Below are 72,089 nucleotides of genomic sequence, written 5' to 3'. Positions count from 1 at the left end.
TTGATTAACTCAAACTAGTGCACTGACGGGGACAGGAAATCAGCCACAGAGGTTACTGGGAGCTAACAGGAGTTAGCATTTGGAAAAGTGATCATTTGCAGGCTCTAGCAGGCACATTGCCGTCATATATAACATGTATCCACTGGACAGATAAATCGTCTGAGGCTGGAAGTTTGTGTAGAACTCTGTGCTGCACCGTGGAGCCAAGAATAGAACTTTTCGCGGACTTTGTGGACTTCCGGTTTTTGGACTGATAGTGCTGGTGTGTTCTGACGGCGCCCCTGCCTGGTGTGGCATGATCAATAAGTGAAATTAAAATTACTTAAAAAAATGTGAAAATCTATGACGCACACAATCGGTGTGCTGCTCTTCGTATTATTATTATTATTCCCTCTGGGCTCCGGCCGTAGTGTTAAACTTAGTTTATAGTGTTTTGACTTCGATTCCATAGGGAAGTGGCTTTGTGTTAACGTTGGTCTCATTTATGTATAAATAAATTAATTGTACAAATCTTTTCCGTTTCCTTTCTTCCTTGAAACAACCGGTTTATTGTTAAATAGTTGCACACCTTTTCCCCTGGATGCCACAAATGGGGACGTAACAGACACGCAGGAGCCATAGTTAGCATAACTCCTATAAAAAGTGCATTTTATCAACCGTTTACTTATTCTCTCATGAGTAAGAGACGTCTCAAAGAGGAAATCTTTGCAGGATTATTTAATATTCCTAAAGATGAGGAAATGAAGTATCGCTGTACACGGCCTTTAAGCTAACAAGCACTTCACTGTTTCAGGATCATGAAGAGGAGGAAGGTCATGTTTGTTTGATGCCACGTTGTCAGCAAACCACAGACAAGCGTACCCATTAGAAGCAAAATGTTACACGGATGTACTGGTGAGAAAAACTATTGACGTGCCAATCCGTCACACAAAAAATGCATGCATTGTGCAAAGGCTTTCAGTCTCACTAAAACAATGACACAGGAACGCCCAGATCAATTATTATTGCAATAGTGATAGTCCTATCATGGCGATAAAAACCCCAGTGGTCTGAGAGGAAGAGTGACCACAGTATATTTAAATTGTCTACATTACTGTGCACTTGAAGGGGAATCACAAATCCAAACCCTACAGAACTGCATCAACATATTATACCCTATCTCTAAAAGTTAACGGAGTTCCCTGGTGTCCTAATGAACATGTCTGTTGGTCAAAATACCATAGCAGTTCTCTCACCCTGCCAAAACAGGCCTGTTCAGAACGCTTGCTTTTGAGTGCCTGTCTCTTTAAATGCAAATGAGCGCGGAAGTCAACATCGCGTGTTTTATCTCCTGTACTTAAGACTGAGGCGGACCACAAAAACACGAGTGAGTCATCTTTTTTTCACACTTTGCCTACTCATGGGGCCTCCAGAGTCCCAAATATAAGTATTAAAATGATTAAAAAGTTGCATAATATTTTGCATAATATGTCCCCCTTTAATACAGGCTTCTGAAATGAATTCTAGCCTACACAACCCGGGCCGTGCAAAATAATCCCCAATGACATCAAACGGGTTTGTTTTCACACATGATATATACAAAATGCATGACTTCACTGTTTTCAGAAGTAAAGGAAACGCTGTGGTTGATAACCTGACCTTTATGTATAAGCTGCTGGAGTTCCCCTTTGACAAAAGCGATGTTTATATAATGCCATTAAAATATTTTGTTTCTCGTCAAGTTTGAGACACTTAGCTCCATCTAGTGTTATTAGCCTAACTAGCATAACGAGCGGAGAGTAATGAATTTTAAATCTGCTCTGTCATCTCTTCCTTGGCAAACAGGTGTCTTTTAAAAGTGCACAGTGCCCCACCCTCGACAAACAGGTTTGGGCAGGGCATATTCTCATATGTTGTGCATTGGCAAATAAGCCCAGTGAATGCGATGAAGAAGGGTGTGAAGAGAGGAGTCAAAGCAAAGGAAATCCATTCATACAACTAGAATTAAAGGTTTTTTTTACTGTATGTAGCTTAAAATCCTCTTCACACCCTGACTGTAAGCAATTCATTAATGCATCGTCACAAAAATGTCAACATAAAAACACCATCCAGTCTTATTGAACAGCACAAACAAATGTATTGAATCGTGATGCATCAATCAAACTGCCATCTGCCCCTCACTCCTCCTCCACGCACCTACCCCCTCTTCAAATTCAATGTGACCGATGCGGCAAGAAAAGCAGAAACGATGCCAACGACAGGTGTTGGTCCCAAATGAAAGACGGCTTTTGGGAACGCTACTGCCAAGAAAAAGGCTGATGCAGAGCGATCCAAGACCAGAGTGGACATCGGTGCTGCGTTTGAACGGTAGCGACAATTGGAAGCCCAGGAAAGCGCTGCAAAAAGTGATGCCATGTGAAAGTTATCGATGCTGCGCAGTGCTCGTAAATCTGTGTCGGTAAGTCTGAAGAATTACAAATAAGGCCTGTTTGAAACTTATTTCCAGGAACTCCGACCCTACTTTTTACTAGAATTCACCAAGTGGTTGCATGCCTCTACTGACCAGTTCAGTTTTAGTCCAGTTTTTTGTAAAAATTACAAATAACATGCACTTCATAGTGAAAGAATTTCATGTTCAAGAGGCCACAGTGACCCCTATATCTGTCAGTCTAATGCTATTAAGATAAGAGACGGAGGAAAAAGGTTTCGAGAGATCCAACGACCTTCACTTTCGACAACCAAATTTTAAATCGGGTCTTTCCCAAGTGCATGTTTGTGCCATTTGTCATGCAATGAACAAGAATGAAATGCAAGTCTTGTATAAACGCAGATGGTGCCGTTTTTCTACCATTTCATCGTTAAACCGTTGGGTTTTATCAACATAATAACGAGTTTTCTTTTCCGCTTTAATATATTATGTTCATTGAAATGCGAGTTCACCGTGACCATGAGTTACTGGACAACAAAAATCTATTCAGTTCATGTTTGAGTTTAAGGGCTAAAATGTTGTACCTTATCCACGCTGGAGCACTGTGTTTCTTTATGGTATTTTCTTGTTTTTTTCCTCGAGCAGGGTGTGGTGTCTGACAATACACTCAATACAGTAGACCGCAGTATGGCTTATTGAATAAAATCTGCCTCGTCGTTAATTATGTATGCCGCCCTATATTCGCCATATAACCACTTCAAAAACAGATTTTCCTTGTTGAGCTAAGCAGCAAAGTAACGTCATTATTGAATGCATGCATGCATGTACATACACTACATTTGTGCTTTCTTCTTGTTCGCAATCATATTGACAAAAGTGAAACCCTTGTGCACCAGAGCAACCGATGAAACAACTCAGTTTGGAGCCCTTTTTGCGCAGTTTCCCCTGAGGGTGTTTGCATGATTGCTGTGTTAAGAATGCAAACATTAGTAGTCAATTAATTTAATTGACTACTAAATTAATCATCAACCACTTTCGATAACCTGTTTGAGGGAGATGTTTTTGTTTGATTTCTCTGCTCCTCTGTGTATTTTAGTATCCTAGTAACCATGTCCTAGTTTCAATTAAGATTACGGCCCCAAACGATTAGAAAAACAAAGTAATCGAAAACAAAAGGATTATTACATCTCGTCTAAAACCTGATGGTGTAAACAGGCTGGTCTTTAAGGGAATATTTGAGCAGCCCTACGAGCAACTTGTTTTTCCTTTATCGGTAACAAGAACAGAACATTCAGAAAACATGACCCATCAGGTATGAAGGCATAAAAACACCACAGTCAAAAAAACAACATGAGAGAGTGGAGAAAGAGAGGTCGGTCAGGTGCTCACCCTGCATGAGGAAGGTGCTCAGTAGCTGCTCTGTGGCCACAGGTTTAATCTCTGTACGCAGGTTGACGTATCGTCCCACCACCAGAGGCGCTCTCCTGAAGCCCAGGATCCTGCAGAGGAGGAGAGGAGATGATGCCAGGAGATCCAACACATCAATTGAAAACAAAAAACCTTCAGACATTCAAAAGACGACGTCTACGCACCTATCCAAGTGAAAAGCTGCCACCTCTGCATTGTGTCTGTCATAACCCGCGTATGGCTCCCCTTCAACGACATAGTCTCTGTTATATCTGTGGAAGAGAAGAAGGGACAAACATAAGAATGCTGAATCACACATAAAAAATAATACGAGGTAATAATACACACTCCTGACCTTTTGGGTTTAAAGACCACTTTCTGTCCACCGTCCAGTACAAGTAGGGCTTTGAGCTGAGTGCCCTTATAGCCCACATCTGCCCGCTCAATCCTGGCCGTGCTGAGGGCAGTGAGCACAGCAGCCAGCTCTGGGGTCTCCTCGGGATACACCTCTCGCGGACCCACCCATTGGCTCGCTATCTCCCACGGAGACTGGAGGGTGTGTATGAGGCGAGCTCCACGGGACAGAGAGAGGCCAGCTTCCATCTGTTAGCAACATAGTGATAACAAAAACAGTGAGAGTGACCGATTATATTAAACATCTGCAAATGCTCTCTAGTAGGGTGTGACTTCTCATACTGCCTACAAGAGAACTGCTTCTTTAGTTACCTTTATTATTAGAATATTTAAAATGTATATCAAGACTGAATCATTTGAGTAAAATATCTAATTGATTAGAATTGATTGCAATAAAAGCCAAGCTTCAAAAACAGTTTGAAAAGAGTTTGTTTAGCTCGACTATAATAACACACAGTTTCTTCACCTTTTTTTAAAATAACTAGGTGATAAATGTATGAGCCCAACTCTGTAGTTATTAACAGCAACTGATTAAAACTGTGGTATCACTATAAAAAAGTAGGTGTGCAGAAAATAAACATTAGACGCATCATGATTAGGAATGAGCTAATAAATGCAATATCCTACGAAATCACAGAAAAATCAGTCATTGGAAAAAATTTACATTTCACAAAGATGCTTCACTAAACACAGTCGGTAAAAATGCGGGCTATTTATTTATTTATTTTTATCAGGGCAGAATATTTGTTATACAGTTGGAAGATTCTGTTTCGTGTGTTACGTGTCGTTATGAGTATTTGCCAGACGAACCGTAAACCATTAGCTTTGTTATAGGGGATGAACATTTCAAAAAGTGTGTGCATTAACATCTAAAATTGAGGATATTATGGATCCTCAATTGGGGATCTGCCAGTGACTTGTACCGAACCACCCTTACAGCAGATCGATTGCACTCTGACCTTGCGAAATGCTCTGAGGTCCTGTCGGCTGGCTGCAGACCCTTCACCTCCATCCAACAGGAAGATTTTGGCCAGGCCCAGCAGGAGAAGCACGGCACACAGCACCACCATGCGCTGTTTGAGCTTCATCTCCACACCCACCGGCCCTCGGAGCTCTCCTCACCTGACGTTGCGTTTCCCCCCCCCTCTGCAAATCCCCCTCACCCCTGATGCATGGCCCCTGCAGCTCCAAGTCGCCTGACCCACCCACTCGGCACTGACGGGACAAAAAGTGCGAGAGCTGTGATGGAGATACAAACTTAGCGGCGAGTCAGCCACCTGGAGACACAGAGGAGGGAAAAAGAGACGGGAGAGTTATTTGCTGCCTCGCTTGCTCGTTTTCCCCTCAGGGGAGATGGTGACCCAGTACTGCAGCACAGCTGAAGCCTATCCAGCATGTGTAAATACATCAGAACGTCAGTGTGGCTGCTGTGTAAACGTTTGCGTTCTTTCAAACAGTCCGCCACACCCTGAGACCTGTACTGTTTGCTAAATGGGTGGCAAGGACATGGCTGTTCTGTACAGGCAGCTACAGTTTAATGTGAGCTGTACTATAGTAGGTCTTTAGGGAATGCTGTTGTACAAAGTAGTGACACATATTATAGTCACAGTGTCATTGTGCATTACCTCTGTGCAGAGAACTTGCCTCAGACACAGAAGCTCAATGAAAACACGGTTTTATCTACTTGACAAAGGGCTTTTTCGTGAAACAATCGACACATGCAAACAAACAATACATATTTGCTTAAATCAGAAACTGAAATGTGTAAACTCCCCCCAAACCAATGTCAATAAAGAACATCCAATCCAAACATCCTACAAATCACATGCTTCACTATGCACGGACTACAAAAATGTAACTAAACATAAGCAAAAGCGTTTTAGCCGAGTCACGTTTGGGCTGTTTATTTCGTCTGTTTGAATGATTAAAAATTCTTTGAAATTAATTAACAGATTCATGGTACATAAATGACGATATCTGACTAATATCGGTATCAGTAGATATTTGAGTTTGTGATATTGGCAGCAGCAGACACAAAAAAGTGGTATAGGGGCTGTAACAGTAACAAACCCTTTTCACACCAAACCTAGCACAGCTTCTAGCAATCACTTTGCGAGCCAGGGATACATGATCAGTGAATATTTTCTAGCATATATCTATCTATCAACAATAGCTATGATAAAGGATTAAAGATATAATTCATTTTCCCTTTAAGAACAACTGCTCAAGCCAAGGTCGATTTAACTCATTAATTCATAAATTACACTGTAACTTAAATTAATCATCTAAACCACACGTGTCAAACTCAAGGCCCGGGGGCCAGATGTGGCCCGCCATGTCATTTTATGTGGCCCGCGAGTGATTAATTGCTCTTAAAAATCTGTGTTAAAACAGATCTATGCTGCTTTAAGGTGTGTGTTGACCATAAACTACATTTCCCACAATGCATGGCGATTGCGTGACCCACAGCGTATCATTGTATATGCATCATGCGACGAGTGAAATTGAATAAGTAATAAATACAGAAAGTTATTTAGCAATATGTTACAGAGTAGTTACCTTTATTTAACATTATATTTGGTCACATGTATACTGTATGACAGTTACATCTGGCCCTTTTGCGGGTGAACATTATGCTGATGTGGCCCTCAGTGAAAATGAGTTTGACACCCCTGGTCTAAACTAAATTAACTCACTATTGACTCCTACACTGATTAATGTACAAAAAATACATTGTTAGCAAATGTTTCTGCCCTACCTCATCAAACATCATCAAATTATCATCCTAAATCTCGCTCCGTTGACTCGTTATCGCGCTATGAGCGTATCGTAAAAAAAAAAGGTTGATATCGTTATGTAATCACGTAATGTCCGGCAGACTTCTTCTTCCGCCTACTCGGCGTGAACATGTTTGCACAGCATTCACACTTTTAATGAGCTGCCACGTTTCACTGGCAGAGGTTTTTGAATAAGACCGTAACAGGGCATCGGTATTTGAACACGTTATGGACCCGGGGCTCTGTGTCCACGCAGGCAGTAGTTCACTTCATCCACACAATCAGCCTTTCATCATGTTACTGCCTGTTTTTTAACACCAACCAGGAAGCTGCTAGTTAGCACTGAGAGAGAAAAACACACCCCGAGGGTCTCGTTTGTGTTTATATCGTCTTGCGTCTCAACGTTAGCCAGGTCACATCCACTCACACACACAGTGACAGGCTAACTGCTGCTCATACGCAAAACCGCTGTACACCTTGCTCTGTGGGTTAGCTTAAAGCTAGCGGCTAGCTTCATCAAGAACAGCGCGTCGTACGTTTGTCCTCGGTGGCTCTCGTTACTTACCGTGTGCTCATATGTCGTTCACTGCAGACAGAGAAGCTTCAGCTGGGTTGGGAAAAACCCTGCGAGGTTGATTTATCGCGCTGCTACAAGTCACGGTAGTCGGAAGCTTCCTTTCCTCCGCCCTTTTCCTTCGATTCCCCCCCTCTCCCCTCTCCGGCCTGCCGTGTCCACTTCCTCCCCTGTAGGTGCACCATATAGCCACTAGGTGGCAGTGTTGCATCAAAAAATACCATGCACACTAAGACAAACGGTGTACTAGTTGTGATTAAAGGTCATTAACGTGTATTTAGAAGAGAGATGTAATACCAGTCTTGTACATGTGTATACTCGCTTTAGAATAGCCTCATAGCCTTAGAATTAGTATTTTATTGGTGCTTTTAACAAAACTCATGTTTTATGGAGGTGGTCATCATGTCTCTACAGTAGCCTAAAACCAGTTACTAATGCTGCCTTCATGTGCTATTGTACTTATGATACATAGGAGTTCTAGACGTGCAAAACGCTGCCTCATGTTGTGATTTCCAGTGGGAAATTGAGAGATCGTATTGACACACGAGATCCCAAGTGGAGATAGCCATCTTAATCTTTCATTTCGCTCGCACAACAAAAGCACTTGAATGCAACGCACTCGTAGTTCCTATTTTACAAATCGGGAAGTATCATCTTTCCGATTGCACGTGAAGTCAGCATAATTCTTACACTGGGCCCTGGAATGGGGTTTTTCTTATGTCTCACCCCAAAAACCTTTGTCCAGAAGTAAAAGCTTAACGTTAATGTCTTTTTCTTTTCCCCTGAATGTTTTCATCTAATATATATATACATATACATATATAAATATACACATATATATACATATATATACAAGGGCCTTTCTCTATGGAAACCCCTATATATTAGCACTGAACGATTTGCGTAAAATATCAAATTGAGATTTTACTCACGGTTCATATCCCATTTCGACCGAGGGTTGTCTTTCTCCGGTGTACATCCAGGATATTTCCTCCCACAGTTTGATGGCTCTTTTACCAACTTGCTGATGTCTTTCCTTCCCACAGCTGCATGCACAGAAACATCAGCAGCTCCACAAAAAAAAAAAACGGTAAAAAAAAACATAAATTACATCACAAAGAAAGAACAGCTGCCGAACCCCCGTCCCTTTCTGTAAGTGTATGTTTTGCTGTCCGTTGCTTACCCACTGTTGTTTTCCCTCTTCCCTATATTTTAATTACTGTACAGCACCTTGTGAAATGTATGGAGGATGGAAAGTGCCTAAATGAAATTACACCATTAAATAATTATTTAAATGTGTCATTAATTAATTAAATGTGTCATTAATTAATTAAAATACCAATTCATTTTATGTAAAAAAAACATGATTATTTCACTATTAATTGTGGTACTTTCTGTCCTCCATAGAAATGTATATAATCTTTATAATAATTCTATTCCATACGTTTACACAGCAACATTTCACTGTCTAGGAAATAAATCTCCATTGCAAACCAGAGTTGTAGTTGTAGTCTCTTCCTTACATCCCTATATACAATTAATCCAATAATATTACTGTTTTATTGCACACATATTAAAAATGTAACAGTATACTTTCTCTCCCTCTATCCTTTGAAGAACAAACACGGAATTTAAAAGAGAAGTCACTCAGCACTTTGATCACATCTTCAGATAGTACTAGATCACGACCAACAACCGCACACCCCGCACCCAGATAAACGGTGGCGATCGTCCCCCAGGACAATGAGCAGGAGACGTATGTGTGTGGAGTAAAAAAAAAGGGCAGAGTGTTTATTGGTTCTCAGTCTTCACACCAGGCAGCACATCACTCAGCAGTGAGGTCACAGCGCTCGCCACAGTCATGACACGGGCAGACGGAGACAGACACACTGGGGGTAAAGGGTGATGGGCAAAGATCTCACACACACACACACACACACACACACATCGTCCTCGACACCTTTGACAGGCTGAAGGTTTGCTGTTAATGTCCTCGGTAAACAGTGAATTGATGCCTGGCCTGTGCACAGGAGGCACAGGTTCACATTAGTTCCATTTTTTTTCTTCCATCCACCAAAAATATTTATAAACACATCATATAACCACACTCAGAAACTTCCTCCAGGTTTTAACCTTTCATCTCAGCTTTTACACATTTTTCACAACGGGTTAAAAAAAAAAGGATCCTTTCAGAAAGTGAGATCCACTGCAAACGGTGACCACAGGACAAATTGTGCATTTGAAGACGGTGTGGTCAATGTAAAAAGGAAACGACATCAACAACAAAAAGAAAAAAATTATCTTACATGAGCGACATTTGAATTTTCTAATCTCATCCAAAAACAGATGATTGTTATGTTATGTTAACAGGGATTGGCCTTGGGAGAACTAAATCACCTTAAATCACAAAGAAAAAAAGGAAGGAAGGTTTCACCCAGCACACTGAACATGCATTGTACAGAAATGATTATATAAAGAAATCCATGTAAACTCAGGTTACAGTGAGGAGGGGGGGAACTCAGATTGCTGCAACTCGAGTAGCATCTCCTCTGATTTCTCCCACTGTGGCTTTGTTTATATCTAAGCTACTTCTATCCTCTTTTTTGGGGGGGTTTTCAGCATCAATTCTGGCTCAACCGATTTGTTAATTGTTCCCAAATCACAGCAGGTTAACTTAGAAAAGATCAAACTGAACCCACGCCTTAAAACTCTGGATTCATTCACAGCCGTCTTGTCCTTTGGACCATCAGTGGTATAAAAACACCAGTAACATTCAGCTCAGGGAGTTTGTCCGCTCTAACACTCTCACAGATTTCCACTTTCCATCAGCTCAATTTTTTTTTTTTAACGTCACGCGTCCCCCGTGCAACACAAGCCGGCGTGGACTCGTAATAAGCGTGAGCTGGCAGCTTCATCGCTCATGCAGATGATTAGGTAGCAGGTTAACTCCACTGCTCAGCAGTGACAGCAGCCTGAAGGGATTTTTGCCTTTTGGGCTTGAATTACAAAAAAAAGTACAGACACACACACACACACATATTTTGAATAACTGCCGCATCACAACAGCCATGTCTTTGGCTTCCTCAGTCATTCTTCCACAGGTTCCTCCACTGCCAAGTTCACACACAAAGGACCGAGTGTATTCACAGTCACCGTCTCACTTTGTGATATACGTCTCACCTGAAAGAAACTGAATAGGACGTCTTGCAACAAATTAGACGAGGGCTGGGAAATATCACTATAAATATGATTTTCTTCAATACTAACGCAACTCAGTGTTTAGGCATTATGAAAACACGTCATTGCAATTAAAGCTCCAGTGTGGAACTTCCGGCGCCCACCTGTAGGAGACATTTTAAAGATTACACACTGCTGCTTTAAAGGTTTTGCTTGATTAACTGGGTCTTTTTTCCCTTCAACTTTCGCAGAGGAGCAACATTTTTAATTAACTGATATTTCCTTATAATTTTTTGGCACCCAGCCCTAAATTAGCTGCAATAAAGACGTTATTGATTTGTTCTACGTAATTCCCAAATGCAGACACAACAGTATGTGTGGAGCAGTGTGGAGACTGGGATGTCGGGTGAAAGATTGTGTAAACAATGTAAACAGGCGGGGTTTTTTTTGTTAAACTATGGGGAGCCATAAGCACCTCATTACTGTCATCGCCACCATCCTGGAGCACTAACCCCCACTGACAGCACCTACACCTGCAGCTCTACACCTTCCTAAAGTTGTCACTGTCCTGAAATAAACACACACACAAACAAATACAACAGTGGTCATCGCTTGGCACTACTTATAACCAAGGTGCTTATGCCGTCTCCAAATCAGATATCAATACAGTTTGGATCCTGGTTAATAGAGAAAAAAAGGGGGGGAGGGGGGAGGGGGGGCGAAAAAAAACAACGTAGAAAATAAAATTCACATGTACATAAAATATTCAAAAATAACTGCTCCAAAAAAGGGGAGAAAAACACACAGAAAAAGTAACATTTAAATGTAACCGACAAAAAAAATCCTCTACTACATGGTAATACTGTGACTGCACCAATGCTCCCCGTTAAGAAAAAGAAAAGAAAAACTAACAACACAAAAACAACATGAACACAAGTGATTTAAAATGGACTTGTGTGGCTCCAGGTAGCTTTGAATGTCTGCTCCAGATCAGAGGATGGATCTCTATGAAGCAAGAAGAAGAAGACGAAAGAGGAAGAAGAAGAAGAAGAAGGGGATAAAATCGTGCTCTTGCTGCTTTCTCCTGGATTCTTTCACAGTTTCAAGTCTTTAGTGTTTTTAGTTTGCGTGAGTCTGGTGAACAGAGCGCCACCTTTCTGACGGCTGAGAGTGGGGAGATGACGAGGAGCAAAGATGGGTTTGAAGGTTTGTATAATAATAAAAAAAAAAAAACTTGTCTACCCGACCGCTAACACCACTTAGCTTAGCTTCTGAGATTATCGTACCCATTCGGAAATCACGATGAGACTCCTGTTAATTTAAACAAACATTTTCGCCCTCACCATCCAATGCAGTCTCACACACACACACAACAAAAGTGGGAGGAGCTACTGTACATACGGTGTTAAAAAAACAATGTGAGAATGATAATATCTGGAACTGATTGTAAACCAGAGCCCTTGCTTTACAACCATGCAATCAAATATGCCAATGTGTGTGTGTGTGAGAGAAGTAAAAAAAAATCATACAACCGAAGCGAACGTAGAGACACGAACGATTAAAAGTGTCGACCGAATCATTAAAATGGTGTTTTTTTCCCCAAAAAAACCCTCTCAAAAGTCACATGAGTTCGTCCAATGTGAGTGTGCGCTGTGTGAGTCTCGCTCGCAGCTCTGCATATAAAACAGAAGAAGAAAGAATCGAGCTTCGGAGCGCGGCGAGGACGTGATTAAAATAGAATGATGAAGCCTGAATGAAAGAAAGCAAATTATTATCTGTCCGTCTGCGAGAGAAGAAGAAGAAGAAGAGAGGAGGAGGAGGAGGAGGAGGAGGAGGAGTTTGATTGTGGCTCCACTGAAGTGCTGAACACTCGCAGTTAAAACATAAAAAGACAGAGAGCGGACGGGAGACGAGAGCAGTGGTCCGGGTCCTTGTTCAGTAGTTAGTACGTCCAAAACATTCCCATCCATACACGCGCACACACACACACACACAGGGTTATTCTAGTTAAGGCAGTGGTGGCAGGTGAAGCTGCAGTGAGGCCGGGACTAGAATAGGAGAATCGGCGGGCAGGGCTTCATGGCAGTGAAATCTCCCACTCCACTACTGAGTCAATACTCGTTTTCTCGTCCGTCTCCTCATCCCTCTCTCCTTCACACTTTCCAGCAACGGTCACTCAAATGACATCAGATTGGCTGGCACCTGAGGAGGAAGAGAGGGACATTTGTGTTAACAGCTAAAACCCGACACTGTGTGAGAGTGTGTGTGTGGTTTGTTCGTCTCCATACCTGTTGCCTATTGCTCTGACAGGCAGCGCTCAGATGTTTGAACCAGAGCAACGCATTCATTCTGTTCCCCGCTTGGTACTTGTAGGTGTTACCTAGGCAGCAGCAGCAGCAGCAAGCAGAGACAAACAGTGTTAGTTTTCCAAGTCTCTCTCTCTCTCTTTTCCACCCCGCTTTTTCCTCAAATACTCCGGAGAGGAAAGGACGGCTCGGACTCGACTTTGGCTCGAGCCGGTGAAAAGGAAAACAAAGTCATGGTGGAAAAGTTCAGGACAGAGTCAGACATGCTTGTGTTTGTGCGCTCATAAACAGCTGGAACGCGACAACAAGTGTGATTTTCAAACTGCGGCGCAGGGAAATCAAGCGTTAGAACTACTGGGATTAAGCTAAAACTATGTGAGTGTATGAGAGAGAGACAGAGAGGCATGATTTCTTGAATTAGTCATTTCCTTTTCATCTCTTCCTTCTGTGTGTGTGTGTTATTCTCACCGTGTTCCGAGTCCGTCAGCAAGAAGACATCCGGATGCTCAGGATCATCGGCCATCATGGCCATCAGACCCACCACACACACGCACTTACTGGACGTCGACTTGAACTGAGTGGGGAAACAATAAACAGAATTAATGTGTATTACACAGTCCTGTTTGTGTGGGAGTGTGTGTGTGTGTGTGTGTGTGTGTGTGTGTGTTTGTGCGTTTGGCCTGTGGGCCTGCGTGTGCACTACACAAGGTTCTAATTAGCCAATGAGTGACACACAGGACTGCGGTGATGTCATTGGTCTCATTATTCAATGAGTGCTAGCATCTGTCTATCCCCCTGCAGCTCAAATCCACCCCCCCCCCCACAAACACACACACACACTGCATCTCACATTTCCTCACTCTCCTCCGAGAGCCTGTACACTCTCAATGAATGTTCCCATCAAGTCGAGGCAGACAACGCATGTGTAGCCTGACTCGCATTCATCGACCACGTATTAAAGGTATTATGTGTTCCTAATAAAATGTTTAGTGTGGTTCTTCTGCTGCTTTGAGGTTTGACAACGTGTTGCGGGTTCATGGATGATCTTCTACATTCCTCGGATGTAACGTGGACTTTATTTGAATTCTTTCTATTTCTATCAATTTGAATTAGTATCAACCAGGCGTGATGTTTGGATGTTTTCTCTTTTTCAGGCCCCTTCTCTGTAAACTCTAGAAATGGTCAACTATTTTCATAATCGATTAATCCGTTTGAAGCTTTTCATGATTAAAACAAGATTTCTGATTGTATTTAGCTTCTTAAATGTGAATATTTTCCTTGTTTCTTTGCTCCACATAACAAAGAAATCATTAAAACAAGACATTAGAGAAAATCATCATTACCAGGTTTGACAAACACTGATCAACATTTTTTAAAATTTTATGGACCAAACGATTAATCTAGAAAATAATGGACACATTAATCGATTACGAAATTAATCGTTAGTTGCAGCTCTAGTTGTGTGTAAAAATCCTTGTAGATCAGTAGTTTCTGAAATACCCAGACCAGCCCCATGTTCAAAATCACTTGAACCACCTTCCTAATTTGTGAGATATTATTATAATAATTAGATATTTGTGTTAACATAAAGAAGTTGCAGACGAGTGCATATTTATACAGTGAATAAATAATTTCTAGACTTAAATCTGCAGGGGGGCTAAATTTTGTTAGGGCTTCATGAACAAATATGATAAAAATTATGTGTATGTTGCGCCCATCGTCTGGAAACGGGCTCCGTCAAACAATACTACAGCTGAACGATTGTGGTTTTTGAGCAGCAGAATTCACTTCTGAGGCTTCTTTGCATTTTCATTCGTCCTCCAACCTGTTTGCAGCAGTCTCACCAACACAGACGAAAACACTGCTATACATATATATATAACGATTTGAATATAACAAACATCTGGTTATATTGTTTACATTTAGAAAATACACTTTACAGTTTTAGTTCTAGACTTTCAGAATCTAGAACCAAATGAAAGCAAGATCATTCAGTCAGTAAACTTCACAAGAACAAGTAAGTAATGTCCTTCAGGTGGTGTTTACTTATAAAAGCCGAATGTGTTTTTTGGGTGATTTGGTACATTTACTCTCACGTCTATCAACAGCTGCACTTCAAATGGAAGATGTGTAAGGGTTTTATTATGGTTTGCACCACTATCTCTGCTCAAAGGCCAAAGTAAACCAATGCAGTAAACCCCGCAGAATTTCTCCCATCTGCTGCAAAAATGTTGGGCATGAACGCAGCCTTAAGATTCTTAATCTGACCGTGGATCGATGGAAAAGTGTATCAGACTTACATGTTTTCTCTCAGTGGCCTTCAGGGACTTGGCAGGGTAATAGTAGAGCTGGGTCCCACAGAGGGCGACCCAGTATTTGGTCCAAGATGCCACCTGGAGGAGCAAAGTTGAAATTACTATCACTCGTGGATATGTAAATGAACCTGGCAATTATTAGTCCTGAGTTTTCCTGACAACAGATCCAGACTGGGGTTTTGTTTTTTGTTTTCTTTAGCCCTTGTTACATCATCAAAGATGCTCGTAAATCACCCACACCGCTTATGACAGTTTAAAGTTATTTTAGCTGCATAAGGGGCTCCAGGTTTGTTTCCAGCCATAACAGGGCAGAGTAATCTCAGTGCAAATACATATATATATATAAAAAAATGACTTCAGCAGGAAAAGGGAAACAAAAGCAGTGGAAATAAATGGAAGCACAGCCAGAGAGGAAGACACTGACAATGAATATCAGGAATAAAGACAGAAAGTAAGATGTTCAGCAGCTTTAACTGTCTCTGGGGTGCGATTTGTGCTCCCCAGACAGCGTGTATAGCCCATCTGTTCCAGGTGTTGGTGTATGAACAGCATACAGGCACCTGCATGTGTACAGCCATATGCCTTTGTTATTTGGTGTGGGTGTGTGTGTGCTCACTGTTGGTTTCTTGCCCTCCTTGAGCACGGTCTTCCGTCTCAGCACCCCCTGCACTGTGACTGCTCCGGGATACAAGTGAACGGCCAGCTCCTCGGATTCCGCAGAGCTGCAAAAAAAAACAAAAAAAAAACATGTTACACACTATTTAGACAAACACACATGCGAGAAAACATGCATGAGAGCATGCATGTATGCTTATTAGACCATTTTAAGAGATGGGCTAGTGGAAAAAGGTGGACGCAATCTGCAAAGACACCTCTCACCCTCTGCTTGACTGGATTTTACTCATATTTAACGTTAGCATTGCTATTGCAGGAGACAACAAAAAGAGCAGAGATGGGCAAGGTGGTGTGCAGATTGTGTCTGTCTGGAGCATCAGAGCAGGAAGCCCATTGCAGGAGCCCAGTGAAGCCTGGTGGAAACGGAGAGAGAGAGAGAGAGACAGAGAGAGACCATCTCTAACCGCAAAGGGAAGCCAAATATGCAGCAGTGTCCATGAGAACTGGCGCTAAAAAAACCTGAAGAGTCTGTTCTCTACTTTAGGAATGAGGATGTAACAGTTTGTTTCCAGTAACACATGGACGAGCTCAGTGTGTCCACTGTGGAAACTCATTTTTAGCTCCAGGTTTGGAAACCGATCAAGTTTCGGAGCACTCTGAGCTCAGATGTGTGTGCAAAGAGTGTGTTATTGTGTGTGTGCACGAGGCAGACATGCAAGAAATATAGGAAAGGTAATAAAAAGTAGATTGATGATACGAGGCAAAAAAAAAAAAAAGAAGAATCATGAGGTCAACCAGATTTCCTTGCCCTTCACCAAATATGTGATTTCACCAACACGCGCACACACACACCAGCACCATATGCTAAACCCAGCACCACACACACACACGCTAAGCACCAGCACGTAGCGGCCCCTTGTCAGGACTGAAGGGCATGAGGTTTAGAGAGGGTTTGATTCAGGTCAGGTTGGTTCCGGTCGGGATGTGTGTACCTGCTGGGCCTCAGGACTCCTCTGTAGGGGATGCGGGCCACTCGGGTCACTGGGCCCAGAGAGTGATAGAACCGAGTCCTGTTCAGAATAGGATGAAATAGGATAGAATAGGGGGGCACGGAACACTGTTAAGGCTGTTCGGGGTGTCGTGTTATTTGTTTTTTTGCCTTTTCTAAATTGCATGAGTTAGGGCTGGATGAGAAGTGGTTATTTTGGTTAGAAGAGTTTATTGGATGTGTGTTTGGATGTTATTCAAGAGGTTAAAGGTCCAGTGTGTGCATGTGTGCATTTTTTAAGTATGTTTGTATAAGTGTATAATGATTTTTTTTTTTTTTTAATAATTAATTGCTTGGTTGTCGTAGGATTAGATAATGACCCAAATGGACTTGTTCCGATGTACACTGCCGGTCAAAAGTTTGGGGTCACCAATTTGTTTGCATTTTCCATTAAACGTCACACTTTTAATCATCAAGAGTTTATTCAGCAAAATACTAATAACTTTGCTTTGGTCGAAGATCCAGAAAAACTGTTTTCAGCTGTGCTAACATCATTGCACAAAGGTTTTCAAGGGTTTTCTAATCATTCAATAGCCTTTTAACACGAATAGCAAACACAATGTACAATGAGAACACTGGAGAGATGGTTGCTGGACCATGTGTATGTGCAGCTAGAATAGTCGTTGACCACATTAACAATGTATGGAGTGTATTTCTGATTCATTTAATGTTATACATTGAAAAAAAGTGCTTTTCCTTCAAAAATAAGGACAAGTGACCCCAAACTTTTGAACGGTAGTGTAGAAGTTTACGACATAAATTTAGAAGAATGACTCTGCACACAAATGTGATGCATAAACCATCAAAGATAGAGGAGAACATGGCAGAGTGAGTCCTTTCTGGTATGTGGGGGCCACCCTAGTTCCCTAATGCACTCGCAAAACACACTGGACCTTTAAAAGTATGATGTTTTGAAAAGAAGATTAGGATGATTTCCAGGCTGGTAGAATGTTTTCACTCGGCACGAGACACCTGTACGAAGAGTGAGATTCCTAGCTGAGGAGGGATATTAATGTAAATAATTTTTTACGCTTATATTTCAGCCGCCGGAGAAGCAGAAGCATCTGAAAGCAGCGGTGGAGTGACAATGCATGATTGCCTTGACTGTGAGATTGAAAGCAAGAACTGTGCATGCTGTGTGTGGAGGAAATTTGGCAAATCGTCTTCTTCCTTTTTTTTTTTTTGCGTAGCCGTATCTTGACGCCGGAGCTTCGTAAACTTGTCAATGATAATCGGGGGAATGTAGAGTATTTCATGATTTTGCATGTGAATGTGATGGAAGGAAAGGCACCAGCGATAAAGAAATCATTAACCTTACCTCTCAAAAGCCGGCCAAGACACTTCTTCACTAAGCTCCGAGCCTTCGCTGCTCCCTGTACACAAATAACAAAAAGAGTTAGTCACAGTGAAGAAAAGAAACTGCACCATGTTAGGCCTCTTTCATACTATAATAACATGGGATTTGATTCACACCATTCCCATAGCCAGTTTGGTTTGTCCTTTGGTATTTTAGCAATATTTTTCTATCTTTTACTTTAAAACAATCATTTAACTGATCTGAGTGATGAAATAAAACATATCGAGTGCTGTTCCAAATTGTAAAAAGAAGGTTTGCCATAAACCATGGCTAACAGCTGGTAGCATTGCAACAGATATAATTCAGGAATTTGCATCACTGCCAGAAAGCAAGTTCTGGGTCCTAAAAATACAGATCGGAGCTGACTAAACACTTTCTCCACTGCGTAAAAACCTAATTAAATTCAGTTTTAAACTGATTGTTGACCAGTAAACATAAATGCTGAAGTCCTACCAAGTGAAATGCCGCTGGACAAAGTTGAGCTTTCTGCTTGTCCTCTGGTGGGACTGTGGCTCTCCATCACACTGTCATCCAACAGATGGCGAGAGCCCGCGTTGGGGAACGTAGCACTTTTAAACTCAACTGTATTCATTTTATGAATAAAACTGTGGAGACACAAAGCACAGCATGTTTTAGTTTAGAACATTTGGTATTTAAAACTGTGTTTGTACATCATCTTTAAAGGTCCCATATTATATCCTATTTCTCCAAGTTAAACTAGTTCTCTGGTGTCCTAATAAACAATAAACAACAAGTAAAACGTAACTGAAGGGACAGGAAATGACATCAGCCACAGAGGCTGCTGGGAGCTAACAGTAGTTAGCATTTGGAAAAGTGATCATTTGCAGGCTCTAGCAGGCACATTGCCGTCATATATAACATGTATCCACTGGACAGATAAATCCTCTGAGGCTGGAAATTTGTGTAAAACTCTGTGCTGGACTGTGGAGCCAAGAACAGAACTTTTTGCTGACTTCCGGTTTTCGGATTCCATTGCCCTCGCCAGCACTCTTGCGTGTTTTACGGACAAAGTGGAGCTCCGCGAGACAACAATTCCAGGAATTTAGAAGCAGAAGTGAACATTGCGTGTTTCATCTCCTGTACTTAGACTGAGGAGGACCACAAAAACATGAGTGAGTCATCTTTTTTCACAATAATAAGGATTTAAATGATTAAAAAGTTGATTTTGCATAATATGGGATCTTTAACATATATCAGAGAACTGGTTCTGACTTGTAGCCCAGGCTGTGGCACTTCCTGTGTCCATAAGGGAGCAGGTTCCTGGGGGAGGGCGGAGTGGCGGGGACTTTGGGTCCTTCACTTGATATTGTGCATTTACGACCGCAGAGAGGAGATGAAGACGCTTCCTGGCCTGTAGGTAAATGTGAAACAAAAAGAGAGGATTACAGTCTTAGAAAAACAGCGAGAATGAGATGACACATAGATTTATTCGATATCTCACACCCACAACGGGGTTGGCACAGAAACTCACCGACAAGATCCTCTTTGGAAGCGTTTGCTCGTGGTGTGCTGGTGCCTGGCTCAATCTTCTGTGACAACCTGAATACAAAGATATATTCATAAACCCATTAGATTAAATTCACCCTGAACAAAAGAAAGTCATGCAATTCAAAACAGGATAGAACACTTATTTTTGATCTTCCAGGCAGAAAATTGCTTCAGAGACAAATTAGAAAACGTACTTGTAATTGTCGTCCTCCACAAACTTCTGCAGCTCCTCGATATACCTGACTGAGTTGAGATACTTCTGTATGTGAGGCAGCACTGGTATATCTGAAAAAGAGAAATTTATTATTATAATTATATTTAACCATTGACACCGAAATCTATTTACGATACATATTAGAGATTTAGGAGACGCGTTACACACAATCATTTTGACAAAAACAATAACGTAAGTGTATATAACGTTTGCTTGAGTGCAGGAGTTGAAACACAGGCACTGTTTACTGGTTCCTCGTCTAGTAAGATAAATGAAAATCAGTTCAGGCATTTTCAGTTCAGCCTGGTGTTGAAGAAAGTCCACCAGTGAAAACTGAAAAGGGATAATGAGTCATGGCACACACACCATTCCTCAAAAAACACAACATTTGCCACTGTACAGAGTGTGGATGGAAGAGGCCCTTGCACTCTGAAAGGTGTCAATGACATGCCGAGGCAGTCCCTGCCTCTCACGGGGGCCGGGGCTCAGAGCGCCGTGCGGTCTGAGTGGAGGTGATGGATCTCCCTGGAGCCTGGGAAAAGGAGGTTCATGTGTATGGGAGGAGGAGGTCGTGGGTCCTTCTTCCATCATCATGTATCATAACTACCAGCAAAGCGTTTGGAAGGCCATAATGGCACTACCGGGATGATCCACACCCAGAGGTGCACTGATGTCCAACAGAGGGAAAAACAAGAGATCTGCAGCAGCCTGGCCGTATCTCAACAAGACCTGCTCGACCATCTGTGGGTGTACAGGTCCTTCTCCATACACGGTGTTTCCCTGAGACATTTATTCTGCCCTTTATGTGTTGCTCAAAGTGGCGAAATGTCAATTAGACAATAAGATTTTTGCCAATTTTACCCATAAATTAGCAATGATAATAAACACAGATGAGGTTAAGTCTGTCTGAAGACTGTGTAATTATGTGCATGTTTTATTTGACTTTCGAACTTACACAGCTGCCACCAAACGCACACTGGCGTATTGATGAATAGCAGATTGTGTTCTCGCCGTCTCTGCGGCGACAGAAAAATGAGGTAACGAGGCAAACAATGCTGACTGTAGCAGCATTTAAACTGACTCAGCTTTTCTTTTTATTATTATTGATGTGTGTGCGTGGTTATGATCTCACCATAGGTGCAGGATCTCTGCAGGTCCGATATGATTCTGAGAATGTTGTTCATCAAATTGGATCGCTGTTCGTTCTCCAGTATGCTGCCTGTGGAGGGGTAGGCGGAGTCTATGTAGGTCAGATCGGACAGGTACATGCCTGAAACAGAAAAAAACAAACATATTTTAATTTCAATCAGGAGAAATTTACAACCGTCTTCCCCCAACACTTTCAAGCTGCTTTCACAGATGCCTCAAACTCTAGATATTCTCTGAAGATTGCCTGAAACGAGCTAAATGTGTTTCTCTCCTGGTTATCTCCCTATGAATTTGCCATATGAGAATATGGCGAGACACTTTGGAGAGTGTTCAGACACAATTCTTTGGACACTATCTGGAGTTGGCTTCAGAAACATTTATATGCACAGTTAAGGCATTGGTTAACTAAAAAATATTTAATTATTTAAGCCGAGAGAGCATAAATTCAGTCTCCTTGTCAGTGCAAAAATGCACTGGCATGGATTTTGTTCGTTTTTCTTCGGTGTTGCCTGCTTCTTCTTCTTCTTCTTCATCTGTGCGCCGACTTCTTATATTATTTCTGAGTCAAAGCCTGGGGGAGCGTGCCGTGTACAGCGGAACATGAGCAGAGCACTATGGCTAGTGTGGGTCCAGCTGAACGCATGCATGCAATAGTAATTTGACTCCCAAACACATTGTCTGGCTGTGTTAGTCCGCATTAACATGTCTATGTGTATTTTAAAGTACCGTTTTATTCAAACAATCACAAAATGTACTTTTTCTTTGTTCCACACCAGTGGGAAACATGAGGATTTTCCTGCCTAAAGACAAAAGAGAGCCGAGCTCATTAAAAAGCAAACATGTGGATACAAACATAGCTGGACATCATAATAAAACGAAGCTTTCTTAAGTCTCATGCAGCTGTGAAGACCAGCTGGCAACTGCATGTTTAATAAAAACGCAAAGAGAAAAAAAACAACCTTCTGATTTTTGAGTGTCCAACACCAATGTTTTGTCCTGATGTGCTCCCAACTGATTTGATAAGTGCTTTAAGTGGATGACTAATTTTCTCTTCAGCGTATTCTTTCCAAATCTCCCCCAACCTCATTGTGGCAGATGTGGAGCAGAGCCCGAAATTCTTATTCTCTCATTACATAAATATTAACACTGAGACACAAACTCAGAAGCAGCTTCAAACCAAGAGAGATTAACAAGCCTCAGAGGTGAAGCGACGCCGCTGCTCCTTTCTTTCCTCCATCTTTCCTAATCTTTCAAGACAAAGCGCAGATGTAGGAAACCTTATCACACCGTTGAATAACAGACACCTCTGCTTCCTTGAAGGAAATCTGCAGATGTGCGCACATACACAACACACGTGTGCAGTTAAAACGCACATGCACAAATATGAAACGACAACAAAGCTTTTGGGTCAAAGAATAAAAGGGTGAAGCCTTCCTGTGTTCAGGATACCGATCACTCACTCACGCACATTCAAACTAATAAATAAACACCATCTGATTAGAATCAGATGCGGAGGGGAGGCGGAGAATGCTTTACAAGTGTTAAAAGGTTCAGCTGTGATGGAGGAAGAGAGAGATTCTAAAGGCTTAACTGCTATAGCTGCTCTTCTGAAAGCATGTCAGGGATAACAGCACAAATCCATACTGCCTTTAACACCCTCACACAGACCCCGCGCTTTGGACACTTCACACCTGTCGATGTGCGACAAACCCTCTATTAAAAAAAGGATCAAGGTGTGGGATCTGTTCTCAAAGCAGGAAAGAAAACATTCTCCTCCATCTGTTGCTCCACTTTCGGAGATATTTCAAATATTACAGCTGGAAAAACACATCATCTGTACATTTTCTCATTCTCTAAGTAAGTAAGCTCAAACTACACCTGGAGCGCATTCCATTTCTCTCTATTTTACTCCGCGGCTGAAACTCAAAGAGGAAGCTGTTGAGAAACCTGAACAGCATTACAATCAGCTCTCACCAACCGCCACAGGAAAAGTGAAAAAGGAGCAGAATCGGAAGTTGTAATTGAGGAGGAAAGGGGGTCAGAGAAAGCGCGAGCGAGTGCTACAAACCCTGCTCAACCACTTCTTTATGAGACACACTGTTGAGGATGGGAAATGTCATGAGGCTGCCCTGTTTTTTCTGTCTTTTTATTCCTTTTCCTGTGACATCAGAGGTAGGCTGGGCCACTCCAAAAAAAAAAAAAAAAAAAATCAAAGGGAAAAAAAAGGCAATCTCCAACTCCCACACCCTCATCCCCCTTCCCTTCCCTTCCCCTCCCCTCTCTTCCTCCTTCCTCCTCCCCTCCTCTCCTCTGGTCTCCCCCATCCTTTGTGGAAAACTCAAAGCATCAGTAATTAGAGCTCAGTCTGTTGAAGTGGCCGGCTTTTGAACCATGCCCCAGTCCAAGCCCTGGGACAGCTGAGTCCACAGAGAAGGACATCTTTGGGAAGAAGGACCCTGATGAAAAAAAAGACTATACTTTAATATTCAGCTGCAGAGGAGCACCTCAGAGGACCGGGACAAAGGACACACAGACAGAGAGAGAGATGAGTCCTCAGCACTGCAGCTCGGTGAAGACACAATATAATAAACAGGTGAAACTATAACTGCAGGAAATACACCTCCCACCACTGGTAACAACAAGGTACGTCTCTTATCCGAGTTCATTTAGTTTTAAAGTTTGATTTAAAAGTCTGTGTGTGAGAGTGTGTGCGAGTGAGTCGTTGTGAGGAACTCGGAGCAGAGAGGTTGAAGAGGTTAGGACATTTCGTGACTGGAGGCTCCAGCTGCAGACAGACAATCTTGCGCTCAGGAGATGCATTAATACGTCCATGCACAGTATGAGAGACCATGTCAGGGGTGCATAGGGTGAGGAGAATGCCATCTGTTTCTGGGGGCTGAATTTTTAAAGAACGGCTTTTCAGAGGTGGATTTGTCTTTGCCAGATTGTGGCACCATAACTGTCACAGGTTATTTATCAAGCAGTGTTACGTGTTACTCAGTTATATAATATCATACCATTATAGTGTGTAGTGAGAGAAGTGTAACGCTGGGCTACCGAGTTACTTCATCGCAGTTTATTTTTGGTCCTCCATCCTATGATAACATGAAGCAGGTCATGGCAGGTCACAGCAGAAGGAATATACGCAGAAAGAAAGTCAAAGTTGGGAGAGGCTGCCATGTTGGCAGTCCTGCAGTTTGACTGCTGTCTTTTGTTTCAACAAAGTGGATCCAGTTCCAAAAGAAACATGTTGCTCATCACTATTTGATTGTATTTACAAAAGTAAGTTGAAGTAATAAATGATATTATTACATTTTAAAGTAATAAGTAATGTATTAAACTTCCTGGGTAACTTGCCCAACATTGGTAATGAGATGTTTCCTAAAAGAACACTTTTTAGTTTTTAATTGTTCACTATTTTCGACCTGAAGAGAGGGAGAAGGTGAAGAAAAAGAAACAGAAACATTCCACCTGAACACTTGAGGGAGGCTGATTATCTGATCAGATGGAGAGATTTGAGCTGCGGAGCCAGACTTGTTTATTTTTTCCACCATCTGAGCCTTGCTGCTAAGTCAGAGTGCAGGGATGAAACACAGGTAACTTCAGCAGAAATCAGGGCAACATCAATATCATATTATTAAAAGAGTGGTCAAATAACTGTATTGGTCGTGGAATCCCGATATATAGACTATTTCTGTAGGAGAAAAAAAAAGGGTGATGATGTAATGTAATATAAGTCGGACCACATCTTTCATCAAATTCATCCCATTGTCAGAAAACACTTGAGTCAGAACCTTGCCATGATAGCGGATGCTTTGAACACTAATGGCAACAATCTGGTATACTTACATATCAACATCTCACAATTACCTTCAAATGTTTTCACTTATGCCCTGATCTGTTGGTGGGATCTGTGGAAAATGTTCCGTTTCTGCCACAAAGCCACATCTGTGAAGGCTGCGGACAGCCATGAAAGACGCACACACAGACACGCACCTTCAAACAGCCATATCAAAAGGAGAAGAAAATATGGTGGAAAAAAACGTTTTGTGAGCTTGCTAGTTTTTCCCATGAAGTAATAACTCAAAAATATCAATACCTACAATAAAGCAGTCTGCAAAATAAAGAGAGACAGTTCAGAAGATAAACTGAGAGCAGGAGCAGCTGCGCTGACACATTTCCATAACATTCTTTACTGAGCACCAGTGCCTGGTCCTCAGGTTCACCTGAAACCTGGGAGCACGTAAACCCAACACTCTCTTAATCCTCACCCTGGACTGCTAATCACAGCAGCAAATCTGTTCGAACGTCTCTACTATTCAAACCTTTTTAAACTCACTGGACCAATAAATTGCCTTCAGGTAGTGTGCATGGTAGCTCCGTCAGAGCTGGTCAACTGCTGCCCTTCTCCAGCCACCCTGATACAGACTCTGCTGTAACCCAGCAGGGGATTGATAGCTCACTTTGCCAGAAACAGCCAGCTGTGGGGTTTTTTAAAAGGTGATGGGCATGCAGCCAACTCTTTAACCTGAGGCTGTGTGTGTGTGCACCCCTCACAGACACAGATGTGTAACTAATGGGGCAGCCTGAGTGATCTTATCAGTACAGAACAGACCCACATACAGAAACAGACACAGATAACTGCCAGGCACACAGGATGCAGACCCTGTCTTGTCCAAAAACTCTGCCACTACTACAAACTAGCCTGGACACACGACTGCTTAAAACTTACCCATACATCATGGTGGATAGCACTCAGTACGACTTTTCACACCTGGCATTAAAATACATCTGAGACACGTCACCCAGCTTTTATTTAAATACACCGTGACATCATGACTGGTGTTTTTAAGGAGTCTGGCTGAGCAGATGTGTGCACTGTCAGCATGTTTGGGGTGTGTTACAGGGCATCTGTCTTAGTGAATCAAAGCACGGCTCGTGTTGGTGTCACATGAAATACATTTTAACCATTAGAAAAAGAAACATCGTGCATTGGAAAGTGTTAACATCCTGCTGCTGGCGACTGGAATTAGTGCAACAATAACGATTAATCTGTGGATTATTTTCACGGTTAATTGAGTAATCGTTTGGTCCATAAAATGTGTTATGGACATGATGATGTTCTCAAATGTATTGTTTTGTCCACAAACCAAAATGATTCAGTTTTAATGATTTCTTTGTTACGTGGGGCAAAGAAACAAGAAAAATAATTACATTTAAGAAGCTAAAACACACAGAAATGCTGTTTTAATCATGAAAAAAGCTTCAAACCGATTACTCGATGAGCCAAACCACCAGATTCAGTGGTTTCTGGGATTGGAACTGAGGACATATACAGGACAGATATGTTCAGACCTGCTAACACCAGGTTTGACAGGGGATCTATGAATCACAGGTTTAGATGTTTGCATTTGGAGATTACCATAAAAAATAAAAATAAAACAACTGCGGGAGAAAGGGGAGTCAAATATGGAGTCAAATTTGAAAGAAATGTCTCTAACTGCACCATGAAACTCATTTGGAGTCCCCCCAATGAGAGCTTGGACACAGCTGAATGGACAGGTCACCATAGAGGACGAGGTCAGGCAGGAGGTCAGGATAAACAGACAAGAGAAGGAGAGGCATGTAACCAAGTAAAGCCAGCAGGCGATGTGCGTGTTGATTTAACTAATAGAAAGCATGTGCCGTCAGTGGCAAGAGCTTAAGCTCAGGTGTGACCCAACAGTGAAATAAAAACCCAAAAAGCGCAACTCGAGTGCTCATTGTTCACGTCTGATTATGCAAACCGTCCAGCCAAACAAAAAAAATCCATAAGAATGTTTTAATGAAGCCCCCCCTCACCCCGCCCAGCTCTCCTCACTCCCCTGAAACTCCTCCAGCACTTCTCTAATGCTCGAAACCTTCACAACAGCGTGTGTTCATTCAAAGCCAAGTGCCACTTCTCTAGTTAAAGCCACCTGAATGAGTGAGGTAACCTTTTAAATATCACGCTGCCAGGGTGATAAATTACTTTTGTTCAGTAAGATTTATGATGATGTCGTGGCATATATCACGATGTGTGCATGGTTGTGTGTGTGAGTGTGTGTGTTTTTTTGTGATGTGGGAGGTAAGAGGATGAGTGTCGATGGGTGAGGGACGGGGAACGGCAAAGAGTCCTTGTCTTTGCTAAGTATGACAGATAAAATCCAACAAAAGAAAAGACTACTTGTGTTTTTGTGTTTGAGTGTTGTGCCAATAGAGGATGAGGAGGGGATGGGGGGGGGGGGGGCATTTTCCACAAAGACCGATTGATTGCAGAGGAAGGGTGGTGCTGCACTCTAATCCCCACATAGAGAACTCTGACCCCCAACATCAGCCCACAGTTTAGAGTTTCACTACAGAAGAAGGAAAAACAGTTTGGGGCCCGCGGGGCCTCATGGGGGTTTGGGTGGTGAGGGGATCCCTCCTCAGTAATATAGCATCATGACGGCAGAGCGCTCAGTAGCAAGAGAGCAGGAAGACAGGACCTGAGCTTCTGGAAGTTTTTTTTTTTCTTTTGAGGCGGGGGTTTGGCTGTCTTCTAACCACTAATGTATCCTTAAACTGAAGCACTTTATCGCAGCATCTTTGCCTTTATACTTCATCCTTCGTTTTATTACTGGCTCAGCCTATAAATGAAACAGCTATTCTAGCTCTTAAGACCCTAATTTGATTTCCCTTTTTAAATACTTCCAGCGTTGTTAAAGAAGGAAAATCTAAAACAGGCCCATTAAAAATGTCGTGCAAGTTAGTTACCATTCTTATTTACTCTTCTTAGTTTTTATTGATGAGTTTTTTTGGCAGCGACTGTGTACGCTGCTGTTTATTGTCATTAATCGAACTGTCAGTAATTAAATGACTTCCCCCACCACTCAGTCCTCATCCATTACCTCACATCTTCACTGTGATTATACGTCTATCCTTAATCCAGTGCTGGGTTGATGTGTTTTTTTTTCAATTTCCCATTTGTGGCTGTGTAAACAGTTATTTCAGCGAGCATGCAACAATGAGTCAATTTGTGCGTTTGAAGGGACAGGACGTATGAGCGGTCATGTAGCGTAGCTATGTTGGCAGAAACAGTGGCTGCCGGTGACATCGTGTATGGATAAAAACACTGGGGGGGGGGGACGTCAAGCCTCTGGCTGTGTAATAACAGCTGGCTAAGGTCCGTATTTTCATGTAAAGCACTGAATCCAAACTTTCTGCTTCACACATTCCATTTTGTTTTCATTTCTCTCGCTCCTGATTGTGTGTTGTGTGTTTTGAGAAACTTGGCCTTAATGTGGAAGAGTTTGAGGACTAGATACAGGGAGAATTTGAGGCTGGGAAACCCATTGGCAATGAAAATATAAATACATTTGTTCCAAGTCTTTTCTCCCACTTGTTGACCTGCAACCCATCATGGTGCAGACAACAAACATCACTGGTAAATCAACAACTTCAGTCTGGATTTAACGTAGTTACTGAGCTGTGCAGTGCGATGCCAGACTCAGTGACAGAACATTACCATCAAACGTACTTTCTTAAAACTTGACGTTCAACATGAACACTACGTGATTTTATCAAACCCAATTTTTCAGTAGTAGACTAAAAGCTCCCGACTGGCACAGCTTCAACAGTCGCTTATTATCGCGCTGTGGGATCAGAGCCAATGAGAGATTAGGACAGGGTGAGTGGCGTAGGGTGGAAAAGCAGAACAAAAATACACTGCTCCGGCAGCAGGGAAATGGAAAAAGCAGAAGATATTATCAACTAACATTGCTGATAATACAGACAACAATAAAGATGTCGGTTCTGTGACCAAACACTGTTTACAGAATGAAGAACGAGCATCATATGGAGGAATCCTATGACTGAGTGAATGTCCATTACATTCAAACCAGCGTGATGTTTTTTGTGTCATGGTTGACAGAGTGGAGGGGGAAGCACGACACCTACACTAGCAAAGCCAAATAGTGAGATGGCAGTGAAGCTTTACGGAATACGATAAAAAAGAGGCAATGGCCGAATATTTGCATTAAAAAGGTACACTATGACATGAGGAGTGGACATAATATTACTCAGCATATGAACGTTTATCTTGAACAGCAAAGTGAGCTCATTTTGGCCAAAAAAAACAGAGTCTAAATATGACAACGGCACACCTTATATCATCCACTCACAGGGAGCCAACGTTCCATGGAACTGATTTTTTTTCATTTAATAATTTTAGTACTTCCCAGTACATTCTGTGTAACCGAAAGCTATGCTAATGACACACGGCTGTCTTTCTGGGTTAAAAAAAAAAACATTCAATGACTACATAAATGATGCTGTTTATTCAACAAGGCAAAACAAATGTTTCCAGTCTAGCAGAAAAGAAAGCAGTGCTACACTCTCGCTTAATGAGCTCTCTCGTCATTTCCTCTCTTACAACAGACAAAACATCATTATTTCTGTCTGCTAATATACCATAAAGCTAATCACATACTACTCATGTACACAATTGGCCCAAACGCAGAAAATGAAAGGCAGCTCTGGGCTTTGTCAGAGGGGATATTTGGCACCACCTTGCATGTTGTGCATCTGTGTATAGGAATTCTGTGCAAATGTGTGTAGAGATAAATAACTGTGTGCATGAATGTGCATATAAGGTCATTCCAGAGGTCTATCAGCAAGTCTTTCATCAGTATTCAATGAATCTGAAGCAAAAGCTCAAAAATGATCTCTCCGGTCCAAGTCAAAAAGCTGCTTTCAATACAAACTGACAGAGCAGTTCAACTCGAGCAGAACAACCTTTAGCTGTGATGACGAATTTAGAAAACCATAAACAATCCAGAGAGGCTTCAGAGTAGCATACGCACACGACACATTTGAACGTTTGTCTTCAGAATATGACAGTCATTTTTAAAAACAGTAATATGATTGTGTTTTGCTCAAATAAAAATAGTTCCCAGTTGGACATATGAGTGCGTTTGAAAGGGGAAAAAAGCTACTCATAAATAACCGTCTGTCTCTGAACTGTTCCAATAACAGCCAGGAAAATAAAACATACCATAGCTCCAATACATAAAAACAGAGTGAGGAATTAAAAAAGTCCACCAGCATATATCTCCTGACTATTAACAACTATCAAGATGGCTCAACAGTGTTATTACAAAGACTTATGAAGCTCCCACTGTTGCCAAAACAGAAAGTCAGAGTCATTATTATTCCATAGAGTTTCAATGGTTTCACATGAATCTAATAACGTACAATAACAGTTTGTTGCAAGACCTGAGCTAACAAGAAATAAAATGCATCATAAATCAGTCTTATATTGATCACTTTAATAATATAATATATATAATTGAACACTATAACATCCACATCTAAACAGGATTTAGCTTTAATTTAAGGGGGAAGGAGAGCAAAGAGGAAGAAAAATGGTGGGGTTCACACAGAGTGTGGCAGCTATATCTGTCAATAAAGGGATAGGAATTTCATGGGTAGAACTTTATCTTAAGCATCACGACAGGCCAAGAAGAAAAAAGGACCATGACCCACTTTCTAGCAGTTTTACTTTCATATTTACTAAAGGTGGGGCAGCTCCACATCTCAGGATAAAGAAAACTATACAACAAAAATAATATTGACTGATGGCACAGGAGTTTTACCACACAGGTGAGAACTTTATCTTTTAATCTCAAGAGCTGTCTGACTCCCCCCCCAAGCTCTTGGGGTGTGTTTAGTTTAGGTTTGAGGAGCCGTCTGGCTTCTTCTGAGGAAACACTATAAATTGTGTGCCTTCAAAATACACAAGTGACCTCTCCCCACTCACTTGGATGTCTTTGATATGTGTGTGCTTGTATGAAATAGACTAGGCCCCTTGTACTCGGAACCACCACCTAGGGGAGAATCGTGCTCCACAAAACAGGAAAGAGAGAGAGTGAAAGAGATGATGAAAACGAGGAAGAGGTGGGAAAATAAGGAGGTGAGAGCTGATGGATGAGCTGTAAAGTTCCCCCTGTCCGTCGCATACCCCTCAACTGTAAACCATGCAGAGTATAGAGAGTCGTTTTTTCTGAAGCTCACAGAAAGAGCCAGTAACAGTTTGGACGAGAAGATAGACTTGAGAAGTGATACTGCCGATGAGACTGTTAAAGTCATTAGAGATTCTCACTGAGGTCAATAAGTATATAATACCTGGTGACGCTGTCACACACACACACACACACACATACACCGGCTGCTGGAAAAACACACAACCATGAAAATAAATCACGTCGCAGGATAGTCATGCACACAAAGTATTCAATCGTACAAACAGACGCACCGACACACTACAGATCTGCAGGACTGGTTGCACAAACCCTGTCTCTTCTCCAGAATTGACAGAATTGTCAGAATTCCTGAAATAACCACAATGTCGTCATGTGAGAGACACAGAACGCCTGAGTTTCAGGGTGGAGGTATAGAGCCTAGTGATGTGGCACCGAGTTCAGACTCGCTGAGGAGTGATGGAGTGGATTTGGAGGCAAAGACCGTCTTGGCTATCGTGCAGGGCCCGGGCCAGGCTGTTAAACTGCGTATATCTGTATGTGTGTGTGTGGTTTTTGTGCTCGTGCCCTGATGAGAAACAGAACTTGACTCAATGTGCATTAAGATTTAGTGCGGAGAGTCTTCCCTGGAATTACAGTCGATGATGCTGAAGACATCTCTGCACACACTGTTTGTGTCCTATTCAATAGTACTAGTGGATGTATGGTGAGCATGTATGGGTCCATATGGTTTACTGAGGGGAAGGAGGGCACTGTGCAAGTATGTATACAGCTAACCCTACTGCGAGGGACAACCACAGCTGGTCTCCGAGTAGGAAGAAAGGAAGCCAACTACAGCTACAATTTCAAGCATTTTCGAGCACTTGATCACAAAATTCGAGCACCTTTCAAACCTCAAAAACACAACATTAAAAGGATTTCAAGCAACTGTATGAACCCTATAGAAAGGGAGACTGAGGTTTCACATTTCAGGTTCCTTCATGTAAAATAGTATGAACATTCTCGTCACTCAACCAATATTGATACGAGTGAACGTAATGAACGCAACCCTGAGCTTTTATCTAAGACCAATCGGTCATAAAAGTGCTCCAAATCACGTACTGGGTCATTAAAAGGAACCAGCTTCAGGGGTTAGCAGTGACAGTTGAGGGAACAGCGTGACCCAGAAACCTAAAGTAGAACTAGGTCAAAGTGAGTAACATTCAGCAAAAGTCATGAAATTCCTAAAAAGAGTTTGTCTAAGGTTTTCCACAGAAAGACGAATAAACTGCAAGACAAGAGGTAAAAATGAGGCACACATAAAGAAGAAGCATGGCCAGCTGCCACGTATCAGACCTCTTAATGGTGAGGAAATCAACACAGCCTCAGAAAAAAAGGGGGTGTCAGTCAGCAGGGGAACTCACTGAGATGGAAAGCAGACCTGGTGCTTCTGGGCGTTCAGAAAATGTCTTCTCTCCATCAGTTTTTCCACACAAACATTATGCGGAACAATGACCTAACAACACTTTTAACTGCTCATAGAGGAAAAACATTTTCTAAACAATAACTGATCATATGTGACAATTGCTAAATATTTTTTTTCCCCATTTAAATTTCTGTCTGCTCTTGAGTCAACAAGCCTGCCATTTACATCGTCTTTGTTGGCCCCTGTAGACAAAGAAGTTGCTGTTTCCGACTCTTAACCCCCAGCGTCTTACATTCCTGCAGGACGGCCTGGAGGAACTTAAAGGGACCACAAGTAGCTGTCCATCTATTCATCTAACCAGCCAGCAGCAATGCAGGGGCCGATGTGGAGCCTGTGTATTGTGTTCTGCCTCTCCCTCTGGGAGGAAACTTACTGCAGGAGTTCCAGGGAACCCCGGAGGACCAAAGAGTCCTTTCTACACAGAAGTAAAAGAGCTCCTCAGGATACAGATGACAAAAAGTGCTCCTACACCTTCCTCGTGCCCGAGCAGAGAATCACAGGTATATATATATATATATACGAGTCATTAACTACACTACTATCTTTGTTAGACTTTCTTCTTCCCCAGTACAATCTCTTATATCTGTCAACAGGTCCAATCTGCGCGAGCACCACAGGCCCAGAACCAGACAAGGACAGAGTGACCCGTATGGACATCGCAGATGTGCGGGACGTGCTAAGCAAACAACGGCGTGAGATTGAGACACTGCAGCTGGTGGTGGACGTGGATGGTAACTTGGTGAATGAGATGAAGCTGCTGCGGAAAGAGAGCAGGAACATGAACTCCAGGGTCACCCAACTCTATATGCAGCTGCTGCATGAGATCATCAGGAAAAGAGACAACTCTCTGGAGCTGGCCCAGCTGGAGAACCGTGTCCTCAACGTGACTTCAGAGATGATGCGACTGGCTTCCCGGTACAAGGAGCTGGAGGCCCGGTTTGGCATGATGGCCGCGGTGGTCAACAACCAATCCATTCTTATCTCTGAACTGGAGGAACATTGTCTGAGGACGCTGAGGCGCAGTGAGCTGCCCGTGGTACCTCCACTGGTACAGGTGGTGCCACAGAACATACCAGTGAACAATCGTTTCACCAACGAGGTACAGAGGGACTATAACAAACGTGCCTTTACCAGAGGATCACAAATGGACTCCCCCACTGAAAGCCCCTTTGGAGTCAATCCTCCACCGCCACAGGGAACACTTACCTCAGAAGGTATGTACCAATTTAAAATAATCAGACATCCATTAAGTGATCAGCAAAACAAAGTAAGCAAAAACATGAATTATGTAAATCAACTGTAGGCTACAATAATTATTGTGCTAATTAGCTGTGCACACAACAACTAAAACAATTACCCATGGAGTGGAATTCAAAACATAATTTCTTGCATGCGGTTGGTTTTGCAGGGGCACGGTTTGTCATCCTACAATCATAAATGCCTATGACTTCTATATGGCTGCACCGCAATATGCACAAAATTAGTCGAATGTGGATTATGCTTCAGTTGAACGGCAATACACTGTAACAAAGCATTGATGACCTGGTCATTCAAGTTTCAGACCCTTTCACAATACTATCAAATCAGATCCAACACAATCCAGATTCAAATGTGTCTTCGATAAAGCTCTTAAAAAACAGAACGGGCTGCTGTATTTTTGACTGATGAATATAATGTGGCAGATAATGTTGCCAGGGGTTAAAGAAGATGGATGTAAAATTGATGAAATAATTTGTAACATCTCTCTGACAAGGAGGGGAATAAGAGAAGGCCTGTTTGAATACTGACAGCGGAGTCAGGAGAGTGAAGCAATCAGACTTTAAAGGAAAACATCTGACATTTTGCTGCCCGTGTAGTGCAGTGTAAATTCAGTCCTAAATGTCAGAAAACGGCTTTGTCGTGAGGTTATCTGGCAGTCAATCGTTCATGCCTCTCTTCTCAGAACACACCGCTCTTGCAACATCTTCAGCCCGAGCACCAGCATCAACAATAACAAGCCCATTTTAGCTCGATAAACAGAGAAGCAAAGAGAAAAAAAAAGAAACCTCCATGGAAACACAAACACAGCAGAGATTACAAAGACAAAAAGCAGAACAGGGATGGATCATTTTTGACAGAGTGACTGCCGGTTAAAGGTTCAGTGTGCAACCGTTGGTTGGTGACGTTTGGTAACAAATGAAGCCCTTTCTCAGGTGCCTCAGGGAACTAAAGTGGCATTCAAAGACTAGAAAGGATGCTCTACTTCAGTAATCCTTCATTCGTAAGGGTCTCCTGCTACAAAATGTGAAAATGTGCTTATTTGTCCATTCAGGCTGCTGTAGAAACACAGTGGCACAAAAAGCAAGGCCATTGCCTGAGGTACATAAAAAAGGCCCATTCAACGGCCAAGAAAACCACACCACACATTGTTTATATTAGAGTGGTTATACACTTTATGGATAGTATATTCAATTCCTGCCAATAAACCCTCTTAAATGTCACCCACTGGACCTTCAATGATTTTCAATAACACAGCCTTGTATTTATAAAATGTATTTTATCAGTCATATATCTGACAAAGTTCAATAACTTCATTTAATTGCTAATTTGGTTGCCATGGTAATGTATCCATGGATGAATGTACCCTATCATTTTAGTGTTTATCTAAATCGGGAACGAAAATTGGCGAAACTTCAAGGCCCAAGCTGCGTCACCAAACAACACTAATGGGCTCACTTCCATGTAGGTTTACTACTATAAACAGACTCTGCCTGGCCACAGTTTTGTCTGATTGGGCCCTATTTAAACCACCAGGGGCTTGGGGGCTCAATTTATTTTTAACCCCAACCTCTTAAAGCAACGTATAAAGAAACTGACGAGATACTGACGGAGAGAAAATGGGGAAATATGTGGACTGGCCGTGTTACTCGGTCCACATTTACAGCTGAGAAAACCATCTTCCACGGTTTCCTTAAGGCCCTTTATGCTCCAACACAATGCCTGTCTTCATACTGATTTAATACTTATAATTCACACAGGGGAAAACGGAGGAAATAAGCTGGATTTAGGTTCATCTGCTTCAGCTTTGTGAGCAGTGGCTACCACATGGCTGCATATGAAGACAAACTCTTTAGTTAATATTCACATTACCGTTCAGGTCAGTCTACACGCGGTTTAAGTCATTTTCACACAGTACAGTAGGATTTTTGAAGAAGGGGGGAAATATTTTTCCAAAGAATGTTGCAACAATATCTCCCCTTCAACTGTTCCTTTTCTACTTTCTTCCCCCCCTTTCTCGTCTGCTGTCTGAAGCCTCCAGAGTGACGATAATGACTTTAGCATATGCAATGAAAATACAACATCTTGTTCACTTCAGGGCAACACTCAAGTATGGTTATTTATTTGCAAGGGGGACTTGTTTTGAGAACTGTCCCCCCAGAAATGACCAATGTCAGACAACCCTTATGATTTCTTTGGTGCAACATCGTACTGCACAAGACCGTCTTGCGTCCAAAAACAACTTGCAAAGATCAGACAGCGTCAGAAGTGTAGATGACCATCCATCCATCCATCTACAGCTTTATCGTCCACCGGAGGGTCGCGGGGGGTGCTGTGCCTATCTCAGCTGACATAGCGGCAATAGGCGGGATACACCGTGGATAGTTCATGTAGATAACCATCTCTACATTCTAGCCAACAATTCAGTGCGACTTCATCATCTACACACATCATACTTGATGCCATAACCAAATTAAATACGACCCATGTTGCATCTGTAGGAGGTATGCCCAGGGACCACAGATTGAAATTAGCTATTAAGCTAACTCTGGTATAGACCCGGTTCTGTACATGGTCCCTGTCAACTAAATGTTTTTAAAACGTATTTTGAACTAGATCTCAATTATGTGATGCCTTTCAGTTACATGTTAATTTGTGATTTTGTTTTTTTTTAAACAAATGCCAACATGAATGACTTTGCCGTAAGTGCTCATAGAGCTATCAAATCCAAAATACTTGTGATATAAGGCCGAGTTCCCATTATGGATCACAATTTTAGTCACATTATTTAATGATGGTGTGATTTTAGCTGAGGAGGTTAAAATCCTACCCTATGAATAATGTAAGAAAGCCTGGACTGGACATTGCTATAAGACCACAGTGGTTATTTTATAATGATATATTGTGAGATTCATCAAAATGGCGGAACGCGTCTGTGATTTTACATTGCAATTGACCCAACTGTGTTTAAAAATAATTTCACTTAGTGTTGAAATAAAGACTATCAAAAAGAAATCTCAAAGCTGCACTGGTTGTAACCAGTGGTGTTGGAACTCCAACAAACAAAGCAATAATGAAGCTTCTGCTTTCTCTACATTGATCTTTGTGAGCGCAGGTCCATTCAGGGACTGTTTTCAGGTGCGTCAGGAAGGACACACCACCAGTGGGATATACCTGCTAAAGACGAACGACAGTGACCGGCTGATCCAGGCCTGGTGTGAACACGGCCTTGACAACGGAGGATGGACGGTGTTGCAAAGAAGGAGAGACGGTTCCGTCAACTTCTTTCGGAATTGGGAGAACTACAAGGTAGGTTTGTTGAAAATTATGTTTTCAGGATACCCTGGGGTTTATTCGGACAACCTATGTTTTCACAGCTGTTCATCTCCACTCTTATTAGCAAACCTTTGTCTCAGCAGTTCATTTTCAGGTCACTAAATAAGCACTTTGCTTGAGTGTAAACAGCTTGGTAGATTTGCTTAAAGCCACAGCCAGGAAGTGCAGCCAGGGACCTAAACAAAAATATACGCAATCAGAGAAAAGGAAACAAAACGTTGCCCCTGACACCACAGACAAATGTGTTTTTCTCTCCTTTTCTTCCATGTGTCCACCTTTCCAAGTTTTGGATTTACTTTAATTTCTATCCAACTTCTGGCCACTGCCCCGGCCAGCAGACTAATTCATATTGAGTGAGAAACCACAGTTTATAACCTTAACACATTATTGTCTAGATGGGAAGCAGATTGGATTTAATGGTATTTGAGTGCAGAGGCCACACTCCTCTAAACTCCGTACTCCGTAATGAATCTTACTGACCTCACTCTGTGATTGGTGGACATGATTTCACAAACCACAGAATAAAAAGCTCCATTCTTTCAACAGTTGGTAAACCCACAATGTAAACTAACTCTATTTAATGCTGCAATGCGTCGGCTTGAACTATCTTGGACAGATATTTTAAAGGTCCAGTGTGTGACATTTAGGAGGGTTTATTAAATCCGCTACTCGTGTGTATGTTTGTATAAGTGTATAATAACTCGAAGATAAAAATCATTGGCCATTTGTAGCCTTAGAATAATACTTTTATACGTACTTCGGGCAAGAGCTTTGCTTTACAGCGGCTGCCATCTTCCGTCACCATGTTTCTACAGCAGCCTCAACAAACAAAGCTGTCAGAGTAGGTATGTGAAGGACATCGTTGTTCCCTGACGCAGTTGAAAAAGGAAACGTCCTATAAAACAGACCTCAAATCTAAACACTAACACAGCGCACGCCGCGGTGCTTTTCCCCAAACAGAGAGGCTTTGGCAACATGGACGGTGAACACTGGCTTGGACTTGACAACATCTACAACCTGGGCAAACAGGGCGACTACAAACTCATGATAGAGATGGAGGACTGGACTGGGAAGAAGGTGTACGCAGAATACAGCAGCTTCCATTTGGAGTCGGAGAAAGAGGGTTACCGGCTGAGACTCGGTACCTACCAAGGCAACGCTGGGGACTCCCTCAGCAGTCACAACGGCAAACAGTTCACCACACTCGATCGCGACAAGGACGCATTTTCTGGTAGGGTGATGCTTGAGGAGTTCAAAACAGATATATAAAAGTTTTAGTACTATGACAAACTCTTCTTTGTCCATCACACCTGTTGATTTCTGATGTTGTGTCTCTCTTCTCTAGGCAACTGTGCACACTTCCATAAAGGTGGCTGGTGGTACAATGCCTGTGGCCAGACCAACTTGAATGGCGTCTGGTACAGTGGGGGAGTTTACCGCAGCAAATTTCAGGATGGAATTTTCTGGGCAGAGTACGGCGGTGGATTCTACTCGCTCAAGTCAGTGCGCCTCATGATCCGACCAATCGACTGAAACCTCCCAACGCAACGCCGTCTCCCTCCACATCTTTTATCTACCCGTCAAAAGGACTCTGTAAAAGCACAAGCAGGAATCTCTGCCATCGTTTATCTGTGCCTTGTAAAAGAGAGAGGAGGAAGAGATGGTGGTCGGGTGTTTATAGCCAAAAACTAATGACTCTAACAGCCCGTGCAGCGACTGGATCCAAAGTTGAGACAGAGATGGACGACTGATGCCGTTGAACTCTTTACAAGTAACTGCTCTTCCTCACCTGCCAGTCTGGGAAGTAATGGCCCGTCAAACTCCCTGAAACCTTTCAGTATTAATCTAAAGTGTTTTATTTTACTCACTCATTATGTAATAAAGGGAAACGGTCGTTTACTTGAGGGATGAGATTCCTTCTGAGCAGCTAATGGTGGCTTTCTGAAGGTAGTGGTAACCATAAATAGGGGCCACTAATGCAATTTAAGAAAGTGTTGTCAGTTACCATGACTGAGACTTGGACAGGCCACAATGAATTTAGCATTTACTAGGTTCTGTCTGGACTTCTGTGGTAACCTTTGACCCCAAACATAAAATCAACTCACTCCACAGTGCTGTTCAATGTGCATATGATGAGCTGGCTTTGTTATGTACATATATGTGGCTTTATTTGTGAACGTTAATTTAAGGAGGTGTGATTCTACTCAAGCCACAATGATGTCCCTCTGCCATTCATAATTTATCAGTGTATTTATAGTAAGCATAGACCTGGCGATTTTATATCTAGCCCTGTAACAGTGCAAGTGTGGAAAGAATGACATACACTGTCAGTTTCTAAGTCAAAATAAATAATTAAATTCCCTAAAGTTTTAAATTCTTCACTGGGCAAGAGTGTGAGCCCTGTCTCTTACAATAAAATCAATCTAAATATAAAACTTTAAATTTCAGCTATGCCTCTATTAATACAGAATGACTCAATCGTCTTGATCTGACATGAACCGGCATCAAATGTTAATTCCAAGCCATGAAGGCACTGGAAGTCGATGGAAAAATAAAAATGAACTGTCACCACAATGGAAAACTGCATTTTAATGTAATTTTTCTTTTGAAAGGAAGTAGCTGAAAGCAAATAAAAGGTTGTAAAAAAGGAAAGGACAGACTCAAAGATGCCGATTTTGATAAATCAAGGCAATAACAAAAAATGGATGACAATTGTTATATTAAATGATGCTGGAAAAGATGAGTTTAGGTCTAATGAAAATTCCAGATAATAGGAGTAAGGAATAATAAAAGGCAGTATTTTAGATAATTGCTTTATGAATTTTTGTGATACAAATGGGCGAGGTCATAATGACCTTGACGTTTCACCCCAAAAAACTGAATCCATATTTGAGTCCATTTGTGCTCAAAATTTCAGGAAACACTCTCAGGTCTTTGCAGAGATATCAGAGATAATGTTAGAAAAGTAGTAGTAAGAGCTGCTGAGAACACAGGGGATGTACTGGGACAGAGAGGTAAGAGGCTGGTTATTGTACTTGACACATTGCTCACTGAGGCAAATAAGGGAATAGACGTCCTGAACAGCTCATCAAATGGTTCGAGTGCTTCTGGAAATCTCCTCCCCGAACCATCTTTTCCACATCAGTTTGGAGGAACTGTGTCAAACCCATTTCCGTCTTTCATCTTACAAAAAAAGAAATCCAACACTGGAGTCACACCCAGTTCCCAATGCAACTGGCCAGCTGGGTTTGGTTTCTGTCGCCGGCTTTTATCGCTTCACAATTTGCTGCAATTATGTGTAGAGCTGATTACAGCATGATGAAAACCTTCCAGGAGAAAGTGTGAAATAAATCTCAGCCAATATAACCGTTGTTAATCTTATATCACCCCGCACTGACACTGCAAGTGTTTTTGAACTTGTGCCTTTTTACTAATACAGCCGTTTGTCAAGTCACAGCTAAGGTACAGCTTTTTCTGCTCGTTGCTACGTGGCAAGACTTACACAAAGTGAAATTTTTAAAGAGTGAGAGGTGGAGCCATACACATTTTCTGTGGGCTCTTTGTCCTTTGCACGCATTAGCTACAGAACAGGAACACGTTCTTCTGTGCATTTATAAAGGCCGCTCCTGTGGCGGAGCACAAACAGACGGCGGCTGTGTCTGCTGAGCCGCATTAACGGGTCAGAGGTCGGACACGCGTGTTCAAACACACGCGTGCACTGTAACACAAATGCATCACTGTGTCACACAACCAAGAGTATTTCCAAGTTTCTTTATCACCAGAGATATGCATCCCCCAGACCACGATACTAATCGAGCAAAGACAGAAAATATACCATATTTAGCACACCTTTTCCTGTGCGTTGGGAACTTTTCAAAATTTTCTGTCTCCGACTCCCTCGATCTCAGGAGAATGTGGATTTATGATAGATGGGAATGTCTGAAAACAAGAGAGTGGTGATTTCCACGCTGTGTGCCAACTTGGCTCAGTTGCAGCTCTGAGAGCAGCCAGCTGGTCACACATCACACATCCACACTCATAATTGACAAGCAGAGAATGCAAGAAAACTCACACAAAGCCGTATACTGAGATTTGGAAATAGAAAAAGACTCGTCACACGTCACTGATATGCCTAACTTCTCAGTGAGGACACACAGTGAAGCTGGCAAAGCGCGTGCCATTACGCTGCATTAGATTTGCGTTGCTCTCGCAGTCCATCATTATGACCAGGCTCCCGTGACAGAGCACATCGGGGATAATGGGCGGTTAAAAAGTTTCTATAACGACAAACAGACTTTGGAGCTCGCTGTGTTTGTTTGTGAACGTCTGAGTTTGAGTCTCACAGCAGCAGCAGCTATGATACAAGGCTGATGGTAGTCAAAAAAAAAAGAAAAGAACAAACAGTGCGGCAATAAAACCATGCATGAGTGTTTTCACTGCACAACCCATAAGGGATTTTTTTGTGATGTCATTCTCGTGAGCCAAAGAGAGAAGGGTGGATAAATATATATGGAGAGGAAAAAAAACAGTTATAATTATTTATTTATTTTTTTTTTAGTTTGTTCCAAGTGAAAGAACATTTGAGATGTTTCACAAAAGACCGCAAAAACAAAGGCGACATTGTCGGCGACACGGAGCAGAATGGAAACACAAGAGGAACATTAGGCAATAAACACGACTGCTGCCTGATGATGACTGGCACTGACAAAATCCATGAGATACTTATGCGAGGAGGAAAACAAACGCTGGTTTTATTCCAGACGCACACGCAGAAGCAGCTTGTGTCTTAACCCCGACACCTGTCCTTAAGGATAGGACGCAGACAGCTTAAAAAGATCAGTGGACGGTTCAAAGATCAAACCTTCAAGTAGTCTGAGAATGTGTGTGAGTGTGTTACCTAGGTATGGAATACAGGAGACCATGCTCTGGCTGCTAATGAAGTCCCTCAGACGCTTATAGTTGTCTTCTTTGGACATCAAGTAGTCGAGTCGATCAAACGTCGCCTTGTCCTTCCGACTGAGTAACTATGAAAATATGAAGAAAACAACAGAAGTTGGATACAAATGGATTTTGTCAAATAAATAATGAATTGAAAGTCTTTCTTCTGTGTTGTGAAATTTTTTTAGCTGTTTTCAGTTTTCAATGAGTAGAATCTAATAATTGTCTTACGTGATATTTTAATACAGGTCACATATTTTATGTTGTTTAGTCATTGCAAATAAGTTAGCACACAGAGGGGAATAGTGTTCAGAAAGAACATGAATTTGATTTGACGATACAACCTTTCAAGTTGAGTTTCAGTACATATACACAAGGATGAGAACTTTAAGATATGAAGTGTTTGAGATGTATATGGTGCATGGTTTAAATTGGCATACAACAAAACGAATACCTGTTGATCCAGAGCCTAAAAAGGGAATTTCTTAATCCCCTTTATGAAGATATTCGTCATAATAAACAGTAAATGTAAAACAAACTCTGTTTGCATGCTTGCATTAGCAACAGATGCTTAATTGCAGAATAGTTTACCACGTGCCCACGTCACCAAACAGAGACAAGTGAGAGTGAGAACACACTCCAGATCAGTGGGTAGCAGAAAATTCGCCCAAGAGCTGTTTTTCGAAACCGCCAATAAAAACAAGATGGAGAAAGTGATACGACTACTGTTCAGTACCTAACCCCCGAGATACTAATGACAGCTGCAGAGATGAATGTGTGTGTGTCCTTTCCAACAAAACTATTCGCAGACTGGTCAAAACAATCTGGCTTTGTTTTTTTTGTGGAGCAAATTCTAAGAAACTTCCATTATGACATCAGAGCATCATTATTCGATCCTCGTCTTCAACGAAAAACACTGACGCAGAAGCTTTTGTTGCTCACACTTTCCTAAAATGAATACTGACAAAATATGTGTACGAAAAACACACAATTCACATTTCAGTCACATACAATCAGAGAAGATCTGTATGTGGGTTTAAGGGATTTCACTAGGAAACAAAAGACAATATTTTACATTCCATCTTTAGAAGTGGACCTAAGTTTTCTGAATGTTATAAATACATGTTTTTTTCTTTATTTTTCCTTTTGCGCATATGTAATTAATTTTCTAGTTTTTATTAGACTCCACATGTGTTTGACATCCCTGTTTATGGACATCACTCTGCTAATAAACCAGACTGGCTTTCAAAGGAAGGTAAATATACTCACCGCCCATGTTTTGGTCAGTCTGAAGATAGGAGCGCTTTGTAAAGCCGACACCACAGCCATGACCGCGTGGAGGTTGTTCATGTCACACAGTTTCTGTACGTTCAAAGGTGTATAGAGCACACACGTTTACACTGCAGGCCTCCGTAAGAACAGAATAACATCACGTCACACTGTGCGTAAAAACTTTGTGTACCTTGGCAGTGCGAATGTACAGACTCAGCACCTCCGCTCTGATCTTCAGCGTCTGTGCATGGAGGATTTCTCTTACCACCCAAAAACTCGTCTGGGGAAAAAAAAAACACATAAACAAAGATTATGGCACCAGAGGAATCATATACTGATCGTTTACACAAACACAAATTCACCGACGTCACCTGCAACCAGGCACCTGCTCGACAATACCAGCTGTCGATCACACTGATATTAAATCCTCATCGTCCCCTAAATGAGAACATCCTTTTTTTTTTTTTAAACTGACAAGTGATTGATACGTTTATTCCCAAGGAAAATGTCGACTGACATAATAAATCAAGAAGACTCCCATGTAAATGGAGCTCTTTTTGCAACAAGCGGTGTCGCCCCCTTTTGTCTGACTGCTACTTGGCTTCCATTTATTTTAAAAACAAGAAGACAACATTCATTATTAGATACAGACTTCACGAGGAACTGATGACACAGAAAAGGGCTGCACACAGTCATAACATCTGTGGGGCAAAACTAAGAGAGCACTGGGCAGACTGCAAACAGGAACGCTCCATAAAATTAGCAAAAACAAGAGCCGTGCAGGACACTTCAACCAATTCCAACTGATTACACAACAGACACACACCATAACTCCCCAAATGTCAACTGAGAAAAGGGGAGGAAGCTTTGTATACATGTGTGTGTTCAGAGTACTTGGCCCCGATCAGCAGCGGTGTTATAAATTTGACTCTGGGGAGATCGCTGCTTCGCCAAAGTTCTGATTACACACACACACACGCACGGACAAGTCAGTGCATCAATCAGAGTTTAAGCTCTGGGGAGCGAGGGAATGGAAAGAGGGGAGGGAAAAGGGAGGAGAATAAGGAGAGAGGAGGTAATGGGAGGGAAGTTAGCGTCAATGCCACAGGGCTCAGAGCCCACTGCTAGCCGTCTGCACATTGTGTTCTCAGTGATTCCCAGAGAATCCAGTACCAATTATGGCATTAGCTGCTTGATAATTCAAAAAGTAAAAAAAATTAAATAAATATCAACCTTTGACAGGTTAGTGACAGTTCATTTAATATGTGTGATTGGCAAGTGAGGACAGATCAGCGAGACGTGCACTGAAGTCCAGAGAGGGTATGTGAGCAAATGTCCACAGAAACTCTTCTGCCAGCTTTTTTTGGTTCTATCTTAAGCGATGTGATGACATGCAGACAGCACTCAGTACAATTCTGTGCACACCAAATACATCTTGAATGTGTCCTAAGATCCAATCATAAAAAAAAATGTTTAAAGGTGGTTCGAGGACGCATGAGGTGCACATTCTTGAACACACGTGACAGCAGTCTGGCTCATGACACTTTAGAGACCGCCTCCACATCTGATGTCCTCTGCAATTTCACAGGAAATCTTGAGTGTTGTATGCTGTAATCAGCATCCATACGTTAATTTATTTAAACCAACACTGCAAACTTAATGCAGAACTATGCAGGATTTGTACCCTAATTTAGCAGCTTCAGAGTCATTGTGGGCTGTCTCCACTCCGCCTGCTGTCTGTCAGCAGAAAAACTATCATTGCAAGATCAGGGTCGCTGACCCAGGGTCATCAGAATCAGGTCTTGGATCTCGTGCGAAACACAAATTGCTTTACGGCACTACACACACCCCCTAGCCAGGAAGCGGCTATAAGATAACGGCAGTGATAGCATCATTTTAAAATCATCAATCATGGCAGAGCCAGCAAAAAAGTAGCAGAGAAAAGCTTTGTGTGAGGAAGCGAGGAAGAGGAAACGACTGTCTGATCGAGCGAGGGTCTACACACAAGTAAACATCGGACCGGCGCAAGAATTAAAAACACAGAAGCCTGCAAATCTGATGCCTGATTTCGGCATAGTCATGGCTCCTCTGCTTGTGTTGCACATGGCCAGAATGGATGGATGTTGTCGTCATAAAAATATATTATTATATTATATATTGCAGACTTTATATTGCAGACTTTAACACCGTCATCTTCTTTCCATGTTACAGCAGCGTGAGTAGTGGTTAGATTTACTCATCTCCTCCCAACTCTTTTTTTTTCCACTCTCCTCTTTATTCTCCGTTATTGGTGCAGACACATTGAGACACACACAAATACACTGACAATGGACACACAAGTACAGCCAGAGGCCTTGAAAATTTAATTTTGTTATGGGGAACAAACTTTTAATAAAGTGTGAATGCTCAAACTTTAACGCGGTCTGCATGTGATTTAAATCATAATGTGTTCACACGGCAAACTTTGTCTGGAAAATGTCTGGACCTAATTTTCTGCAAGTCATCCAGAGGTAATGACTGGACACAATACTGTGGGTCAAGACATAAATGGAGAGGGACAGTAATGACACAGGCAGAGACAGCTCTTTCTCTGCAAAGATGCTATCGCTGTGACGAGATCTGTCCACGGACAGACGCAGGCTCAGAAACAGCCATGCTGGCTTCAAAATGAGTGCAATCAACGTTGATTAATATAAACAATTGTTGAGATAAGAGCCTCAGTTGTCAGACAGCTGGGTTGTTTGAGAAGCAAATGAGAAACTGAGGAGTTCAGAGATAAATTCACTCACTCACTCCTCCTCTGTCTGTCTTATACACACACGATGTGCATATCAAGCTAATTTCCATTTATTGAGGTTGTGTTTTGCCAGAAAACAGCCATGTGTGTTTAATATTTCACATGAAGAGGTCTAAAGAGAAGATGAGGGAGTGATGAAAATGGACAGAAGATACGCAGATGGTAAAATCTTATTTCCATTGGCCTCAAATGTAATTTGCATCCCTTTCTTAGAGACAGTGACCTCAATGTAAAAACATGAGAATCTGGGAGCGTTACCAGGAGGGAGGTTCACATTCCACCAGAGCAGTTTAAATAGATTTTTTTTTAAATGTGCTTATCCAGATAAGGCCAGAATGGACACTGAATAATGTTTGATGTAAGATTTTCCAATGAAATTTTTTGTCATTCCATTTTTATGTGTTCTTATTAATCTTTTGTGTCTTTGTAGTGTCAGAATATTGTACTATTTATTACCAGTGCCAAGAACCTTTCATTTTTGGCCTTCATTTGTCTGTCTGTTAGCAGCATAACTCAAAAAGTAAAGCACATATACGTTATTACATTTGTGTCCATTAATAAATTATTTGATATTGGTTGTGATATATACAAATTTTAACGTAGCATGTACTATTACCTCAAATAGGTCTATGTTACTGTGTAGTTTGGTTAAAAAACTTAATAATAATCCATAATAACACTGTGAGAAACCAAGTGGCCTTACTAGAGGTTTGGGCTCTCCGAGTGCTTTCTCTAGTTCCCAATAATGTGGTTTTATGTAACTTTATAACCCTGTTCATTTTTTTATAAGCACATTTATATATTTCACTTTTTTTCCTAAAGGTTGGGACATTTATCTCGGGCTCTTTACCCATACTACACACCGTGGGACAGTAAAGTTCATATTTAATCATGAAATCTACCTTCCACCCCTAGTGTGCAGTGGACTGGAGTTTCCATCGACTGTAAAGTGTGATTTCACTCTGGGAGCAAAAACATGCGGCAGCTTCACATTCAGTTTCCTCAGTGTGATATATGAGGTCAGTCTGGACAAAATTCAGTACACCACAGGGGTTCATCGGAGAGTATGTGCGTGTGCATCTGCCTTGGCCTCCAAACCTGTGCAAGGATATTATTATTAATGATGACAATTATCTAAAAAGGTGTACATCAGTGTTGTGTGTAACTCAGGGAGCGTATGGGGATGTGGAGACTGTGCAGAGTCTGTATGAACGCCACATTATGTCCTGACCTCTGTACGGCTCCGAGAACAGAGCTGAGAGTCCACAGAGATTCAATTATCACAAATAAATAGAAGCAGATCCAAATACAAGCTTATAATTGTATATCCACCAATGTAATGGCCTGAGACCAAGAAAAGATGTGGTTGGATTGAAGATCTGCCCAAAGACGGAGACAATAGCTGGCTGGCAGACATGAGGTGGAGGATGGTATATTTGCTTTGCCATTGGCTAGTCAAAGGTCAAAAATGAAAAACAACAGATATTTTTAGAAACCGTTGTCCATATGCTGCAGCTGCCTCCCACAGTCTTAAGATTTGTAGACTGAGGTTAGGTTAATTGGACCCTATATTAACTGTAGGTGTGGATGAGTTTGAATGGTTGGCTATGGTGGTGCCCACTCCTATATTAATTTTTCCATGTCAAAAAGATAGTCAAATTGTTACTTCCTCTCATGATTTCTGGATTGAATATTATGTGCTGTTTAATTATGCAAGTTGCCTATTTGTCTCTTTGTTGCCTGATGAGTGGCAAGTGATCTGCTGCTTAACTTGATGCATCGCCATCAAAATAGCGACTGAATACCGTGGAGCTCTCTGGGACTCTCAGTTGAACCAATCCAAGTACTATATTCCAAGAAGGCTCATTTTCCTTGGCTCTAAATGGCTAAAAAAAAAAGTGTGTAGCTACTAGCTAACATCTTGAATCACTGTTTGGGATTTGCTACACATGAAGAAGTTTCCACAGCGACACATTCTGGTTAGATCGGCTCATATTTATACTGGAGGGCAGTAAAGTGGAATTTAAAAAACCTGGAAAAAGAACTGGAGGGGGATTAAAAGGGCAATGCTAGCCCCTTACATCATTACCCGCAACTTCCTGTTGATGATTTGATAGGGCACCAAGGGAGTGTGTCGTGCGCACTCCTGCAAACACTTGGAAATGTTCTAGACATGCTGCAAAATACGTCAGCCGAAATCCAGCCAGTGTAAAATATCGTGCCTTTCTTCACGCCTGTTTTACTTGGGTACCACGTATGAGGTATATGACTAGCAAAGGAGATGTGGAGGTTATTCGGCGCTGCCATGACAAGGGCATTAAAACAACCTTCTCTGGAGGGAGCTACGGTGATGATTTGGTACATGGAGGATGAAGGAAAGGGGGCACAATAGAAAGAGGTGCTGTAATCTTTCCAATGTTTCATGGCCAAGACTCATAAATCTTTAACACCGTAAGTTCAATGTTTTCTCGCTGGACTTTCCTTTTGGATGAGAACTGAGGGAAATACTGAGCAGCAAACTGCGTATGTGTATGCGTCTCTCACCTGGTTGAACCTGCGAGTGAAGGCCACGACGTTTGGAGCTGAGCTGTGTTTCTCCTTCTTGTTCCAGCCACAACTCGACAGCTCCTAAAATATACAAATAAACAAGAGGAAATTAAATATTGTGCACATTTGACTGAATGTATTTAACAGTCTCTTGTCAGAGGTCACTCAGTGGGAAGTGGAGAGGAGACACAGAGAAGGACATGACGGGAGAGAAAAGCAGATGAGGAGGAAAAGGACGAGAGGCCGGGGACGCTATCCAGTCAAAGACTCAGCCACAGTGATGAATGAGTGGAAAAACAAACAGGTAAAGCGATCCAGGAACATGTAGTGCCTCTATTCAACACTGAACTCTATACTAACTGTCTCAAGACCATTTCATGTGGATCGTTATGTGGCACCAAAAGACTCCCACATTTTAAACCAACAGTATGTCAAGTAACATGTGTTTAGAACATTAAGTTATCATTAAAAAAATTAATGAATGACTTTAAAAAAGATCAAGTCAGTGGTGGTGAATTAAATTCCCCAATTCTCCACTTTTAGTAGCAGCAGCTGGGGGCGCAGCAGAGATGATGGTGATCTCACTACACTTCAGTGACTCTGGATCTTTATCAACACTGAAAACTGTCAACAATACAGAGAAGTCACCTCGTACTAGACTGGACTCAGATTGGACTGAGCCACTGTCCTCAGTGATGACACGAAGACAGGAGACCACACATGTACTACAAGGGGAACCCAGACCTCCTTTGGCCCCACGGACTATTCAGAGGCCAGGGACACTGACGCAACAATCGGAAAAAATGTTGTGCAAGCTCTCCTCCTCCTCCTCCTCCTCCTAATCCCTGCCAGCCCGGCCCGACAGACTTGGGCTAGAATATGAACAGCTGAATCAGGCTGCAGCTCCTCTACATGATCCTCCCCGTGAGACAGTCTGGAAGCAACAGCCTCCACCAGACCACTCACGACTTTGGAACCAATCAGGACGTCTACGTTCAAAAGATAAGTCGAGCTCATTCACCGGTCCGAGTGGCTGGAGACAGCCGGCAGGGATAAAAATGTAACCTACATCAAATACAGATGTTAAAAACAGACATTCAGGCGTGGGCGAGGTGAAGACTCTGCACTTATATTGCTCCAGTTGTAGCTCGACTACGCTACTAAATTGGCCAAGTGTCCTCGACCCAGGATTTAAGCACAGGCGGGGAATCCATTTGTTGAATCATGTGTGCCTATGTTAGGTGGCGATGTGCCCTTGTTTTAGCTTGTTAGTAGTAAACATTATCCACTTTCCTGGTGGTAAGATGGTAGCACTCCATTGTGCGTCTTGCTATCATACATGAACTTTAAATTATTGAATTATTTGGGGTGACAGGGCATTAATTCAGACTCCTCATCAGTCCAAAAATGGACCGGTGAACGTATACAGTTTCAGTGGGACCAACATGTTTACTGTGTAATTGAAACATCCGGTTTTGACACAGCATATTCAAGATTCAAAGTGTTTATGTCTTGTGCAAAGTAATAAAAAACGTGTTTCTCTGTGCAATGAAATTCTCTCTTTGCTGTCCACACGAATGCCAAACTAACAAAAGTCAAAAGAAAGAAATAATGAAGAATACATGCACGTAAAAAAGGACAATATATTAATAAAAATAAATTAATAAACATCTGATATATACAATGTAATCGAAACAGTGTAATGCACGTGTGCATGTGCAACTTTACAGTCAAGTACAGTTTATGAATGTACATAAAAGTAACCTATCAAAATACAGAAGTTAGAAAACGGACATTTATTGTCTGAATCAGGATGATGATAACAGCAGAGAAAACAAAAGGGATACAGCGGATAGAAGATGAAGACATTTAGACCATGAAAGACAACTGTAGAAGATCCAACCGCATCTTCCCACAAGGTTTACAAGCCAGTGTGGAGCCTCGTCAGTGTTTGAGCGTGTCATACTTTGTCACACGATTTATCTAAAACCAGTGTGTGGGAGACTCGAGATCATCTCATTCTGTTTAGACCCAATATATGATTGTTATTAACTCATAAGAGTTCCTTTTAAAAAAAACTTCCTAATTTGTTCCTAGCGGCAGAAAATGCCACCTTCACAGAAACAGCTGTAAAAACATTATATATTAATATTTTTTTCCCACTTAATGTCAATCTTTTAAAGCTACTTCAGCCTAAACCATTTCCATAAAACAAAATTATTTGGTTATTATCATTATCAGGCCCTAAGATGGCTCAATGATTGGCAGCAACATTGACTTTGATGCATTGTCAGTTTTTCTGCAACGCCAGAGAAATCAGTGTTTATTTAAAATCTGTCCTTCCTGCCTGCCATCATGTCAATCATCATTTTCTCCAACTTTCGCACACGTATGGTGATGATTCTGAAACAAAAACTTTCCACGGTGGCTGAGAGACGGATGAGTTTGCGTGTTTCACAGCGCAGGGGTGACCACCTGACCACCCAGGTAGGCAGTTCACCCAAGAAGACACACACTCACTCACTCAGAGAGGGAGAAGCGCCGCTATGCCTCTCTTACACAAAAACACCACATCATTTCAACAACTGTCACTACCACTTCAACACCAAGACCACCTAGGTCTGCCTCCTAATCTAACCATCCCTCTACGGTAAATTATTCTCCAATCTGTGCTGAATTGTTGAGTCATAACCGGCGCTACACAACAAAACAGCACAGAAATGATCCACAGCCTCTTTAGAAAATGTTTAATTCATTTAATTTGTGATACTTTATTGTCTCTTTTCACACTTAGACATTAAAAGCTTAACAAAAGGCTTACTTTTTTAAGTCTGTGACAAGGCAGTGATGGTAAAAAGAAGAGGCTTTTACATGTTGCAGTAATGAAAGAAAAAAAAAAGCTCCACCAAACCACAGACAGTCTGTCATTTCCACACTCTGTTCTGGCTGAGCAGCCTTTTCATTTAAGCAGTCCTGAGAGTCTCACACAGGCCGACTCCATCCACACATATGGTTAGCATGAGGGCTGTCGAGGAAAACTAACGTCAACTCCGGTTACAGCGTTGTTCGGACACTTATAGGCCAATATCGAGCACCTAAACATTTCAAAAATCAAACTTTAAATGATGCGGAGACCAAACCCCTGCTACACAAATACATTGTAAGAAGGATTATATAAACAGAGGTGAATGCTGAACTATACAACCAATTGTGGCAGAGCCACAAATTGCAATGACCTCATGTGAGATTTTCCCCTCAGCAATTCCTTTGGTTTTTGTGATCACGGTAAACAGAAAAACTCAACAACTGTTGAGGTCGCAGAGAATATTGAAAAGACAGCGCTGGCAAAGACGGGAGAGAACGGAAAAAGACGAAGAACAGGACGGAAAAAATTGAAGGGATATGAGGAGGTGAAGAAATGGGACTGGAATAAGAAGATCTTGCGATTGTGGAGATAAATTTGTCGAGTATCTTGTATTTGGAAAGTGCCCGATTTTGCCACTTGAAAAATTGTTCCCTTCCCTAAACACGAGAAATTGACAAGACAAAAAAATACAAAGCTGGAGAGGAAATAAGAAAAAAAGAAGGGTGAAAAAAAAACTGCACCGTTGTCTCAGTCAAACATCTATTAATATAGATCCTGCAGAGACGTACGTGCAACATGAAGCAGGGTGCATTACTTCTCAGTGCACACCACGGGAATGATTACTTTTCCAGGAGCAGCAATATTTCAGTACATGCACTACATATGATTCTCATGCTCGTACAGGCCATCTGTCAGTGCTTCCTAATCCAGACTTGGCCGTTGCTTCTACATCGAGACCACATTGTACATATAGGAATAATTACATACACAATAGTGTATTGTGCACTTTGTAGGTCATATTTTCAAAGACGTTCTTGTTTTCGTCGTGGAACAAATATTATTCAATCATGTACAGAGGTGCATGAGACTTTCAGTCTGGTCAGAGGATTTCTCCTCTGGGGGCTCAGACGTGACATACTTCTCAGAAGTAAGTAAAAAAAAAAAGAAAAGCAACCCGATATCTATTCCCTGAGAGCTGAAGCGAAACTTGCCAGGCAAATCCACTAAATTACTGACTTGGCCGTGGTCCCGAGCGTGCGTTAAAGACAAACGCAACCCTCTTCCCGCTTCACGTCCCTTTACATCACCGAGTCTCCCGATTGCTTTTCGGCCTCTATTTCATAAACATGCAGCTGTGGATCATCAACCGGCGTGTCCCGATTATGGAATTAGAAATGGCTCACAGCGACTGGAACGAAGACACGAAGGAATTAAAATGTCCCAGGTCTTTTATTTCATCGCAGTTCCTATACACTTTTTTCACTCAGACGTTTATATCTCGTCGTCTGCTCAGACTTGTTACAAACCATGAAGAATCACAGCGTCATAAATTTACACCAGACAACCCGATTTAGCGACACATCCCTTGCATCCTTTTCCCTCCCTCCCTCCCACGCTCTGTATGATCCATCTTGTCACTTTAATACTTTACAAACCAACCGACAAGAGACACATCGGGCTGTAGATTGCTCTGCGACTTTAGATTACTTTGCCTCAGAAATAACCTCAGCTGATGACGTGATTTTCACCATTTTTCTTCGCCTTCAAAAGAACAAGAAAATCGAGCATTGTCCTGTCGACGGTCTGCTTCGTGACCGGGGTAAACAACACTCGGCTGCTGATGACCGTGGATTACGTGAGTGAAGTAAACAACGATCCTCATGCATGGCAGTGTCTTATGAGCTGTCACTTGTGGTCTATTAAAACCACGTGTGTTTAGATTCCATGTTTGTCTCAAGTCTGCTGTGTCAGAGTTTTAAACTTCCAGCTTTAATCTTTTAAGCTCGTCAACCTCTTGTGGCCTTTCAAATGTTGGTTAAATCATTATTTCTATCTCCAGTCATTACTTTTACTGTATATATATCCCACAGTAAGAGAAAAGAGGGAGCCATACTTCCTGGCCAGAGGGATTGGCCCAGAAGTAACACCATCTTTTCACACCGTTTTAACTGTCTCCATCCACGGTTCTCATGTGAATTTTTATTACCACTGTGACCGACGGTTATCATTTCTTTCCGGCTGGACCCTTCAGGCTCTCCTGCATATATCTGCTCCATAGCAACATTGGGAAAATGCAAGTTAATGAGATCCTCTGTCCCAAATAACGACGGCGTGTGTGTTTGTGTGTCTACGATGTACAAAACATCACAAGCACGGACACAGTGTACTCCACACAATCGCCCACATTCACATTCACATTATATGAAAACATTATTCTAAAGTCGTCATGGTAATAATGGGAACTGCAGCTGCTTTGGAAGAACAGCTAAGAACAGTAAAAATCAGAGCAGAACATTGAAGTCATGCAGAGGACGACATTTGCAGTGTACTGTAAGTAAAAAAAAAAGCTTAAACCACATCAGAAAAAAAGCACTTGAAAGTGAGCAATTGGGGAAAAAAATTTAATATCACTTTGCAAAAAAGTCTAGTTATTGCCAACGGAACAAATAAAATTCTGCTGGAGACATAATGACCAGTGAAAGGTCGACTTTTTCACTGCCTTTTTTCCACACGAAACATAAAATCAAATCTGCTGTGCATTTGACTCCCATCCAAAAATGCCAAAAAGTGGGAAAAAAAAGATCCAATGAATCAGTTTTGAAATGGATTTTGAAAAATGTAGCTGTTAATCTGAACATAGATTAGAACATTTACTCTCAGTTTCTCCTTGCCGTCATTTTTAATTTAAAAATTTGCTACGCCTACTACGCAAACAACTGCAAATTAGAAAATCCGTTAACTGTTTCCATTTAATTTCACATTTCCTTTTATTGCTGCATGTAAATTGAAGTCATTACTAAAATGGGCTCAATGTCAGTAAAAGCACTGATGCACAGCTAACCCAAGAAAGTGATTTGATATTTTTTTTGTATTCAGTGCACAGCATGAAACACACACGCCTGATTTTACCATCAAGTGTCTGCAGGACTGAGAGCAGTGGAAACTCAAAGTGAGTTCAGTTCAGTCAGACACACAAGTTCAGTGACGGCAAGAAAAGCCCTAACTAATGCCTTCTGTTCCTGCCAAGAGGCTGCTGGGTCACTCTGTGTTCTGTACACTCACTTCCTCTGACTCCAGACTGCAGCGTCTTCACCTCAAATCAGACCAGAGACAGAACAAAAGTCTTTCCCAGATCCCCCCCCCACGTTTTTTCACTTTCCCCTGCATCGCTGATCCCTCCACATGGAAACAAGTGAAACCACATCCCTGACCACCTGACATGTAACTCTTCACCCACAACTATTATTTTCCAAATTGCTAGATTAGGGACTTAAACACAGGGCCACATTTTCTTTAAGCTTGTAAATCCCGCTTGGTTAGTCAGTCAGTAGAATCAGACTAAACACAGAACGGAAGTATTTATGAAAAACCCTTCGGTAGACCCTGTGTATTCTTTGGCTCGGTGGCATTTAAGACCATGGGGATGGAGTCCAGAAAATATCAGTGACTTCTCTCTGAGTGAAGAACCAGCAAACTGCAAAGACAACCACTGACAAAAGGCTGAAAATAACCGAGGTCCCAAGGCCAGACACTGGCTCCCCTGCTTATAAAAAGAATAGGTCACCGATACAGTGTGTCAAAGGTTCGGAGTCCCATCAACAGAAAAAAAAAAAACACTGGGTTTTAATTACTTCAGCCTGGTAATCTGAACGTATCCTAATGTTAGATCAACAGAATAAAAAGTAGGCTGCTTACAAACGACCTATAACGCTATAATGGTTTCAAATGTCAGTGTTTGTACGCAGCACAGACTTCCACTGATCTTTGCGCCTGTATTAAATCAACAAGGACCGAAATCTTCTTTTACTGGAATTAATTGAATGTTGAGGCAGGCAGTATTTTGTTGCAGAAGTCCCCTGAGCGGAAACAAAATAAATCAGGGAAACGTGAGTCATAGTGTTTCGTTTTGTTCAAACAACACGGACAGCAATCTAAACAGGAAATGTGACTTCCATGAATCACGTTTCTAACTTCAGAGAATCACGTTAATACATTTTTAAACACTGATTCTACAGGTTGTGTTTGATTAAATGTCCCCCTCCTTGTCCAACATGTGGACTGCCTCTTTATTCCAAGGTGCAAATTGGTGAGAAAGATTAATTGCAATAATAAAAATAATGACAGCAAAGTAATGTATTGTACTCAGTGACTGTGTACATATCCATGTCCTTCAGTGTAACTAAGGGAATTATTGAAATATCTTATTACGACAAGCTTCCCAATACAAAATTTATTATTTTTCATTTTGGCTGCAGAATCAGTGAAAACATTGAAGAAGCCAGCTCATTAATTTTACACTGGACACAGTGTAGACACTTTAATCAGCGAGTGTTTAATCAAGAATCAAACCTCCATAGATCTGATCTGATTCTGTGAGAAACAGTGCTTCAGTTCCCAGGATTTTCCATTACTCAGACACAACAAACTATTTACAAGGCTCAGAAAGGTCACCATGACATTGTTCTTTCAATTAAAAACAAACTGTCTGGGACTGACATCATGCCAGGAGAGTCCGTGTGGTGCAGGCTGAGACCAGGCTGAGATCAGCCAAGTGTTGCACATGTGCGATCAGAGGTTGTGGTTTGTATCGTGCCGTCAGAACGCCACAGTGGCCAAGTTAAAATACAGGTTACCCATGACTGCTATCACGTCAGAAAATAATGAATATTTACTGGCCACAATCAGACCTGGTTTTAACATCCATCCGGATTTTTTTCCATTCACTTGTTCACATACACGAGCACAAACTAGTCTGTCCTTAGGAAGGATCAGAGACCGTTGACCATCTGATTATCTATAGTTTCTTCTTTTACTAATCGTTAGAATCATATTTCATGTTACAGCCGTGCGAGTAGGGCATTGATTTTTCTCAAGCTTCTCTTGTCTTTTTCTCACTCTCTCCCCGTCTCACACACACACACTAACATGCACAAACCCATCTGTGCAGCGAGACTCATTAAAAACGCTAACAGACACGATGTCATTGAGTATTTGATTAAAGAGCAGGAGGCGTTTCCAGGACACACTTTGATGCCAGGTGTGAACTATCCGTCAACTATAATTTAATATGCGATCAGATCACCGAGGACGGATGTTAATGGGGCCTCAACGAGGCAACAAAAACAAGGGGAAGGATTCTGGGTAAGAGAATAATAGAAGAAATGTTGTGCAAAACTGAGATATATGGGATTTTTGATCACAGCTGGGACTAGGATATCAACTGCATAGTGATTTTGCAAGAAGAAGGAAGACAGCGACAGTGGAGATAAGACAGCAGATTCATTGTGTAACATCTTAAATATTCTCAGCAATACTTTAAAAACCGTAACTGGCTTTGATGTTGAGGCTCATCCATGAAAATCGATGGCTTATTTTAATGTAATCTTATTTTGTAGGCTCATTTATTCTCCTTATCTTTATGACTTATGTATACAGGAATCTGCCAAAACAGCAAAACCAGCTACATGTTTTAATGTATGACTAATGTGCGATGGAAAAAATTTGAATTTGTTCACCACTCACCTCTGGCTGGATGGCTTTGAACACCGGAGTATCCATGAGTGTAATCTGGCCCTGGAAGAGATGGAATACACAAGTGTTGGACTGTTAACGAAGAAAATGTACTGGACAAACCAGAAATAGTCAAATATGAAGCCAATAATATCAGAGTTGTCGATGTAAAGGACTGCTTTTGCTAGAGGAGTTGTTATATAATTGCGCACAAGAGACAGTGTGAAGGCCTTTTACAGTCAGCATATTTGAACTCCTCCATGAGCCAGGAAAGGTGTTGTTGTGGTAAGACAGAGAGGATAAAGAGTGCCCTCTTGTGGGTGAAAAGGGTTAGTCATTAGATAAACATCACATTATAAAAACTGGATTCTAGACATGAAGAGAAAACATACTTATTTCAAACGTTATGTAAAGCATTCAGCAACATTGTTCATGACAATAAAATCAGCCTCATTCACCATCAATGGGATTAATGTTTGTTTATACAGAAGTTTGTGCAGAGGCAGCCTGGGGAAATCCATCAGCCCCCGCTTGGCTCTACCAAACATTATCATTATCATTACAGATCCAAAATTGACTTATTTCCTCCTCTAGCACCCCATGCACCACGGTTTCAACACGACACATCAAATTTTTTCCCTTAAAATGTATATGCAAATCAACACAGAATAAAACACGTAAAATTATTCTTACAGCATATTCTTCGGGAGAGACCTTCAGCACATCGAAGACGACGGCATCGAAACTCTTCTTCAGCTCTGATGAACCCTTATCACTGAGAGATTCTGAGCTGCTGCTCTTCTGGAGGAGACAAACAACAAATGTGATAATGCAACATATAACAGGGCTATGGTTTTCAGGGGAATGACAAAGGTGTGTGCGCAGTAGGGAACAGGAGATATATGAAGAGAACATCCATATTACCACATATAATATATGGACAAAGGTATTAGGATGCCTGACCATTACACCAGCAGGGCCTGTATTGACGTATTCAAATATATTTACAGGACTTTAATATGGAGTTGGTCGCCCTTCTGCAGCTCTAACAGCTTCCCCACTTCTTGGTAGACAAGATTTTGATGTGTTTCAATGGGAATTCGTAGTCATAGAGGATTTATGAGGTCAGATACTGATGTTTTAGACGAGAAATACGGGCTCACAATCTCTGTTTGTCATCCCAAAGGTGCTCGATTCCCCGTCAATCTGTGTCTTTTTATAGTCCTTGCTTTCTTTGTGCACCAAGACACACTCATGTTGGAATAGAAAAGGCTCTTCCTCAAAGTGTTCACACAAACTTGGAAGCGTAGCATTGTCCAAGATAAAATGATAGAATGTAGAATCTGTGGTATTCTACATCCATACTAACACAATCAGGTACACTGGGCTGCTGTTAACACTTTCTGCAGTTCTGCTTGTTTAAAAGCAGAACTGAAGATATGTCACCTCTCGTCTAGGAGGCTCCTTCTTCACACATGAGCTTAAATAAGTCCAGCTGCCTTTATCTCTACACACTGTCTAGAATGACCTGGGTGACTGAGAACCATCTCATATGGATAACGTGGATGTAGCCTTAGTGTGGGGTTAAAATAGAACTAAAGATTGTCATATACACATTCAAGCTTGCAACAAATGATACAAGAACAAACAAAAAAAACACACTTCTCATGCAATCACCCAACATCTTTCAACACAAACAAACAGAGTCATAGCGATGCCTCACCTCAGAGACTGTTGCAGCAGTGGTGGTGATGCTTGATTGGCCATTAGGGAGGTCCATCATTCCCACACCATCAAGCTCTAGCGCAGGAGACCGTTCATTGTCTTTAAATACAGCAAAGTCCACACGGCCCCCTGAAAAAAAAAAAAGGCACGCACGCAAAACTTTAACAAATCAGTCAAGTTCACATCACATGCTGTTGTAGTAACAACACCCCCTTCTGGTTACAATGAGTTGATGCAGGTTTTCTGGTTACTGGTTGTTGCCTTCACTACTAAACAAAACTGCCTCTGTGAAAATGTCTGTACATTGTCCCAGGTGCACCTGTGCACACCATATGGACACACACACACATTTAGAGGGTGTTATTTTCTACATGTTACATATGGACAGTGGAGAAGAAGCTTAGGCTGAGTATTAACAGGAGATGTTCTGTGTCTGTTCTTTAAGAGCCACAACAGCCGACACAGCACAAGAAGAGTATGTCCTACTGCTGTTCAGTGCCTTTCCAGACCAGAGACAACTACTAAACACAGGAAGGAAGTTTTCTTTAGTCGAGTGGCTGTCTGAGCGCAAGATGTACATCCTGTGACACTCTCCAGGCACTCTCACTCAGAAAAAAGAGGAAACGGGCTGTAATTGGGAGTCGTCTGAGGAAATAGAATTTATCAGCATTCATTTAGCTTTCCTTGCTTTCTGAGTAACAGGTATTTCTTTAAGTGTATAGACAGAGAGGTGGGTGTAAAGAGGCAGAATCTACGTCTGCTTGCATGCACCTGCAGGGAACTACAGCTGAGACTATGAAACTATTCAAATATGGTATTAACATCCAACATGAGAGCACAGCGCCAAGTGCTTCTGTTCCAGTGTACATGTAGAAATAAGTCATTAATAGGAAATGACTTGCAGCCTCCAGTCTAATCATCAGTTACTGAATGTCGCACAGTCTGTATTTTCATGGTCTAATGATCCTTTTTTCCCTCATGAAGTACTTATCGAGTGACATGGCCTCTGAAAAAGCTGGAAAATGTAATACCGACAGATCACTTTTACAACCCTTGCCTGAACCTTCATGTTACCAAAAGAGAGACAGGCTGGAATTTTAAATGGGAATTATACCTTAAGAGGACAATATATTAATACGCCTTTGTCAGTCTAGACTTGAAAATACCACAGACACTCTTCTCCTCTTCTTTGGGAAAACAAAAAGCACTCCGTCAGACGGTAATGAAAAATAAGGAGCTGCTTCAGAGTCGTGTATGAGAGAGCACATGTCATTTTGCTTGGCTCCAGCCTCAAGCTTTAAGAACCATTAACTGCCTTCTACGGTTGCATTCTGCTCAGCCAAGAACAGACAACGCTACATCATGACAACGCGCCTCATATCGCCTGACAGCAGTGTATAATTGGACAGGAAGCAATAGACAAGTCTGTGTGTTTACAAGTCTGTGTCTGCCTGCCGTTTATAGTCGTACATCTGCAATTACAGTACTTCCTGGTCCAACACCCATGTCTGTCTTGTCCAAGGACAATTATATAAGGTATCACTTAAGTGTTTAACTTGTAAGTTACCACACACAATAGTGCACGACCCGGGATTGCAATGAATACTTACACGATGTGCAAGTGTTCATGATAACCAGTGATTATCTTTCCATTAAAAATAATCCCTTCAAACATAATCTATGACTCAACACATTATCTACCAATTAAAATGTTAACCATCAGCCGTTGTAAACGGATTCCCGTTTAACTTTTGAATCGGTCATGATGGCTATTTAAATCTGCAGTGCGTAGCTTTTGGAGATTGTTGTTGACGTTAATGTTCCGCCTCTGTTTTGTCTTTCGCGAACAGAAAAGATGTAACATTTGGGTGACGTTACCCTGATCTTCTAGCACGACTGGGTTCGAATCTACTTGTTTTTTTGTTTTTTTTGATTTTTCAGCACGGTTCCAAGTGAGTTGAGCCAGCACTAAAATGTGAGACGGTGTCTGATTGGTCAGAGAGTCTTGTCAAGTCATGAGTGCGATTAGCATAAAAGGCTATAAAACAGCCACAGCCCTGTTTTGATAACCCTGTACACGTTGAGGTACTATGAAGTAATAGAAAAGAGAGCTGAAACGCTGATTATTAAATGAATTGTCAACTATTTTGATAATTGATTAAGTGGGTTTTTTTTTGGCTCAGATAACAAAGAAATCATTCAAACTGAATCATTTTGGTTTGTGGACAAAACAAGACATTCGAGAACATCGTCATTTCCAGGTTTGACAAACACTGATCAACGTTTTTTTTAACATTTTATGGACTAAACGATTAATTGAGAAAATAATCGACAGATGAATCAATTACGAACATAATCGTTAGTTGCAGCTCAAATGGAAAAAAAACATGTCTGATACCAAAACAGAGTAGAGTCGAGTAGCGACAGAACTGTATAATGAAAAAGCACCATATCAGAACTGCCTAAGGGAGCATTTGTCTGTATACAGCTGCAGCACAGGGGCGAACAGGGACAAGAAGCTGTTATCCCATAAAATTGCTGAACGTTAATTCACTTCTCCCATCTTGACATAAAACCAATCACTTCCTGTGTGCAGCGTGGGAATGTCTCCAGGCTAAAACACTGAGTTACTGAGAAACACGGAGAGAAACGGCATTGTGTGAACTCTTTAGACAATGGTTTGAATGTAACCGCTTTTAAAAAACACAATGAGCCTGTAGACCTGTAGGTAACAAAGATGCAGCACTGTCAGTGTCACCACATCTTAAAGAGAATAAATCCGGCAAATGGACAACGCCACACTTACCAGTTGTGTGTCAGATGGTCATGGTGCTGGACGTGCAGTTGGCCTGTTGTTGTGTTATGCTGCCTTTGTCTGTCGTGCTGCGTCTGCGTGTGAGGCTGGCTCCTGTCGTCTGAGTGAAAGTGAAAACGCACAAGAGAGAAGAGCAAGAGAGGAAATATGAATCTTCTGAACATTAGGAGAAAACCCACGCAGTCATCAGTGATCAACACAGCCAAAAAGAAAAGGAAAGAAAAAAAATCCCTGATGAGTTCATCAAATATATCAGCCGCTGAAATGTATGCTGAGAGATACTTCTGCATCGTCTGAACCACCAGTTTTATTAGCAATTAATATAAAAAAACTTCAAATAATTACAGCTTTACCAGATATTTACAGGATATAACAATGGAAACTCTATTATCGGTCTAGGCCATATAGTAATAAGATTACACAATGAAATTCGATGATAATGTTTATGATTATTGTAAGTGGTTGATATTTTGATTATATTTCCAAGTACAGTATATAAGTGCCATGCATAACCATATCTATAAACTTAATATTGAACTTTAGTTTATCACTATTGAAGAAAATCATACTGAAGCAATACTGATATTACTGACCAGTCCTATAATACCATGTAATAACATCACATTTCATGGTCATGTCATTTCATAGAGAAATGATAATCAGTACCATAAATATTTCACATTGAGAAAAGAAGAGCGATGAACTGTAACCAAGAACGTGTGCAACAGACACCGTATCAGAAGAAAAATAATTAATAAATGCAACATTAATTAAGTGTCAGTATGGCATCAAAAAAAGTTTGAAAACTGGGTGTGATGCAATAAACTCTGAATAAAATTTACTTGCATTCTTAGGCAGGGAAAAATATATATAGCAGAAAATGTTGATCATGTTGATGACCAACATTGGCCAGTAGGTGTCTCACTACTCTCAAAGATAAAGCCTGTGTGTGGGACTAAGGTGGGCTGTGGCTGAATGTTGCATGATGGCAAGAAGTAGTTGGTCTTCAGCCTTTAGAAATCAATGATCCCATCAACACCTTAAAGTTGTTATCACACTGAATGGGGGGATACAAAGCTCAGCAAACAAGAGTGTAACATTTCCACTCAGAGAAGCCAATACATTCTTTCAATAATCTCATTCAATCAAGAGGGTTTCAGTTTCACCACATCACCACCGATGAGCATCACACTGGCTAAAGGCTCGAGCGGAGCCACTGGGTTGTTCTGAGGTAGCAAAACAGAAATGCCACCTCTTCATACACAAACTCAACAGAGGACGTGTGTGAGCTCACGTGTTTCTTGTCTTGTGTTATTGTCACTAGACAGAGTTGCTCTGCAGAGTAAACACTTCCTGGCAACAGCTCGTTTCTGCTCGTCAGTTTGCCTCGTGTTGTTGATGAAACAGACCTGTGAGAGATGAGGATATGTCTTTGTAAAGAAGACGAAGAGGATGCAACTAAGGATTATTTGCATCATAAATTATTCTGTTGATTATAAAAAAAATGTTGACTGGTGTTTCCCAAACCTCAACATGATGATGTTCTCAAATGTCTTATGTTGTCCACAAAACGTATGAATTATTAAATTATTTGTTATATGGAGCAATTACAACAGAAAACATTCACATTTAAGAAGCCGAACAGTTGACGGTTAATTCAGTAAACAATAAGGGATTAATTGTTGTAGCGCTAGAAGATAAATGTGAGTCACTGCACAGTGTAGCAGGTGTTACTGAATTAGGGGGGGCCTCTCTGAGTTGGCTGCTTCTTCCTCCCTTAGTTCTTTCAGACTGTTGTCGACATTCACGTGCTGCAGTTCAAACACAAAAGGGGCTGGAAGCCAAACAGGCTTCATTGCTGAAGGGCGAAATGCTCGATGGCAAATGTTCCCGTGTGTCGTCATGCACACATGCCAGTGCATTTGTGCATGTGGCAACACATTCCTAATCCTGCACTGACCCTTTACATTCCTGTCTCCAGCGGCCCTGAAAAGAGCTCTCTCCACCACCTCAACTTGGCATCTTCCGCTCCTTCCTCATCAGTATCACCTCAGCTTCCTTTTACAGCGTTTTCAGTTTTAAGCCAATGTCGGTTTGGATTAATGGGACAAAAAGGGATTTGCCATCATATAAATTAATCAAAGTTTTATGATGGAGAGAATGTTTGTATACGCAGAGAGCACAATGCTACTAAGCGATGAAACAAATACAGACAGCAAAAGAAAATATTTACAGTGATTCCAGTATGTTCATTGTTGTAAAAGATGCAGCTGTGGGGTGAGGACACACGTACTGTTCTTAAGAGCTAGGGTTATATTGTGCCATCACTGTTTTGGACACAGAACAACACATAATACGGTGAGGCTTGTAAAAAAAACATTTTGGGGGGAAATATCTAATTGTAATTTGCCTGACGGATATTGCTACTAGACATGAAATTGTGAATGGAATTTTTAAAAAGTGAAAATTCAGTTCAATATTCACTGTAATCGATTTAAAATATGATGGAGCATAACCACACGTGACCACCAGAACAGCTAGTCTATACTCTAATGCAATTTTGTAAACTAAATTGGTGTAGTTTTTTTCATCATTGCATTGCAAGTCTTTAAGTCATAAGTCATCAGTAACTTTAACTAAATTAAAAGGTAAATTAGCAGAAAACTACTTTCACAACTAAATTAAAGGCGCCATATGTAAGAATGTGGCCAAAAACGGTTACTACACTCAAATTGAAAATACTGAGGTCTTTTATGTTTAGTTTTCTCCTCCATTGTAGCTCAGACGTAACTGGCAACCTGTGGTTGCTCGGCAGCTGAGACTCTACTGAATGCAATGATTGGTAGACAGCGGTAGGTGGCGCCACATGCCAAAACATTATTTCAAAATGTAAACATGATTTGCGGTCCACAAAATATTTTTTTTAATGTGAATATTTTGGATGTACTGTTGAAGTTGGTGAGTTCAGTTTGTTATATGAACATTATTCCTGATTCTCTGTGACATATTTATATAGGAGGATATTATGGCCAGTTGCTTTAGATGTATTACATAATGCACCTTTAATATAGTACATTTTCAAACAAAATATGCAACACTGTCCTTTTCCAGTTCCTTCCAGTTTGAGCTTCCAAATGAATAATTGCTGTCTTATGTGTACTTGTTAACTCCCTACTACATCAGTAACCTATTCCAAAGCTACCATGCACACAACACGCACACAGGATTATTGTGCAGAGTACGTTTGTGTGTGTATGATGGAGTTTGTCTGTCCCTGTACAGAGCCGTGTGCCTCATGTGACGAGCGAAAAGGTCACACGTTGTTTAACTGTGAATAAGATGTGCTGCGAGTTTCTCTCGAGCATCCAGCTTTAGTTCAGCGATGTGTGCTTTCAACAGCTCTGACAGCTCTGCCAGACCCGACTGCAGCTCTGCAAGCCCGTCTTTGACACTTAGCAGCCTGAGAAAGCCTCGTGTCTCAATCTGCTGCAAATGTGCGTGAGAGCGCGACGTCACATGCAAAAAGAGAGACGTTCAAAGACACAGAACAGAGATAATAGAAAGAAGAGGCCGGGACCTTTGAAGAAGGAGCAGTGGATGCACTGTGCTTGATTATAAAACTGACAGTGTCCTCTTTGTCAATAAGGTCGACTGATATGGGATTTCTTGTAGACAATGTCTATCTTTTTGATGAATTATGATTGTTTAATAAGAAATGAAATTGATGAACACAAAATTGATGAACTTAAACATTTGTTGGACTCACTGCACTTCTCCCCCTCTCGGGGTCGCCACAGCCGCCTATCTTATTTGGCAGTTTTTGGTACCATCGCATCAGCCCTTGATCTTGCGGGGACTCGAACTGGCAACCCCTTGGTCACAAGCCAAGTATATGAAATTGTTAAACTGAATGTAATTGCCAGCAATTCAACATCTTGTGTGTCTATGTGTATTTCACATTAAAGACAATATGGCTGAAACTAACCTTACCAAAATAGAAATGAAGTATAAACTAATTGGCACAAATAACTCTGGTGTGTACTGTAATGCTTGCACTGTCCAGACACTGACCTCTGCTTTGCTTTACAGCAGCAGAACTTGATGCACCAAAGTCAGCCAGATAAACTGGGTCAGTGTGTTGAGCTGAGCAGTGAGGGATGTGACAGCCCATAAAGTCGTGTCCTCTTCTTCTCTTTAGTATACACAGGACACGGACACACACACACACACACACACACACACACACACAAAGACACTCAAGGAGAGCTCACACTGCGAGGAGCTATAGGTTTTACAGTTATCTCGTTATCCTCGTTTTCAACTATGAGAGTAACTCAATGTCTCAGTCCTTATGCTCATATGTTTCAGGAACCAAATCATGTGTCTTGCATTTAAATTTGCCTTTTGTTCGTTTGGTCCCTTAATTGCCAGAGAGCTCATTAGCTGTGATTCAGTAGCGCTGGTCAAGCAAAGGCTACATTAAGGTTTCTCGATCCCCCCCAGAAGCACTAATCGAGAGAACACTATTGATTCAACGCTAAGAGAAGACAGGCTGATCACACTCCACATGTCACAGCAGTTCGATATACTGCTTTCACTCAGGAGGTTGGATGTTCATGCAGAGACTGGTGGCATGGCCCGGGGACGGAGAATGGTTGGTGTGTGGGAACACAACTAATAGCCCCTTCACACCATCACTTAACATGCATCTAATGTGCAGGTCCTTTGGAGGGCGGCAGCGCTGTGATAGTTGGGACCAGTGGGAATTAGAAAGACAGTGTGATACAGCCTAGTCTAACCATAGAAAGAGCATCGGGGAAAAAAAGCAAGAAACTGCCACTACATGAACGTACAAACAAATCTGCAATAAATACATACTTTTCTCCTATTGTGAAGAGCAGCAGGCTTTGTCTTATGCTGCCTTAACTGTCCTTCCTGGGGTTGGGAAAAAAAGGTTTCTTAGTTGTAATCCTCTCAAATGGAAGAATGTCATAATTGTGAGGAATCTCGTTGTTTGCAAATACCGCTCACACCACATGGCTGGTATCCCCGTTTACTGAAGAACAAACCACAGACAGAGGACAATGAGGAAATAACTCTGGGTCCCAAATGTAAGAATCCTTCCAGACAAGAAGCCTCCATATGTCTGATTTATCATTGCAACATGACGTTAAAGAAAAAGGAATTTGATGATGCCGTCAAAATCTACATTAAAACGGACAACTGGTTCAAATATTGTGACAGACAAAAGTATATCCGTACAGACTTTAAACAAAGTTTTAGTCACTTTTTCATGGCTTCATTTCACAATAAAAGCACAGAAATCCACTGAACCAAAAATGTTTAAATATCAAGAATGGAAGCACCTCTGTTTAATCCACACAATCTAATTTTAATTAAGATCTTACATTAGAAAAATATCAGAATGAGTAGATGTCAATTATTTCCGATGCATACTCCAAAATCCAATTATAAAAGTAAAAAATATAAAAAAAATAATTACAGGGCAAAGTGTGTCCAAGTCCATGTAAGTAGTTATTTTTAGTAAATATATATATATATATATATATATATATATATATATATATATATATATATATATATACACACATAAAAGCACTGTATTCCATAAGATTTTCATGTTTCCCTGCATAAAAAAGTAGTTTTACACGTGTCACTCACGTCAAAGAGGGACAGTATGAAAACTGACAGAGCTGCTTTTTGGACCTTATTCTTCCATGGCCCATGGGCACAACAGACGTAGCCGCCCACTTCCTGTTCAATGTCAGTCAAACTGACAGTTGCCAGTCCGACTTCTAAACAGGGAGAAAATTGTGTCCGTCACAGACGCTTAGCTCAAAAAGACAGTCTGAAGGCAAACTGGCAGACAAAATCGCTTATGTTGTATATGCCCTCCAGATAAATGGGGGAAAACTTTGCTCACTCAAAAAGTGGCTGCATAACTCCCATGTTTTTGCGAGTTTCGTGTCGATGTTGACGCTTCAATTACTCTGCTTTATAATGACACAAACTGCAAATGTACAACGATAAAAAAACAGTCGCCGTTGTCAGTCAGTTTATCTAATGCTCAGCTGATAACAACATCCTCAAAACATGATGCATGCTGACCGACACATAAAACTAAGGTACTCAACCCGATTCAGTGATACGCGTCCACTCTGTTTGAGAAACTCCACTCGATCTAAATCAGCGTTGTAGCTGCAGCTTGCACCGTAGGGTGTGATTAAGCTTTTTATAGAAGCCTCCCTCTCTTTCTCTTCTTCTTCTCCCTTGATCCTTACGGCTCTTAAGAGTTGATAATTAGAGCTCAGGCTTTCCGGGCCTGTCCCTGCTAACTGTTGTTTCTCCTGACATGTGACACGGGACACGTTTGGTAGCCTAAACCGAGCCTGCAGCTGGAACCCGCCTTTAAAATGAATCAACATAGAAGAAGAAAAACTTTCTCCAAGAACAAAACAGCCTGAATCTAAAAAGGTTTTAAACGGGTTCATAGAGACATTTAAGGCCATACAGTCTGTTACTAGAGCTGCAACTAACGATTCTTTTTTGTAATAGATTAATCTGTCGATTATTTTCTCGAATAATCGATGAATCGGTTGGTTCATAAAATGTCAGAAAAGGTTAAAAAACGTTGATCAGTGTTCGTCAAACCTGGAAATGACGATGTTATCGAAAGTCTTGTTTTGTCCACAAACCAAGATTATTCCGTTTTAATGATTTCTTTGTTCCGTGGAGCAAATTAACAAAGAAACTAAGAAGCTGAAATCATAGAATTTCCAAAACTATTGGACTGGCTATTGGATGTGACCCACTTTTTTGCCCTGTGTCAGCCGAGATTGGCACAGCACCCTGCATGACGCTCATGTGGACGATAAAGCGGTAGAAAATGGTTGGATACTGGAAAGCAGAGAAACAGCTTTGCGCCCATATACTTGTCATCACGGTAGCCCTCAGGACTTCCATGGAACGAGCTTCCAATCACAAACAAGATTCACCAGCACGTCACACGTTTGTGGTGTCAGACTCTCAGTTCTGTAATTCCTGAACAGTTGAATCACTGCTAGATATGAAAAGTGAAGGTTTATCTTGGAAAAAAAGGGGCAGAAGCACTCAATCTTTGAATATTTTTGGACAATTCTACAGCCATAAAATCCTAATAAATCCAGGCAGGCCGATTATCATGATGGAATTAACTATTGCACTGTGGCTGTATAAAACAAGAATTACCATAAGTTTTCAACACCAAGTCTGATCTACCCTATGTATTGTTCTTTGCTCTCCACCGGCATCGTTGCAGATATGTTTTAAGCATGGACTTTCAGTTTGTTGCACTCGGAGCAGACAAAACTGCCTATGTATGCAGTTGGTGTGTGTTTGAGCTGGCTCTGCTCTAAAAAAGTGCCATGTGAATTAATATAGAACAGAAGTGAACTGAAACATACTGGGGAAATGATGCTTTCGTTGGACATTTTAAAACGCTTACGTTGCAATCTTGAATTTGCTGCCAATGGTGGTTTTGTTTCTGAACGTGGTTTCTCTCTCTCTCTGGACATTTTCTTTTGTAAATACTGACAATGACAAATTAAAGGACACTGTTGTATAAAGTCTTAATCGGTTAAACAGTGAAATTAATCAAAAGGCACGAGACGTTTGTGCAACGAGAGTAAACGCCAACACTAACTGTTTTGAAAAGAAGACCAGAGACTCTCATGTCGTCATCATTTTGAAGTAGAAGCTGGTGCTCTTTGAACATAGAGACATAGTAGTGATGAACGGTAGTGGATGAATGGCCACTTTTTATTAAAATCACAAGTGAAAAGATATAAAGTAGCTGGCTTGACGATGGGCAGCTCTGCTTTGATAAAATCAGTCAAATGGACCAAAGGGATGTGACAGTGCCAAGCTAGGGAGTAGTGGCATGTGGCAGAGGCCCAGAGCAGCAGGCGGTCACGTGTGAGCAGAGCACTGGCCTACAGTACAGTATCTATGTGTGGGTGTGTGTGCTGGCTTGGGCTTGATTTGTGGTCCAAATGGAAGCCGAAAGCCTGTCGAAAGCCTGAGCGCACCGAGCATGGCGGCAGATGACCGGGGGGGGTGAGAGAGGAAATAGAGGAAGCATGGAGCTGGCAGCAAGCGCCGATGTCTGTGGTCATTCTCTGCACGGACCATTAACAAGGAAAGGGTGGACTAACAATGCACGGCGACAGAGCAGTCAATCAGAGCAGTACTGTTTAGAGGAAACTGATATGATCTCTATGTCTTCCTCTACGAGTCTCTTGAGGACAGACACAAGTCAAACATACAGCGTGAAGCCATACAGGCCAAAAGTGACTCTAAGCACCACCAGATATATAGGAAAACCAGGATAATCTACACTCACAAGCCACTATAATATTAGGTAGCGCATTCAACTGCTAGTCAATGCAACTAAAAGCATTTAGGCATGTAAACATTGGTCAAGATGACCTGCTGAAGTTCAAACCAAGCCATCAAAATGGGGAATAAAAGTGATTAGGAAAGGTGGCTTTGAGGAAAATGCTGAATTAGTGGAATTTTCATAGCCAACCGTCTCCAGGGGGAAAATGTCTTGTTGATGGCAGAGGTCAGAGGAGAACGGGCAGAGTGGTTTTGAAATGACAGAAAAGCAATAGTAACTCAGTTACCCACATGTTGCAGCCATGGCATGCAGGAGAAGACCATCACTGAATGCTACTGATACTGTGTACCTATGAAAGTGGTCAGTGAGTTTATATGCGTTTTGACGATAGTGTGAAAAGGATCATTCATACCGAGTGACTAACACCCGGTTATGTAGCGCTAAAGCCTGATTTATACTGCATTGCACAACATGTTTATTAAAAAAAGTGTCAAGCAACAGAAATGACTCATTTTGTCACTTGATACTTCACATTCCTGTCACACGCCAGTGAAATTTTCTTATGTTGGACATATTTTGTGGCGCAATCATGTGACAAAAACACTCTCCCATTTGCTTTGTTGCCTGACTCGATGAACACATGATGAAGGTTTGGTCAGAGCAGATTAGTTCAGGATATTTCCTTCAAGTTTCTCAACAAATTGACATTAAAGATTTTGTCTTTTGAACATATTTGGTAAAATATAAAGAAACTGCCCATTCCAGGTTTGTAAGATTTAATGAGAATCAATTTAAATATGATCTCCAAAATACACATCTAATCAAACAGTAACATTTACCAAGCCCTATATCTATTCCATTTTTATACGACATATGGTGTGTATGTATGTGTGCATATCCTTTGTTCATTGACATTGACTGTACCACAAAGACAGATAAAAGGGCTCAAGGTGGCCCCTCAGGGCAGTTTTAACTGAGACACAGTTAAGGGAAGGAACATGACATGCTGCATCCTGACAGACCATACAATTATTTGACAGCAAACAAACACACAAATCACCCACAGTGCGTTTAAGCCCCTTCTTTAACTCTGGCAAACCTATTGTTTCTGGTTGACACCAACCACATTGCTACCTGTGGGCCAGCACAGACATGTAAGCCATGGTCACAGGAGTTAGAACTCTGGTATATATCGTTCGATTATTTATCCTTGCACTATTCACGTCAGACACAATGCCATAAAGAGACTGTTTAAATGAGATTAGATAAAATTGTAGAGCAGGTTTAGTGAAAATCCAAGAATGCACTGTCGTTCTATTGATCTCTTTTCTTTAAAAAATTAAGCCTCAAATCATCCTTTTCCTTCACTGAATACTAAAACCTACAGAACACGTCCTCTCCATGAGGCAATGACCTCATCCTCCAATGACAGCTTTTCTCTTTTAAGTTGGCCTGCTCTGCTCGGATACTTGACCCAAAAGAGCAACGCACCAGGAAAATCTGAAGCAGACTTCTTTCTCCTTAAAGAGTAAACACTCAGTAGACTAACCATTGTTAAAGGTGCCATATGTAAGAATGTGGCCAAAAATGGTTACTACATGCAAATTCAAAATACCAAGGTCTTTTATGTTTGGTTT

The 72,089-nt window shown here is 41.5% G+C and overlaps 3 protein-coding genes across 3 annotated transcripts in view; 1 reads left to right on the top strand and 2 right to left on the bottom strand.

Annotated features, from left to right (window-relative positions):
• Window positions 1–5,316, bottom strand: part of fam20b (FAM20B glycosaminoglycan xylosylkinase) — a gene marked incomplete at its 5' end in the record, with an annotated part of 12,107 nt that extends 6,791 nt beyond the window's left edge. The window contains 4 exons of the mRNA XM_083888504.1: window positions 3,797–3,906; window positions 4,000–4,086; window positions 4,170–4,417; window positions 5,188–5,316. Coding sequence (XP_083744630.1) covers window positions 3,797–3,906; window positions 4,000–4,086; window positions 4,170–4,417; window positions 5,188–5,316 — 574 coding nt within the window. The remainder of the gene's footprint in view (window positions 1–3,796; window positions 3,907–3,999; window positions 4,087–4,169; window positions 4,418–5,187) is intronic.
• Window positions 5,317–12,877: 7,561 nt separating this feature from the next.
• On the bottom strand, window positions 12,878–62,126 carry ralgps2 (Ral GEF with PH domain and SH3 binding motif 2). The gene is made up of 20 exons (XM_083888525.1): window positions 62,046–62,126; window positions 59,238–59,368; window positions 58,208–58,315; window positions 57,527–57,577; window positions 48,916–48,999; window positions 43,765–43,854; window positions 43,572–43,664; window positions 42,262–42,388; window positions 21,253–21,390; window positions 20,101–20,191; window positions 19,890–19,957; window positions 19,631–19,769; window positions 18,851–19,002; window positions 18,359–18,413; window positions 16,985–17,062; window positions 15,994–16,099; window positions 15,363–15,455; window positions 13,531–13,636; window positions 13,045–13,136; window positions 12,878–12,958 (listed from the first exon to the last, which is right to left on the bottom strand). Exons 2-20 carry the CDS (start codon window positions 59,295–59,297, stop codon window positions 12,929–12,931), a joined length of 1,761 nt encoding a protein of 586 aa, XP_083744651.1. The 5' UTR covers window positions 59,298–59,368; window positions 62,046–62,126; the 3' UTR covers window positions 12,878–12,928.
• Window positions 23,758–39,716, top strand: angptl1a (angiopoietin-like 1a). Its single transcript, XM_083888526.1, has 6 exons — window positions 23,758–23,912; window positions 33,014–33,271; window positions 33,365–33,985; window positions 37,144–37,337; window positions 38,325–38,595; window positions 38,710–39,716. The coding sequence occupies exons 2-6, from the start codon at window positions 33,082–33,084 to the stop codon at window positions 38,895–38,897; spliced, it is 1,464 nt and encodes a 487-aa protein (XP_083744652.1). The 5' UTR covers window positions 23,758–23,912; window positions 33,014–33,081; the 3' UTR covers window positions 38,898–39,716.
• Window positions 62,127–72,089: the final 9,963 nt, after the last annotated feature.

This window comes from Microchirus variegatus, assembly GCF_963457635.1.
Source record: "Microchirus variegatus genome assembly, chromosome: 4".
Taxonomy (NCBI): domain Eukaryota; kingdom Metazoa; phylum Chordata; class Actinopteri; order Pleuronectiformes; family Soleidae; genus Microchirus; species Microchirus variegatus.
Note: the sequence above shows the minus strand (reverse complement) of the source record. Positions and strands in the feature narration are given on the sequence as shown.

Bases quoted from the DNA above. Each gene is read 5' to 3' on its own strand.
- ralgps2 (XM_083888525.1), bottom strand. From the start codon at position 59,297: ATGATGGACCTCCCTAATGGCCAATCAAGCATCACCACCACTGCTGCA. The intron at 16,100-16,984 runs GTACACACATCC...TTTTTTTTGCAG, and splicing joins GGAGTCCTGAGGCCCAGCAG to CTCTGCGGAATCCGAGGAGC. The intron at 13,637-15,362 runs GTAAGTCTGATA...TTCCCCACTCAG, and splicing joins AGGCCACTGAGAGAAAACAT to TTCAAGTCGACGTCCAGTAA.
- angptl1a (XM_083888526.1), top strand. From the start codon at position 33,082: ATGCAGGGGCCGATGTGGAGCCTGTGTATTGTGTTCTGCCTCTCCCTC. The intron at 33,986-37,143 runs GTATGTACCAAT...TTGTGAGCGCAG, and splicing joins GGGAACACTTACCTCAGAAG to GTCCATTCAGGGACTGTTTT. The intron at 38,596-38,709 runs GTAGGGTGATGC...TCTCTTCTCTAG, and splicing joins CGACAAGGACGCATTTTCTG to GCAACTGTGCACACTTCCAT.